Source organism: Urocitellus parryii, chromosome 7, assembly GCF_045843805.1.
Source record: "Urocitellus parryii isolate mUroPar1 chromosome 7, mUroPar1.hap1, whole genome shotgun sequence".
Classification (NCBI taxonomy): Eukaryota; Metazoa; Chordata; class Mammalia; order Rodentia; family Sciuridae; genus Urocitellus; species Urocitellus parryii.
The window spans coordinates 165,122,966-165,193,698 of NC_135537.1; the positions used below are offsets into that span (position 1 = coordinate 165,122,966).

At 48.0% G+C, this 70,733-nt stretch overlaps 2 protein-coding genes across 3 annotated transcripts; both read right to left on the reverse strand.

The window, feature by feature from the left end:
* Window positions 1–2,984: 2,984 nt before the first annotated feature.
* On the reverse strand, window positions 2,985–3,619 carry LOC113199457 (large ribosomal subunit protein eL21-like). The gene is made up of 2 exons (XM_026412431.2): window positions 3,234–3,619; window positions 2,985–3,027 (listed from the first exon to the last, which is right to left on the reverse strand). The coding sequence occupies exons 1-2, from the start codon at window positions 3,617–3,619 to the stop codon at window positions 2,985–2,987; spliced, it is 429 nt and encodes a 142-aa protein (XP_026268216.2).
* Window positions 3,620–17,465: 13,846 nt separating this feature from the next.
* Meox1 (mesenchyme homeobox 1) lies at window positions 17,466–36,935 on the reverse strand. Of its 2 annotated transcripts, XM_026412401.2 has the most exons (3): window positions 36,076–36,935; window positions 19,854–20,026; window positions 17,466–18,789 (listed from the first exon to the last, which is right to left on the reverse strand). In XM_026412401.2, the coding sequence occupies exons 1-3, from the start codon at window positions 36,542–36,544 to the stop codon at window positions 18,667–18,669; spliced, it is 765 nt and encodes a 254-aa protein (XP_026268186.2). In that variant the 5' UTR covers window positions 36,545–36,935; the 3' UTR covers window positions 17,466–18,666. The 2 variants fall into 2 exon arrangements, with proteins under 2 accessions (XP_026268186.2, XP_026268188.2); XM_026412403.2 differs by lacking the exon at window positions 19,854–20,026.
* Between the last annotated feature and the right edge of the window lie 33,798 nt (window positions 36,936–70,733).

Genomic DNA, 70,733 nt, shown 5'->3' on the forward strand with positions numbered 1-70,733 from the left:
TACTGAAGCTCTTAGCCAAGCAGCCCTACCCTGGTTTCCAAGTGCTTGGGGAAGCCTGGAAAGCAGTAGTGTCCTAAACTCACCTACATCTCTCAGCCTTTCCTGCTGCCCAGCATGACCCCAATGCAGAGCCCTTCTTTCCTTCCATCTAAAGATGGCTGACCAACACATGCGCATTGGCCCTTCCTACCTCCTCAACCAAAATCTTCAAAAGAAGAGGATTTTTTTCCCCAAAGGTATAAATGCACAAGATTAGGAAGATAGGAGAAGAGGCAACATATAACAGGAATTTGGAAACTTGAGAGAAGGTGGATGGAATGGAATGGAGAAAGCTCAATCTTGCATCAGCCGCAGGGAAAGTTGGGAACCAGTCTGATTTTCATTACCTGAATCCCCAAACTCTTGGGAATGGTGGCATTGGGAAGCTCTAGAAACTCTGGGGAAATGTGTGAGGGAGGCTCTGAACTGCTAGTGGCGCATGACTTCTCAGGCCCTTTGATAAGTGAGCATCTTTATTGGGACCCTCCAGGAAAGGAATTCACTAGGCAGTATTTTCAAAATATATTTACCCACAAAACTTTTTTCCTACTTTTTTTTTTTTTTTTGGTATCAGGGATTGAACTCAGAGGCACTAGACCACTGAGCCATATCCCCAGCACTTACTTTGTATTTTATTTAGAGACAGGGTCTCATTCAGTTGCTTAGTGCCTCACTTTTGCTGAAGCTGGCTTTGTACTCAGGATCCTCCTGCTTCAACCTCCCAAGCCCCTGGGATTACAGGCATGTGCCACCACACCAGGCTTTTTCTACATTTTAACATCTTGAGGAACACAGCTTGGGTAATACCATTAAAATTTGTCTGGGAAAGAGGGTGGCAGTATGTATCAGAGGTCTTTACTCAGATCAGCTAAATCCAATAACTCAGGGAGTCATCATTTACTCATTAATAGTGGGTTTGTTAAATACCTACTATGTGCATTAGGCATGGTGGCATACACCTGTAATCCCATCTGCTAAGGAGGCTGAGGCAGGAGGATCCCAAATTCAGTAATTTTACAAGGCCCTAAGTAACTTAGTGAGACCCTGTCTCAATATAAAAAATAAGAAGGGTTGGGGATGTGGCTTAGTGGTTACATGTCCCTGGGTCAATCCCTAGTACCCCAAACAAAACAAAACAAAAATATCCAAACCAACAACAAGAGCAACAACAAATCACTCTGTGGGAGGCTATGTGTGTTGAGGAAACCAAGAACAAGACCATCCTGTTCCCACCCTTAGGAAACTGACCTCCAGTGAGAGAGTAATCAACTGCCTGTCTCCATGTGGTTCTATTCAGGTAGCAGAAGAATCCAGCCCTGTCCTATTCTTCTACAGAACCATCTTTCTATAGAATATTCAGGAAAAGCAGCTCTATCTCCATGGGCTGTGGCTCAGTTCATGGTCTTTGCATCTCTCCCTATTGCTCCCCTGCCTCCACCTCCTATCTGGCGATGGCTTACAATTGACAGACTTGCACTCCAGGTTTGGGGCAATGTGGGGTTTCCAGACAGGCACCACTTAAGATGGAATATCATCCATTGCTAGACCATGGATAAGCAGGCTCTTTCTGTCAAAGGCCAAATAGTAAATATTTTAGGTGCTGTGGGCCAAGAGCAAAATCAAGATTATTATGTATAGATTTATATAACAAAATAGAAAACAAATTTCCATAATTTTTTATATTAACAAAATTCAAAACATAATAATAATTGAGTACTTTTTTATAATTCAAGTAAACTAATGAGAAGAGTGGAATTATTTGGGGGATATAACATTTTGCTTAATTGAGGTTTGCATTTATAAACTGTCTATCCACATATCAAAATGCCCAAAGCAATTAACTTATAAAGTTCATTGGTATTGGTTCTAGAGATTCCAGTTCCTTATTGCTCTGGCAAGAGAAGTATGTCATGTTAGGATTGCATGGGGGAGCAAAACTTCTCACCTCTCAGCCAGGAAGCAAAAGGAAGAGCAAGAGGCCAGGATCGAACAATTTCTTTAAGACTTTCTCCCAGTGATCTAAAGATCTCCTACTAGGCCCCATCTCTCTCTCTCTTTTTTTTTTTTTTTTTGGTGCTGGGGACTGAACCCAGGGCCTTAGTGCATGCAAACCAAGCACTCTACCAACTGAGCTATATCCCCAGCCCTAGGCCCCATGTCTTAAAGGCCTTCTTACCTCTCAACAGTGTCATACTAGAGACCAAGACTTTAACACATAGACTTTTGGGAGACACTAAACCATTGCAGCGGTTAGTGTAGGTTTCCCTATCCATTTGCAAACATTCATCTACAAAAATTATTCTTACTTCACAGGCCTTACTGAAACAGACAATAGATTACGGTTTATTGACTTTTGGTGTTTTAGTCCATTTTGTGTTCACTATAACAGAATTATCTGAGACTGGTTAATTTATAAACAATAGAAGTTTTTTTGACTCATGGTTCAGAAGGCTGAGAAGTCCAAGATCAAAGGGCTGCTTCTGGTGAGGGCCTTCATGTTGTATTATCCCATGGCAGAAGGCAGAGGATAAGAGAACTGGCTCAAGTCTGTCTTCCTCTTCTCATAAAGCCACTGATCCAACCATGGGGGCCCCATCCTCATGACCTCACCTAACCCTAATTAACTCTCAAAGACTTCACCTCCAAATACCATCTACACATGAATTTGGTGATTAAGTTTCTAACATATGATTGTGGGGAACACTTTAAAACCACAGCACCTGGCCTAGACAGTTATCCTTGCCTCTCTACCTAGCTGTCTAACATAGCCCTGGCCTGTCCTCATGTCACCCCACCAGACCTCTCCTATCTAACTCCCCACCTCCTCCCCACCCCCTCAAGTCTAGATTCAACCCTGAGAACACTGTTCATTTAGTATGTGGAGATTTGATTTTTTTAACAGTCTAAGGGCCTTTATTTTTTAATATCTAGCATGCTATGAATTCTTAGGGTACAGGTTCCAGCAGCTCAGGTTCCTTTCCATTGATTCTCTCTCTCTCTTTTTTTTTTGGTACCCGGGATTGAACTCAGGAGTGCTTAACCACTGAGCCACATCCCCAGCCCTATTTTGTATTTTATTTAGAGACAGGGTCTCCCTGAGTTGCTTAATGCCTCGCTTTTGTTGAGGCTGGCTTTGAACTCACAATCCTCCTGCCTCAGCCTCCCAAGCCGCAGGGACTACAGGACCACTGCACCCAGCTCCGTTGGTTTTTATGGGTGGAGCAGGCTGGTGCTTCTGCTGAACCCAGGCCCCTTTCTCTTTGTCTTCCTTCTTTTTCTGATCATTTTTCTTCACACGTTTCAAGAAGCTGTCTCCGCTCTTAGAGTGCTTAATGGGCTTAACATGCACATTAATTTTCTTGGCAAGAATCTTGCCCTTAACTTTCTTGCCCACAACTATGCACACAGCAGGCTGGGTAACTTTGTAGACTTTCCCAGTATTGCCACAGTAATATTTGTGGGTCATTCCTTTTTGAACAGTAGCCTTTCCCCTAATGTCTACTGTATCACCCTTCTTGTAGATTTGCATATATGTGACCAAAGGAATGACTCCATGTTTTCTAAAAGGTCTAGAGAACATCTATCAGATTCCTCTCCTCTTTCCCTCTGTGTTTTTCATTCTGCAGAATTACTGGAAAACGGTGGTTCTGGCCAAATGGAAGAAAGCATTTAAATCTTGTTGAGCTCAATTTTTCCTACCTGCTCCAGGGGTCTGCTGAACTCATGAGCTGAATCTTAACCTGCTGTCTGTCTGTGTGTGGTCTGTGAGCTAAGAGTTTTTTTGTTTGTTTTTTAGAAACAGCTTCACTGATATATAGTTCACCCATTTAAAGTGTGCAATTCTGTGGTTTTTAGTATCTTCACAGATATGTGCATTTGATCACTCCAAGAAGAAACTCCACCCCCTTAATCTGTCATCCCCCACTCCCTCACCCTCCCAGGCCTAAGAAACTACAAGTCTACTTTATGTCTCTATGAAGAATGGTGTTTACATTTTAAGTGGTTAAAGGAATCAAAAGAAGAGCCATGTACAGTGGAGCACACCTATAGTCACAATGACTCAGGAGGCTGAGGCGGAAGGATCACAAGTTCAAGGACTTCCTGGGTAACTTAGTGACACCCTACTCAAATAAAAAATAAAAAAAGCTAGGGATGCATCTTAGTGGAAGAGCAATCCTGGGTTCTACCCTCAGTACTAGGAGGGAAAAAAAAATCAAAAGAAGAGTATTTTATGATGTGGGACAACTATAGGAAATTCAAATTTCAGTATCCACAAATAAAGTTTAATTGGAATACAGCCATCCCATTCATTTACATGTCTGTGGCTTTCATGCTACAAGGCATGTTGAGTAGTTGTCCCAGATATTCCATGGTCCACAAGCCTAAAATGTTTACTATCTGACCCTTTGCAGAAAAAATTTTCTGACCTCTGCTTAAGCCAAATCCAGGGTGGAGTTAGAGAGGAGGCAAGGATGGGGTTTCTTCCCCAGATTAGTAGGTCCATTAGGAGAGGTTTCTCACCTGGGAGGAACATGAGGCTCTCCCGGGCTAGTGTTTTTAGCTGTGAGTGTGGGGGGCCTTGGCTCTAATGCTGTTTCCTGCACCTCATTCCAGTCAATCTGGTTTAATGGGTCTGAGGTGGGGACCCGTCTGCCTTTCAATTAGCACCTGTGATTCGGAGGTGTGGGGGGGTGTCTCCAGGTCACACTGAGAAGTGCTGTCCTCTGCCAATGTACGCAGACCTGTAGCTCCTGTCATGGAATCAAGGACATTTCCTTTCTGTTCTTGGAGGCAGTGACCCTACAATGTGACAAATGCCACTATGATGTATAGTTGTGTGTAGTTGAGGGGAGCCCAGAGAAGGGCTGCTGAGGGGGTCTGCAGGAGTCCTGTGGGAGCATCACCAGGGAGCAGGGGTTCCTGAAGGGACCTGTCTGGTCTCCAGGGAGAAGGTGCAAGAGGTTGGGACTAGACATGCGCAATCTTACATGTCCTTAGCACCCAGGCTGGTGAAAGTAATTGGAGATTCTGGTCAGTTGCTGAGTACCTGGCTCAGGGCTGACCCAGGAAATGTTTTGTTCCTATTCAGGGTCCCGGATGTAAGGGTGAGGCCTATGGAGGAATGGTTGTTCTCCCCTTTGCTCCTGGGGGGGGAGAGGGGAATGGCGTTTCTGAGGGCCGGACAGGGTCAGGCTGACTCGTCAGAGGTAATTCTCCTCTTTAGATTATAAAAAATACCAAATATGCAGAAAAACAGAAAGACTGGCACAATATATACCTTTATATCCACGCTTAGACACAACAACAGTCAAATTTTGCCATTCACTTTCTCTTTTTCTTCCAATATCTCTCTTACTCTTTTTAAGATTATTCATTAAGCCTGGCGAAGTGGTATACCCCTGTAATCCTAGTGATTTGGGAGGCTGAGGCAGAATTGCAAGTTGGAGGCTAGCGTCAGTCACTTACCGAGACCCTGTCTCAGAATAAAAAAGAAAAAAGGACTGGGGATGTGGCTCAGTGGTTAAGTGCCTCTAACCACAAAAATTATACATTAAAATTGGCTCGTGTGTGTGTGTGTGTGTGTGTGTGTGTGTGTGTGTGTACAGTTCTGTGAATTTTCACACATGTATATGAGGTTTTTAAACACATTTTAACAATGTATAATGAGGTTATGGAACAGCTCCATCACCCAAACAGCTCCTGGGTGCAAGTCCTCTCCAGATACACCTTCCGCTGCTCCCATTGATAACTCCTGGCAACCACTGCTCTGTTCTTCACCCCTATTGTTTCTCTCTTTGGGAGTGTCATACAGGTGGAACCAAAATGAATACCACCTCTTAAGATTGGATCCTTGCACTCAGCATAACACTTATTTAAATTTTTTTTTTTTTAGTTGTAGTTGGACACAATACCTTTATTTATTTGTTTTTATGTGGTGCCAGGGATTGAACCCAGTGCCTCACACATGTTAGTTTTTATTTCTCTACCACTGAGCCACAGCCCTGGCCTCTCAGCACAACACTTTTGAGCTTAATCCAAGTAGTTGTTTGTATTAGTAACTCATTTCTTTTCTTTCTTTTTTTTTTTTTTTGGTACCGGGGATTGAACTCAGGGACACTTAACCACTAAACCACATCCCCAGCTCTATTTTGTATTTTATTTAGAGACAGAATCTCACTGAGTTGCTTTACACTTTGCTTTTGCTGAGGCTGGCTTTGAACTTGTGATCTTCCTGACTCAGCCTCCTGAGCTGCTGGGATTATAGGCCTGTGCCGCCATACCCAGCTTCATTCCTTTTTATTGCTGAATGGTATTCTGTTGTATGGAGGTGTCACTGTTTGTTTTTTCACTTGTATCCTAGAGGACATTTGGGTGTTTCAGCTTTTGGCAATTATGAATACAGCTGCAATCAACATTTGTGTACAGGTTTTCTTTTGGAAATATGTTTTTATTTCTCTAAGGTAGACACCCAGGAGTGTATATGGTACACACATGGTAAACACATGCTGACATTTATAAAAACTTGGTTAAAAAAATAAAATCTGAGGACATAGCTTGGTGGCAGAGTGCTTGCCTAATATACATAAAGCCTTGGATTGGATTGCCAGCACAAACAAACAAATAAAAACCAAAAAAAATTTTGGTCATGCATTTCAAATTAGCGATTGCACAGGAAGAGGAGAGAGGGGGTATTTATTTAAAGGATGTAAGATGTTCAGGAATGATGGGGAAGTTTTCAACTAGAGAGAGATGGTAGTTGTACAACATTTTGAACGCAACAAACACCATCCCTTTGTTCACTTTAAAATGGTTACTTGCAACTGGGTGTGGTGGCACATGTTTAAAACCCCAGCAACTCCAGAGGCTGAGGCAGGAAGATTGCAAGTTCAAGGCTAGCCTCAGTGACTTAGTGTGGCCTTAAGCAACTCAGCAAGACCCTGTCTCCAAATAAAAAATAAAAAGGGCTAGGAATGTGGCTCGGTGGTTAACGGTCCCTAGGTTCAATCCCTGGTAGTTTCAATCCCAGAAATAACAATTAAAAAAAAAGAAAAGAAAAAAAAGTTAATTGTGTGTTATATGAATTTCACCTCAATAAAAGAAAACCCCATAATTCTTATAAGAACCACAGACTATACTTGATGGTTATGCCTCTTAACCCCCTTTTCTCTAAAGCAGCCTCTCCCCATGCCCATCACTTTATTTTCTTGACATCGACTTTTGAAGACAGACTGGACCAGTTGTCTTTAGGAATCGCCCTTTATTTCCTTCTCTTATTTAACTCACTCCCACATCCTCTGACCTTCTCATATAGTTAGGTGGACCATTTTGGACAAGGAGGTTTCTGGGCCAGGTGGGGCACTCCATGCAGCATCTCCTCAGGAAGCACCCTGTGACTTGTGAGTACTCTGTGACTTGTGATGCAAAGTTGATCACTGGGTTATGACAAGAGAAGTCAGATCTCTTCATAGGCAATATATTTGTTTCTCTTTGCCACTGGTCAGCAATCTGGGGTGAAACTGGCAGCATGTGAACATCCAGTTTCCCAGAAGAATTCTAAGTCTTCCTAACATCCCTGCCCTGTAAATGATTGTATCCGCCTTATGAGTAAAGTTTCAGGGAGACTCAATAATCTGCCCAGCAGGTGCGATGGCACACGCCTGTAATCCCAGCATATCAGGAGGCTGAGGCAGGAGGATCACAAGTTCAACACCAGCCTTAGAAACTTAGTGAGGCCCTAAGCAACTCAGTGAGATCCTGCCTCTAAATAAAATACAAAAAAAGGGCTGAAGATGTGGCTCAGTGGTTAAGGGCCCCTAGGTTCTATGCCTGGTACCCAAAAAATAAAATATAAAAAAATAATTTCCCCCAAGCATGGAGAATTGAGTTTGAGATTCTTACTTGTATTGCTCTCCTTCCTTTTAGTTTTCCCTTCTGTAAGCTGCACATATTTACCTCACAGGTCAGACACATTGTACCTTCCTGAATGTAACCATGCCCTGCCCAAAGTATGGTTCTCTGGAGGCTCCAGACACAGCCTGAGACCCTGAGGGGCTGACAGTGGCTGGGGAGAAAGGACTCCCTCGATGTGCATGATGGGAAGACTGCCCCTCCCTCCCCCATCCTTCCTTTCTAGCCTCATGAATCCAGCAAGAAGAGCTGACCAGATCCCCTCTAAGGCGGAGGAAAAGAAGGGAAAAAACTTCTCGCATCTGTTGAGAATTAACCTCTGAACCATTTAACCAAACATTGGCTTCTCCTGTCATTTGATAAGGTGTATCCAGCAAAGGGAGATGAGAAAATTGGGAGGTTATTCTTTTAAATTACATCAGCAGGGGGTTTGTTCCTGCCGCAGAGCTCGGAGGGTCCCGTCTGGGACATCACATCACCACCAGCACACTCAAGGACAGACTTGAGTGCTTTCCTCTGCCTGGGAGTTCAGGCATTCACAGGGATATAAAAAAAAAAAAAAAAAAAAAAAAAAAACCAAGAGGGATTTTAAAATAAAGTCCGTGCACGGCAGGCTGTCTGCCCTGAGCCAGTGCTGCAGCGAGGGTGATTATGGAGGAAGGAATGGTTTGTGTCACCGTCACACGGAAATGTCCGACGGCTTTTCTGCAGAGACAACACCTCTCAGTCTTCCAGAGACTCCGTGTGCAGACTTCCGGAGCTGTCGGGGACCTCCAAGGCCATCCTGCCTGCCCCAGCCCCGCTTTGAGTGCAGAGTTTCTCCTTTCTCGGCAGGATGGGCCAGGAGCAGTCTAGACAGATAGGGACCTCCAGGGCTGGCCAGCCAGTTTCCGCTGGCAGATCGGACTTGTTGCAAGGACACCAGCCTTGGACAGAGGGGTGGGGTCCAGGCTTTGGATGCTGCCAATGGACCCGCCCTCCCTCCTGTCCCTTTCTGACCTCCAGTGGATAGGAGCAGGTTCTCTCTCCCTTCCCATGACACACTTAGGCCCTCTTCCAGTCCCACCCAAGCAGCCTTGGAGATGCAATGAACACTGGAGGGAGTTGGGAGTCTGCCCTGAATGCCTTCTGACACCCAAAAACTAATCTCTTCTCTTTGTGCCTCAGTTTCTGCATGGGTAAAGCAGCTGGATAAGGTGATCTTCAAGGCCCTATTAACTCTGCACATAATGGTGTTTGTTCCTAAGATTCCCCAGGAGGGAGTGAATTTTTTTCTTGAGATTGATTTTTTTTTTTTTCGAGAAGCAACTTTCTCTGCTTCTCCCAGGGACTTCTTAGCCCATGCATGTTTCTGAACTTGTCCCCATGAGTTTTTCTGGACTTGTCTTACTGAAGCTTAGCTCCTTTTCTTAGGACCCTGGTGGCCAGAGCTGGTAAGTTCTCCTCTGTCTGCTCCCTGGGACTCACGATCTTATATCTCTACATGTAAATTCCCAGTGGGGGAAAGACAAAGGTGCCCCCTCTCCCTGAGCATTGACTAAGTGCTGGGCCCCAGGCTGGGCTCTTCCATGTGGGTTAGTTAATTCACTGAATCTTCAAAGACATCTCAGAGCCACGAATGAGTCAGTTCAGATGAGGAAACTGAGGCTCAGAAACCATGGCTTGGGCAAAGTCCCAAAGAAGAGGTGACGCTGGGAATCCAACTGCATTTGTTTGTCCCTAAAGCCAGATTCTTTCCTTTGCATCATGTAACCACCTGGCTTCTTCCTGAAGGAAATTTCTGGCTCAAGGACGGGGTGGCCAAATGGCAGAGAAGACAGAGCACAGAATGTTGCTCTGAAGACACAAATACTCCTCAGGTAAACAGGACAGGGGAAAAGGAAGCACTCAAATCTCAGAAACTGGTTAGGATGTGGCAATAATTCACCTGAAGTCAAGGTTCCTGGCAAGGGACATCACACCCAGTCTGCTCCCCACCCAGCTTTGTCAATTTGACTCTTTAAAGAGGGCTTTTTAACAAATCCTACAAGAACCCAAGTGACACTGTGTAAGGTGGCATCATTTCCATCACAGAGGAACTGTGAGGACTTGCATAAGTTCCTCCCAGGTTCAAAAACCTTGGTGTCTTCATGTGCATAATGGGTGTGCGAATAGACTCCTTTCTCAACAGATTATGGTGAGCAGCAACGGTGAACAGACTTTTCTAACTCAGATGTAAAAACATACTATCTTCTTTCACTCATAGGACCCACCCATCCCAAGTGTCACCTGTAGCAATACCTGGCAGACATTATTGGAGGTATACCTGTCACCCACCTTGGACTGCCCTTTAGAGCTTAGTGAATATTTCCATGTCTTCTAGTTTTAATTCTCCCAACAGAGCTTTCAGTAGGCAGGGCTGCCCCTCTCCTTGGCTCGAGTTCACAGATGTAGAAACTGAGGCCGACCCTTTATGGTTCCCAGCTTGTCGAAGGGTTGACGTGGTTTTGGAGCACTCTGTCAACAGTTTTCTGTCTTCTTGTCATTTGGAGAGATCAGGCTTGTAAGGGCAACTCTGCAGCCAGCTGCGGCCCAGATGTGGAGACCTGACTGGTCACAAAGGAGGTGGGTGTGTGGGAACATCCTCCCATTTCCTCTCTCGAAGACAAATGGTTCAGGGGCCGCTGGAGGCTCTTCAGGCCACGGTTGGATTAGAAGCCTCCCTAAGACAGGAGGTAGTTTGGTCATAAAAACTATTCCTACCTTATGAGGTGACTTCTTGGAGGATGGACTCAGAGGACAGGGTGCTTAGGCAGCTGCTACCCCTTCCCCTCATAACATGGCTCTCTAAAGAATTTTGTTTAGGCTCCAGTTTCCAAAGGTCCCCGTCCTGGACTGGGGATGCTAAAAGAAGGAGCCATCTTGGCTCACATTTTTTTGGCCAGTATCTTGAACCCTCTCCTCTGGCCATGAATCAAGAGAAACACACTCAAAAAAGACCCAAAACACCGGCACTGTGCACACACCCATATGTGGACGCACACACAGGCACACACACATACACACGCACATACACCCATACCTACCAGAAGCGGCCATAAGTTCCCTCAAGCTCTCAGAACTCTCGTCAGCCCCTCAGGAGAGGAGGGAAGGAAGCTGGGAGTCATATATCATTTCTCTTCAAACAGGCAGTGTCCCCTCTGCCCAGAGCAGGGGTGGGGGTGGGAAAGAGCCCCTCTGGCCCATATTTCACAGACACCCAGACGGGGCCTGCTGTCAGGAGTGCTGTCTAATTTCCTCCCCTGACTGCTGGCCCAGATCCCCCCAACAAAGAGGGGCATTGTGTCCTCCTCCCCACCCCTGGCATCTGCTCCACAGAGATCCGTTGGGGGACGCACAGAGGGGATTTAAGGGATGAAGGCGCCGCATCCTGCACCACAGGCCCAGAAGGGTCACAAATTCTTGAGTTGAAAGAAGCTGGTCCTGGCTGAGGGATAGTGCAGCCTTGCAGCCTTGGCCGTCCCAGTGCCCCCAGCATCCCACAGTCCTCTCAGCCCCCCCCCCCCAAAGGCTGTGACAATAGCATCTCTTCAGGTCTGTCAGGATTGAGGATAGAAAAACATTTTAAGGGGACTGGGCCTCTTCACCCTCTATGAGAAGAAATACCCTTCAGCATTGGCTCTCTCCTTCTGGAGGGGGACTTAGCCATGTGGCAGGCCACGTACAGGGCACCTCACCATTGCTGGGAAGATCTTTCATGGGTTGGTCATGCAGGAAGGAAAGGTGAGGTTCCAGTGGGGAGAGCCTTGGAAAGACAGAATGAAAGGACAGTGGGCAGGTGAGAAATGACCATGGCCTGAGTGGCATTGCCAGGCCTCTGGGAGAACACTGCCAGGAGGTACCCTGTGCCTCCGTTCTCCAGTTCCCTCCTGGGACACCTCTAAATAGGCTGCCCCTCCCTAGGTGCCACTAGGTCAAGATCTGAGTGACACCCTATGGAAGGTGTGTGGGGGGGTTGATTTAATAACTGAAGGTGCACTTAGGGGCTGTGGTGTGTGGCCACACTGTGGAAGTAGGTAGAGGTTCTGTTCTGGGCCCACACGTTGAAAGCAAATCTGGACTCATCCTCTTGGAAGCCCTTGACCTTCTTGCTGTCCTCTGCTGCCTCTCAGCTGCTTACAGCTGTTTATAGCTAGGTGCTTCAAAAACATTTTGCTCACAGAGCATTTACCATTTGTATTCAGGGCACAGCAAGTACTAGAATGTTCACTTTTGCAGACAGAACATTGGTCTAGGGAGGTAGCAGGCTAGTTAAAATTCACACAGCAAATGAATAGGAGAATAGCTACTAAAACCCAGGCTCCTCCTGCCTGATTCTCCCGGGTTTCAGTCTCCTTATAGACCAGAGTTTGTTGTATCTGAGATAGGGGTAGAGTACATGCTAACTATGTGCAAGGCCCTGGGTCCATCCCCCACATCATTGATGATAATGATGATGGCGACAATGACAAGGTATGCATATGTGAGGAACAGAGAGGAGCTCATGCCCACTGAGGGCCCACTCTGAGCCAGGTACTGTGCAAGGTCCTCTGTAGACCTTACCCCACTGTCCTGGGGAAAGGCTGCCTGTGCCTCCAATGATCATCTCAAAGACTTAACACATACTTGGCACTTGAGAAATATTTTTGTGGAATGAAGGAATGACTCTCATCTTCCCATCAGACTGTGAGTAAAACATGATCTCTTCTTTGTAGAAGCATTTTTCAACAAATCAAGCCCAACTTCTGCAGGCCACTGGGAAAAAAACCACAGAGTAAGTCTGTGGCAGAATTCATGCTGGCCCCTAAGCCTGTCAGTCTCCCAAGTCTGTGTGTGTGTGTGTGTGTGTGTGTGTACTTGTGCGTGGGACAGGAGCTGGGGAGGAAGGTGATAAGGAGTGAGGGATTTCTCCTCCTGCAATGCAGAGAATATTAAAGGAAAATAACTGGAGAGAGCTTAGCCCCTAGAGAGTTGCCAGCTCAGACACAGGCCTGCAGCCCTCTAGCCAGGTGTGCTGGGTGCTTTAGACAGGATTTGTGTTCCTGGAAAACTGGGTTTAAATCATCAGTAAAAACACAAATAAAACCATCCCTCATAGCCACTGGGGACGCCTGCAGCATGATGAAAGTCTGCGGCAAGTTTTCCTGTGCACCATGAGGAACTTTCGAAACTTGGGATTTGCCTTCCTTGGAACTTCTCAAAGAGTGGTAAATGTGCTGGGTGGGAGAAAAAGCCAATCACAGGCTAAGAACCTCTGGCTAAGAAAAGCCCAGATTCAATGGTGAATGTGCTTCATGGGGGTTCTCAGACCCCAGCTAAGCCTGCTGCCTTCCCAGTCACGTTGGAGTTAAGCCCAGCCGTGGGCCCCAGCTCTGGGGACAGCCCAGAGTCCTGAGCCAGCAGCTCTGGTTAGGAAACTAATAAAGACAGAGAATCTCTTGCAGCCAGGCCCGTGGTGAGAGACGAGTTAGGTCATGTCTCTCTCTCTCTGTTCAATCGGATATTACTCCCAACCCTGATGTCACCTTCAAGCTATTAAGCATCACCCTCTGAGACGTACATGTGCAGCTCACAGGCCTCTTATCAGGCTGTCCTCTGAGTCTTACTGTGGTCAGGGGTCAGGGCTGAAAGCTGTTTCTTTGTCAATTGCTGGTCAAAGAGGACAGGCTTGTTCAGACTTCAGACAGGGTTGAGAGGGTAGGCAAATGATCAGCAGAGAATCTTGGTTTGGTGACCAGGATCAGAGAGAGCTCCCCTGGGCTCTAGAAACAGGGTAGGTATCCCCTCTTCAAGGGTAATGTCTGCTAGACCTTGTGGTCTCTGAAGGGCTGGACTGAATCAAGCCATCCAACTAGCCTCTGGGCCAGAGCTTCTCTACGTGACCCATGTGTCCAGCAATGGGTTGTTTGGAGCTAAGAATCCAGGTGATACCAAGGATTTAAGTTTCCCCATCCATCCATCCATCCATCCATGCAGTATCATCTATTGAGTGTTCATTATGTTCCAGGCTTCATGATAATAGTTAGGAATAAAATGGTTAGAGAAACACATCCCTTCCCTTCCTTCCAGCTTGGAAAGCAGACCACAAATAAACAATCAAAAATTAGAAGAAACTGAAAGTTAAATTGAGATCATGGCCAAATAGGAACAGACACAAGATGAGAAGACAGAAAGGGATGGTATCGGACATGGGTGTGGGTGATATTAAAGAAGGGCATGGATTTGAGATATTCTTGAAGGGGTTTCAAAACTATTCAGATGTTCAGGGTTTTGGGGAAAATGGGACTGAGAATGGACAAACAGTGAGAAAAGGAACATGGTGGGAGCCCAGTGCCGAGGTGGCCAAGAGAGGACACAATTGGCAATTGCCTCGTTGGTGGTTGTAAGGGGTTAGCTAGCACAGTCTCCTCCATCTGGCTGGAGAACATACAGCTATTAATGGAAAACTTTTCTACTTAAAGGAAGGAGAGAAATCCACCCAACAGAGGCTTACCCAGTTACTGGCACTGTGCAGCTTTGGGGATCATGACAGGAGAGTGGATCTGAACATGACACTGGTTTTCTTTTTAAATAGAAGAGCTGTCAGAAATGCATCAGGGCCTGGCCCAGGCTGGTGGGCAGATTTCTGCAGCTCTGAGCCCCTTCAGGCCCTTCATTTGGAAATGAACTCTGTATTCACTTCCTCTTTCTCTTCTCTCCCCACCTCTCTGGGAAGGGTAGCCATACATTCCTTTGTCCCTGATGCTCTCTCAAGGAGAGATAAACCCATTACTGAAAAGTTCCTGTCTGGGAATTCTCAGTTGTTTGATTTTCTACCATGTCACCCTCTCTGGGCACAGTCAGTGGCTCCCATCAGGGAGTCACCAGTGGATGGCCCTTCTTTCCCTGCACAGCTTTCCCCTAGAGAGACAGTAGTGGGTTTTTACTAATTGGTCCCAGCTACCATTCAGCCAGCACAGGTAAATCAAATGCCAACGCTGAGGAGGGAGACAGGGAGTATGCAAAAGTTGACAGTCTGAACAAGGGCAGCGGTGGAAGGGGGACAAAGGATGTTGTGGGTGGGAGGACTACCTCTGTGGCAAGTAAAATGAGCAAGACCTGGTCATGGATTTGTTCTGAAAAGCAAAGACATTAGCACCAAGGGTATGTCCCAGATGCACAGTATGGGCGAATGGGTAGGCTGTGGTGTTGCCAACTAACAAAGAAGAATCAGAGTATAGGCAAGAGAGGCCAGGCCAGCTGAGGGAGATGGAGGTTTCTCCTTCAGGATTTTGAGTTTGAAGTGTTCGCAGTCATCTAGGTGACAAAGGGCACTAGGAAATGGACTATATATAATACCTAAAGATCCCGGATCAGCCACAGGTTACATCACTGGAGTACTCAGTCTTGATGAGGTTGTGCAGCAGTGACACATGACCCCAGATCCCAGTGGCTTACAACATCAAGCATTTATATCCTCACTGACAAATGTGAAGGTCATGGAGTCAGATGTGGCTTTGCCCCACATCTTTCCCATTCTAGAACCCAGGCTAAAGGGGAAACCTCCATCTCAGGTTTATTCAAGGGAAAATAATGATGGCAGAGTCACCCCGTGACTCAAAGCTTCTACTTGGACAGTGCACCTGTCACTTCTGCTCACATTCTGTTGGACAAAATGAGTCACACAGATCCACAAGGTAGGACAGCACCCCCCGACTGCTGTGAATACTTCATATGGCAATGGTCAGGGAAGCACATTCCCCCAGTGGAGAGGAAAGAAAATAATTGGGCCTAATGATACAATTGGCTATAAAATGTTGGGGGTTCATACAACTTCTGTTTGGGGGACATAATCTGTGAAAGGGAATGATAGTACTACCTCTTAAGTTTGTTAATAGAATTAACTTGGTTCATACATGGAAAGCATTCAAAATGGTGCCCAACACAGTAAATACTATAAATGAAGTGGGGTAGAGGGGAGGGGAAAGGAGTAAGGCTAGTGTTTAATTGGTACAGAGTTTCACTGGGGAAGATAACCAAGTTCTGAAGATGGATGGAGGCAATGGTTACACAGCAATATAAAAAGTACTTAATGCAACAAGTTGGGACACTTAAAAGTTGTCAGAATAGTAACATAATGACCAATATATAATGTTATGTATATTTTACCAAAATTTAAAAACTGTGGGTGATAGGATCATTTAGGGAGGAAATGAAGAGTAAGGAAGGTGATGGGCAGAAAGAAGAGAGCTTGGGAACCAGCTGTGATAACAATGGCATTGAGAAAGGATCTTCAAGGAACATTTGGGACATGGAAAGAAAATCAGAAGTTGATGTCTCCCTAAGTATGAGAGTTGAGTTTCCTGTAGGGAGGAGTGTTGGATTGCCTGAAGACATTCATGTCACTTGACTTTGAACCTAAACCTTAGCCCACTGAGCTAAGATTCCCTTTGGTACATTGATTTTTGTGAGTCGGCTTCACTCTGCCAGTCCTGATGATGTCACTTCCAGCCACCTACCATACCTGACCTAGGCTACCTCAATGCAAAATCCTGGTCAGGTCTCCTCTCCTTGCTCCCTCCCTCCCCCCAAGCCAGTCCTATTTGTCCTTTGTGGATATCCTGGTGAGATAAAATTGTTCTTTAATTAAAAAGATATAGAATATGGGACTTTTTCCCCCATATGTCATTATTATTGGTGTATGTATATTTTCTACCCTGAACAACAACAACAAAAAACCCTCCAATCTTGGAATCTCAAGAGAGAGAGAGAGAGAGAGAGAGAGAGAGAGAGAGAGAGAGAGAGAGAGAGAAAACCTTACTAGGGATTGTTATTTTATGGTCAAGATTCCTTTACTAATAGAAGAGTTCATCTTTTGGTTAATGAACTTTGACTCTTTGATAAGTCATAGGTTGGGGAAACAAAGTGAAACTTTTACAAATGGGAAATGAACACAATTCATCTGTATGGGCGAAAAGTTCTTTTTTGGAGTTTGTTTTTCAGTGATTACATTTTGAAGAACCTAAAGTAGAAGACCATGGGTTCAATGATTTCTTTCCTTTTCTTGTTTTTCCTAGACATTGTCTGGGAAATCATCCGATGAGAATCAGAAGATTGCACACAAGAACTGTGGTTCTTAGTGCTGCAAAGAAAAGGGCCTGGAAACTTTTTTTTTTGTTTTGTATTGATTTTATTTCTCCAAGAGATTTCTTACAAAGTGAATTGACCTTGTACAGTTAATTTGATGTTATCTTAAGAAAATAAATGAAGTATGCTTTAGAAAAGAATTATACATGTTCCAACCAGCCATCTCATTTGGCAGTCATTTTCCACAGCTTTTGTGCTTTCTGGGGGTGGGGAGGTGGGGTTGTTTTTACACATAAATGATTAAATCTACACACAGAAATCCAAATTCCAAATTCTTTCTGACCTTCTTCTACAATACCAGCTGAGATCCAGAGATCAAGCACCAATCAAGGGGCAGGATTGGGGGTGGTGGTGTTCTTTTTCCAAGGCTGCAGTCGCCTCGGGCTGCTTGGCCATCAATCCTCAAAGTGGCATCCCCAGAAGATGTGACTGAGGTCCGAGCAGTGCCCACACATGAACCTAGCCATTCTTCCCAAAGTTATGGCATTTGTGGGACACACAAGAGGGACTTAATTGCATCCCATGGAAAAAGAGGTTGTCTCCTTGTCCTGTTTGCAGTCAGCCCTTTGAGAGCACAAGATGTTGCAGCCAGGGAACCTTCCACTCCAGAGTTCCACATTGCTAGGTCCTCACCCAGCAGCCCTCATGTTTTCACTCCATCCCTGGGACATAGGGGCCACTGTCCAGCTCTCAATAGTATCAGCATCTGGAGAGGTTTTCAATCTGGAAATTGTGGATTGAAAAGGAATTGCTGTTGCACTTCCCGGGACCTTTGCTTGAGAGCCCCAGCTCTGTATTCCTGCATTGAGCTGAGCAGCAGGTGCTGTCCTGGGTTTGTTCTCAGTCACCCAATCAAACCTGCCTGAACGGGAACATAAGGACCTATACCAGGCTATTTTTCTGCCTTCTTTCAGTCAATGCTCATAAATTTGCTCACTCAACAGCCAACACATTTGGAGACAGGGACAGGTTACTGATGTGCAGTCCCTGGGTTGCTGTCTTTAGCCCTCCTCGTGCTGGTTTCCCTTGGGGTTTGGGGACAACTAACAACCCCCAAAGCCTTAGGTGTAGAGCTCAGAGAGGAAAATGGGAAGGTGGGCCAGGGTGTGTGTGTGTCTCCATCATTTCCTTTCTTTTGGAGCATTTGCTTTTATGAGTCACCAGCTGGTTCCAAGGTTTCTTTCCCTGCAGGCCAGGTGGTGTCCAGAACCCGAGGAGGCCTGGCCGAGCAGGAGGAAGGTGGCAGGAGGAGGTGTGGGTGATGGCCAAGAGACCCTGAGAAGCAGCATCCCTGGAGCTCTTTCCAGACTCATTCAGTTCAGTTGGCGCTGGATGATTCCACGAGAGTGTGGGAAGCAAAGGGCCCTGGGGAGGGGCTGCTAAACCAGCAATGTGGGCAGCACTTTCTGGGAAACTCAAAGCGCCGGGGCACCCTGGGCAGCTTCGTTTCTGAGTCAGTGAAAGGTATGGAGAGGCAACTGTGGGGCAGGGGGAGAAAGGTGAAGGTGGGACAGGGAAGGGGCAGTTGGGGAGGGGGGGCTCAGTCCTTAGTCTTTATTTTCTCCATGGAGAACCTCACTCTGAACTTGGAGAGGCTGCAGAGTCCCCATCCTCAGGGTCCTGCCCATGGGGAGAGACAGGCTGACCCCCTTTCACACGCTTCCACTTCATCCTTCGGTTCTGGAACCACACTTTCACCTGAGGGAGGAAGCAAAGGAGACTGATCACTCCAGGGCCCGGGTGACTTTCTCCCCACGGTGATGCTCAAGATAGCCAGGGTACAACTAACTCCAGGGACCCCAGCTTAAATCCCTCAATTGCTGCTCCCCAATTTCCCAAGACCTCAAGAACTGAGGCTAAAGGGGGAACATACCAGTCAGCTGAGAGGTCCACCTTGTATCTCAAGATGAAGCCCCAGACAGGTGCAGGAACCTCTGCATGGGCCCCACTCTTTCACATGTCCCACCTTTCCTGTGCCAACACGCCTCCCTCAAAGGTCTGGGAGCAGAGGGTCATCAGCCTCATCCTTAGGTACATTTATAGAGCACTTTTCAGTTTAGATAGTTCCGATCAGCACATTTTCTGGTCTGAGTGTAGGATTATGACCTCATTTAACCAATGGAGACCCCAGAGTCATGGACTTGGCAGAGACAGGATCTACAGACAGGATCTTCTGATTCAAACTCTAACACTCTGGCAGAGTCCTCTGTCAAGTGAATACTGTTATAGAATGTTGTTGGTGTTATTCTATATCAGAACATGGGTATGAGCAGGGTGAGATGTTCTGAAGAAAGGCCTCAGCAAAGGGCCAGGGAAGTTTTTCTCCAAGTGTGCCCAGGAATGAACTGCATATCCTCATGACCTGCAGACCTTATCACAAATGCAGATTCTCATTCCCTCTCATCATTATTGCAAAATTCCAGAACCCCAGGGTTCTGGAACCTGCATTTGAACAAGTGATTCCAATACCCGCTCAAGTCTGGGGAATAAGCAGATCAGATGTACAGAGAATCACCTGGGGGATATTTGAGAAATCTGGGTGTCTGGATTCCATCCCAGATCAATTACAATGATCCCAAAGAGTGGAGCCCAAACATCAGTGTTATTAAAATCTCCTTGGATGATTCTCAGGTACAACCACAGTTGAGAACCACTGGTTGGGTGGAGGGAGAAGAAAAAGAAAGTCCAGGGAGGGGTAATGGGAAGGGAGAGAAGGAAGCAGGTGAGAGAGCAGTGAGAAGGTAGGGCTGCCTGGGCTGTACCTGTCGTTCAGAGAGGTCCAGGTTTACGGCGATCTCATATCTGCGGAGCCGGGTCAGGTAGTTATGGTGAGCGAACTCAGCCTCCAGCTCCCGCAGCTGCTCCTTGGTGAAGGCTGTCCTCTCCTTCCGGGCCTTGCTGCTGCCCTCTGGTTTCCCTCGGTTCTCTTGATTGTCTGGGGAGAAAGGACCCCCAAATAAGAAGATGTGAGCTGAGGGGGCTCGGTTGGGCAACCTTCTTTGGAGGATGCTGAGAAAGAAGCTACCTCGTTCCTTCATTCTTTTTAGTGCTGTATCCTTCTGACAATTGGGAAGCTTTTGGAGCTTCCAATCTCAGTCCCAACCCCTGCCCTGCAACTTTTCTATTTCCAAAGGATGTAAAGCTGTTCTTGGCTGTTTAATGATCTCTGACCCCAGCCAACCCTAGCATGACATTAGTGGCTGTTGCATGTGTACCAGATGCTCTACAACAAATTCTCAAGGCATGTCAGGCCAGCAGCATCAGTCTTACTTGAAAACTTGTTAGAAATGCAAATCCTAGGGCCTGACCCCAGACCCATTGGATTAGAAATTGGGGTGGGGTGGGGACTCAGTCATTTGTTTTAACAAGACTTCCTGATATTTCTCGTGCATGATCAAGTTTATACACTTCTGCTCTAAGACCTCACTACCCAGTTTCTCAGGCAGCCAGCAGCATCAGCATTGCTGGGAAGCTGGTCACACAGGCTGGCTCTAGGCCCTGCCCGAGACCTACTGACTCAGCCTCAGAGGGCCAAGTCAGGAAAGCCATCTGAACCCTGGGGAGGAGGCTGGTTAGACACAGTGGGACTCTGTCATAAAAGCTAACAGGGCCAGGGGAACATAAACTAGGTGCTAGGCTCTCTACCAAGCACCTGGCATGCATTAATCCCCTAAATTACCCAACCAGGTGATTTTAGTATTAGCCATATTTCTTTTTTTTTTTTTTTTTTGAGAGAGTGAGAGAGGGGAGAGAGAGAGAGAGACAGAGAGAGAGAATTTTTAATATTTATTTATTTTTAGTTCTCGGCGGACACAACATCTTTGTTGGTATGTGGTGCTGAGGATCGAACCCGGGCCGCACGCATGCCAGGCGAGCGCGCTACCGCTTGAGCCACATCCCCAGCCCCTTAGCCATATTTCATATACGAGAAAACTAAGCACAGAGTTCAAATTGATCAAGTTTATCCAGCCAAGGAGTGATGGAGACCGAATGAAACCCAGGCAGTTTGACTCGCATACTGTTCAAACGCAATATTTGTAGGAAGAATTACAAACTGTAAAGTCCTGTGCAGATCAAAGGGGCTGTGCTGTGTCTTATCTTTTGAGCTAGTGGCTGGACCTTCACTTCCACGGTGGTACACAGAGCGGCACAGGGAGGAGACCTACACACCCACACAATTAACTAACAATGCGTGCCACGTGGCCCGTGAATGGCTGCAAGAAGCAGTCCTGCTGTGCTCTAATATTCTGCGCTCTCTTCATTGGTCTCCTTTTACAGGCATGGGGACTGTGGCTCAGAATCAGGGGCTTTACCGAGAGCTGCGCCCCAGCCCACTGCCGGCTCGGAGTCTGGTCCCCTCGTCGCCTACACGGCCAGGGGTGGGTTCTCTGTTCTCTGAGGCCAGGTTTAAGCCGACCTGGGTGGTGGGCGGAGGATGCAGACGGGATGTAAGTCAGGCCAGCCGCCCACACTCTGGGCTCAGCTGCCAAACGGCGGAGGGGCCTGGGGAGGTAGAAACCCCACATTAACCGGGAGATCCAATTAGAACTTTGAGCCTGGCTGCTTCTTTCTTATGCTTTCCATTCAACTCGTTTGTACTTCGGTTTCCCCGACTTCCGCCCCCGGGGCGACTGCGGGGGCACCCGGAGAGAGGGCCGGGGTGGGCGGCTCTGCAATCCCGAGAGGAGCGGGGCCATCGACGCTCCTCTCCCGCTGTGGCCGCCCCGGGAACCCCGAGATGGCCCGAGGGTGCTTCCCGCAGTCTAGATGCCTGGCCCGTGGGTGTCACGGCGCCCTGGCCCCGGTGCCCGCGCCCGATTCGCGGGGGCTGCCTGCAGGGCTCTCCTGGGGACAGGGGAGGGGCGAGTTCCCCAGCGCGGGCTGCCTGCCCGGAGGCCTCTGGCTCCAGACCGGAGAAGGCAGGCCAGACCCCTCCGGAAGCCGGAGCGTGGGCCGGAGAGGAAGGACGCGCAGCTCCGGGCCGGGGTCCCCGAGGAGCCCCCTCGGCCTTGGCGGCTGCCAGAGCCGCACCTCGTCCTGGCGGCGGTCTGGGGAGGATCAGGCAGCGGATGGACGGCCTCCCCAGGGCACATCCCGGCCCGTGGACGCTAAAGTGAGGCCAGGACCCCCCCCCCCAGACTCCTGGTGTCTAGTTCCACAACCTCCTCCTGTCCCGGGGTTCACAGTGCTCAGAGCCTTTCCTTGTCACAGCTGCGGGTAGCCAATAGTCCAGAGGACTTGCGCAGAGGTTTCAATCCTGATCTTCTTGCTGGAGACTTTGAGGAAGTTACTTAACCTCTCTGGGCTCTCCTCACAAGAAATGGGAGAAAATAAGGCACGTACCTCCCAGGGCTATTTTGGGAAGACTGGATGAGCTAATGTGTGTAGAAAATGATTTTAAAATCTAAAGTTACTGGACAAATATATTGTTCCAATGTTTTCACTCCAGGAGCTGCCATGGGAAAGCGGGTATAATAGGAGCTGGCATTTCTGAAGGCTTCTCTGTGCTTAGATACACTCACTTGTTTAATCCTCGCCACACATCTCCTCTGGGAGTAGGTGCTATTATTATCCCCTTTTAGCAAGGCTATGTGGATTTGCCTTGATCATTTGGTTAATAGCTCTTTCCCAGGGATGCTTTCCTCACTCTTGCTTCTAGCCAGTAGCTCCTGTACCTGGCACATGCTAAACCATTTGTGGTTATACAGAGGAAGCAGCCTCAGAGAGGCCCAGGAGCTTGCCCAGTGTGCCCAGCAGCCTTTCAGCCACAGAAGGGAGATTTGAATACAGATCCACCTGATTAAAGCCAAGGCTTTCTCAATCTTAGCATCAGATTCTCTATCTTCTGATTGGCCCTGGCCAGGTCCGGGAAAGGGACCATAGCAGCTCTGCTTGCCTCCCCCTCCAGGGCTCTTAGGGGCATGGCCCTAGGTTGCCACCCATACCCACCCTCCCCTTTTCTTAGGACTTCCTAGGTGTGCACAGCTGCCTTGTGCTCTTCCAGAAAACAACTCCCATGTCCCCCCAAGTCCTGAACACAATCCTCCCTAGCAAAAGTGAAGAAAGGGAAATGACCCCTTTGCAGCTGGTCTGGGACCAATTGTGTGGGCAGCTGGCCACCCCCACCAAGCCAACTCCCGCCCTCCCCCTTTCCTCTCCTGTCTCCTGTCCTGATTTAGGTTCTGGGGCTTCAGGGCCTAATGCCTCCCCATGCTCTGGGAGAACGCTTGTCCCTCATTAACTTTCCAGAGTGGCATAAACTTTTACACTGTTAGGATTGATAAAGGCACCAGAAGTATGGGGAAGGCGCTGGGAATCTCAGGTGGAAGTTATTGTTCTCTTGTTTTGCAACAGTATTAATAATGGCAATATTTTTATCAAGACAGGAAAAGAAAACCATGAGCACTTTCTTGCCATTTCTGGCTGGGGGTGTCCAAGTCTGCCAATTCAGGGGCTCAGTTCAAGTGCATACTACCACATGTAAGGAACTCATGCCCTGGGTAGAGTACATCTTTGTTGGGCAGGCTCCCTCTCCTTTCTGGGCCAATTTCTCCATGTGTAGAAGCATGAGATCAGAAAGGACTCTTTCCCCTGGAGAGCTGGAGTTCCTTCCAATATACAAGCCCTGACACCCTCTTTTCCTCTCCCTGTCCCTTTTCTTTGGACAACATCTGGCCTTGATGAACTCTGTGGCCCCTTCCATCTCTTACGGTGTGATCAGTCACAAAACTCTCTCCAACCTTCCCTCAGCCCAAAGATTGGGCATATGCTAGAGAATTTCTCTCTCCCTCCCACATGCAAAACTTCCTGTCCTGAGCTGAGTGAGGGGTACTGTATTTACAGATGCATCTGAGGACCCATTGGAGAGCCTAGGCCTTTGCACTCACAGGTGCAAAGGTGCTGGCTCCAAGGAGGAGTTTTCTGACCTTGGGCAAGTCACTGAGGTTCTCTGAGCCCCAGTTTCTTCATTTGCAAAATGAGAATAGCTACACCCACTGTGATTATAAAGCAAATGAGAAGGTAAAATGAGACGGATAACCCGTACTCAGCCCTAGTGTGGTGCTGGGCCCAGTGAGACTCTGATTTTAATGGATGTGATGTTTGAGATGTGATTCACCAGCTTAAATAAGATGCTCGAAAAGCACCACTTCTCCAGCCCTGTGTGGAAGGGATGCCCTTCCAATGTCTGAGTTTTCAGCAATTTTCCCTTCACTTCTTTTCTACATCTGTGAATACAGATCTGCATATTCGGGACACTATTGGCACCACTCCTTGAGTCTTCCAGGGGGCCCAGACTTCCACGCACAGTTACAGAATGGCCATCCACATTGGTTCTCCTGGTCCTGCTTCTCTCAGGGGTAGCCACTGCTTTTGGCAGGATCACAGAGGGAGGAGGCAAACCCTCAGCTGGCTGCCTCTGTGGTTAGGGAGGAGCCACCCATCCCAAGCAGGGCCACGAGGGAACAGTCAACAGTACCCCAAGAAATGCAAACAGGATGTGTGTGTGATTGCAGTTTCCACCATGAGCTTTTACATAGTCCAAGGCGAATTATTTCATAAGTAGCTGTCAGGTTTGGCAGGCCTTCCTAAAGTTAGCAGACAGCCTTATCAGAGCTGCAGGAAGGTTCCATCAGCCGAGTGGAACATGCCTTTCTGGAGTCCTGTGTTCCCACTCCCCACTCCACAGCATTATTTTACATATATTTCTATCCAACACCATACAGAAAGCCACATGTCCCAGATTCAAATAGCACTTTGCAGTTGATGGTGGATTTATTTCTCCCATAGAGAAACTTCTTTTGGACTTTCATATCTACTCCAGGATCACAGAATAGTAGAGCTGGAAGGGATTTTAGAGAAGACTTATTGTCCCTGTTCATTTTATAGGTGAGACAGAGAAGGTAAGGGACTAGCCTAAGAATACAGAAGGTTAGTTGCTTACTGGGCCTGGATTCTGTACTTCCTTATAGGTAGCTATTTATATACCATCATGCTGCTTCCTATTGAATCATTATTATTATTATTACTTTTTTTCCAGTTCTGGGGGTTGAACCCAGGGCCTTGCACATGCTAGGCAAGTGCTCTACTACTGAGCTACACCCCAGTCCCTGTCCTAGTAATTATTCTGGGAGGACCCCTGAGGACCTGCTTGGGCCCCAATCTCTGTTCTAAATTTCAGTTAGCCCATTGAACAGGTAAGGAAATTAGACCCAGAGGCTAAATGGCTTGTCCAATTCTCCTAGGACAAGTCTAGGGCTATAGCCACATATCACACTGCCCTAAAGCAAGGTGGCAGGGGTGGATAATGGAGGCTGTGTCTACTCCAGGTCTGGGTCTGGGTCCAGGTCTGGATCCCTTGTGCCAGGGAAGGGAGAGAAAGGGACTGTTTGGCTATGACCTCAGTAGGTGAGGCAAACCCCCTGAACATGGTGCCTGCAGCTTCTTGGGCTGCCACACTAGGGACACTTGGAGGTGATCATTAGCTCATGCTGTTTTCACCTTCAGGAGCAGGGCTCCAAGTCCATCAAAACCAGACCAGACCTGGAATGAGCCAGACCAAGACCAGTTGGATATTCCCATCTGGGACCTCCTGGGCTTGGCCTGACTTTCTCACTCAGCCCTTCCCGAATAGCCAGACCCTTCCACTCTCTTGCAAGTGCCTAATTGTATATATATATCGGCAGGGGTCCTCTTTGAGGAGCCCAGCAGTGGGGACAGGGAATTCAGGGTATGTTTTCTGGGAAAGAAGCAGATTCTTCTGAATGGAAAGGCCTGGTTTTGGAGAGTCCCAGATGTGGTGGAACTGTGAGTTTAGGCAGTGGTGAGGAGAGTGCGGGGGGCTGTGGAATACTGAAAAACCAGGAATAGGGGGAACAGAGGTGGCCGTGGCAACAGAAGGTGAAGATAGGGTTTTTTTTGTTGTTGTTGTGTGGTGGTGATGTGGGGAATGGAACTCAGGGCCTTGTGCATTCTAGGCAAGCACCTTATCCCTAGCCACATCCCCAGACTTGGGGAGCAGCCTTTGAGAGAAGCTGGGGAGGTGCAGGCAGCACTGGGCTTTGTTCATGTTTATAAGTTCCAGATGTCACCCTCAGTTGTCACCAAAGGAAGTAGAGGTTTCAGGATCTAGGGCTGCTGCTCATGTGGTCCCCCTGTACTGTGCAAAGAAAACAGGGAAAAGCAAGAAATAGAAGAGGACAGGGTGGGTCCTGGCCAGAGGCAGGGAGTTGGATGTGAAACTCCCAACTCTGTGTGCCGAGAGGGCATTTGGGGCTCCGGGGCCTGCAGGGGACATAAGGCCTGCCTCTCAGGAAGAAAGAATCCCTCCAACCTTCCGGATTTATTCAAACCAGAGAAATAGGCAACCTGAGTCCCTATCTGGTAGGGCAGTGGGCAGAGTTGAAGCAGTCCCTTCACTGACCTTCTCGTGGCCCATGGGCCCTTTGAACCTTTCCATCTTACATCTTGGTCAAGATTCTGCTGCCTCAGCAGAAATAGACTTTCTCCAGAACTTCCTGACCATAGCTGGTTAGGGGCCTGAGCAGGCCAGGATTTGTGCTGGTGCCTCTGAGTTCAGATGTGGCCAAGGCCTCAGTCCTGTTTGGGCCCCAAACTTTGCTTTTCAGAGACAGAGCAGGAGCTGGGACTCTGGCCAGGAGCTCTAGCCAGGAGGCAGGGAATGCGAGGAGGAAGGATGGCCAAGTGTGGAGTTATTTTCTCCTCTAAGCTAGTCACCTCAGGCCCTAAGGCTTCTGGGTTGGGTGTGGTGGTGCACGCCTATAATCCCAGCGTCTCTGGAGGCTGAGGCAGGAGAATTGGGAGTTCAAAGCCAGCCTCAGCAACTTAGTGAGGCCCTAAGCAACTCAGTGAGACCCTGTTTCTAAAAATAAAATACAAAAAGGGCTGGGGTTGTGGCTTAGTGGTTGAGTGCCTCAGAGTTCAATCCCTGGTACCAAAAAAATAAAATAAAATAAAATAAAATAAAATAAAAAGAAAGAAAGAAAGAAAAAGAAAAGAAAAAAAGAGGGGCTATAGCCACTGTGTACCCTTCAACCACACCCTGCCCAGCACTGCAATGACCTTTGACCAGAGAGCATTTAAAGCCAGGCCACCCTGGCTGATGGCAGGTAGCAAAGGTTCCAATTTAGCTCAGGTCACTTTGCCTAGCCAGGATTTGAACATGAGCAATTTGGGATGCAGCCAGCATGAGGGGGAGATGTTGAAGACAGAAGGGGACTCATTTATCTCCACATCTGACCCCAGCACCACATGAGGGATTCCTGAAGAGTCAGCCCAGCCTGCATGTTTATGCATCTTTCTGACCCCAGACCCCAGCACTCACTCTGACCATGGGCTGAGTTTATGATTGAAGTCTGGCTCTTTGAAAACCTTTTTCATCAGTGAGACTGTAAAAGCACATGACTCAGGGTGAAACACTCATGCCAGGCGGTGCGGCTGCTCTCAGAGAGAAAGTGAGAAAATAAATGCAATTGAGACTATTGACCAGATATTGAATGAGCAATTCCTGTGTGTAAATGTGTCACCAGGAGCTAGGGGAGATGGCACAGGTGATGTGATACCATTCTGATCTTCTAGACCCTTTAGTTTTAAGGGGACAGGGAGTTGTGTGCATCCATAACTCTGGATGCAAGGTCAACTGGGTTTGATGCCACTGTAGAGGTACACACAAGGCCCGATTCATGTGTGCAGGGATGGAGATCGAGAAAGGATTCTGACATATTTAGGAAACTAGGAACAGCAGGAAATTACCACAACCTAATGAGGAGCATATGTGAAAAACCCACAGCTAATATCATACTCAATGGTAAAAAACTGAAAGCTTTGCTCTAAAATCAGGATCTGGAACAAGGCAAGGATGCTCATTCTTGCCACATACATTCAAAATAGTACTGGAAGGGGCTGGGGTTGTGGCTCTGAGGTAGAGTGCTTGCCTGGCATGCATGAGGCACTGGGTTCGATCCTCAGCACCACATAAATATAAAATAAAGATATTGTGTCCACCTATGACTAAAAAATAAATATTAAAAAAGATAGTACTGGAAGTACTGGCCAGAGCAATTAGGCAAGAAAAAGAAAAAGTCATCCAAATATGAAAGGAAGAAATAAAATGATCTCTCTATTCACAGATGACATGATCTTATATGCTGAAAACCCTAAGATTCCACATAAAAAAGAACTGTTAGAATTAATAAATTTAGCAAAATTGCAAGATATAAAATAACACACAAAAATCAGTTGTGTTTCTATACACTAACAATCCAAAAGGGAAATTAAAGAAAACAATTCCATTTACAAACCTAACCAAGGTCTATATACAGAAAACTATAAAACATTGCTGAAAGAAATTTTAAAAAATACACAAATAAATGGAAAGACATTGTGTTCATGGATCAGAAGTCTTTTTTTTTAATTTTAATATTTTATTTTTCAGTTTTCAGCAAACACAACATCTTTGTTTGTATGTGGTGCTGAGGATCGAACCCGGGCCACACACATGCCAGACAAGTGCGCTACCACTGAGCCACATCCCCAGCCCCAGAAGTCTTAATATAGTAAAACAATCCACATTTCCTCAAATGTGTAAGGCCCTGGATTCAAGCCCCAGCATCACAAAAGCAAAGTAAAACAAAACAAACAAACAAAACCCTAGAAATTCAATAAAATCCCTATCAAAATCCCAATGACATTTTTCAACAAAAAATCCTAATATTCATATGGAATCTAAAAGGACTCTAAATAGCCAAAACAAATTTGAGAAGGAAAAACAAAACTGGAGGCCTCATGCTTCCTAATTTTTAAACAATTTTTTTCTTTTTTAAAGAGAGAGATAATTTTAATATTTATTTTTTAGTTTTCAGCAGATACAACATCTTTGTTGGTATGTGGTGCTGAGGATGGAACCCGGGCCCCACGCATGCCAGGCGAACACACTACCGCTTGAACCACATCCCCAGCCCTATGCTTTCTAATTTTGAAACATTACAAAGCTACAGCAATTGAACCATGGAATAAAGACAAAGACAAATGGAACAGAATAGAGAGGTCAAAAATAAACCCTCAAATGATCTTTGACAAAGTTACTAAGGCTACACAATGGGAAAAGGATAGCTTTTTTTTTTTTTTTTTTTTTTTTTTGTACCAGGGATTGAACTCAGGGGCACTCAACCACTGAGCTACATCCCCTATTTTGTATTTTATTTAGATTTAGGGTCTCACCGAGTTGCTAATTGCCTCTCTGTTCCTGAGGCTGGCTTTGAACTGGCTATCCTTCTGTCTCAGCCTCTGGAGCTTCTGGGGTTACAGGCGTGTGCCACTTTGCATGGCAAGGTTAGCATCTTTAACAGATGGTGCTGGGAGAACTAGACACCCACATGTATGAAGCCAGATCCTGACCTCACACTGTACAAAATTAAGTCAAGACCTAAATGAAAGACCTACAAATATAAAACTCCTAAACTCCTTTGGGAAAGCTTCATGATTTGGATTTGGTGATGATTTTTGTCGATATGATTGCAAAAGCACAGGCAACAAAAGCAAAAATAGACAAACAGGACTGCATTAAACTTAAAAACTGCATGGCAAAGAAAAACAATCAATAGAGTGAAAACAACCAATGGAGTGGGAGAAAATATTTGCAAATTATATTTCTGATAAGGGTTAATATTCAGAATATATGAAGAACTACAACTCAATACAACCCTCCCCAAAGAATCCATTCAAGATGGATGAAGAACCTGAATAGACATTTCTCCAAAGAAGATACATAAATGGCCAACACTGATATTGGAGGGTGCTCAATGTGATTAATCATTATGGAAATGCAAATCAGAACAATCATAAGCTATCACCTTAAACCGATAGGATGGCAAGGAAGGAAGGAAGGAATAAGTGCTGGCCAGGATGTAGAGCAATCTGAACCCTTGGAATATACAACAGTGAGGCTGCTATGGAAAACAGCATGGAGACTCCTTAAAAAAAAATCAAGAATTATCATATAATCTAGAAATTCTACTTCTAAGCATATATATCCTCTGAAGAACTGAAAACATGAGCTCAAAGAGATATTTGCAAACCCAAGTTCACTTCAGCATTATTAACAATTGTCAATTGTGTCCATCAACAGATGAATGGATAAAGGAAATATGGTATGGGGTTGGGGATGTGGCTCAATGGTAGAGCGCTTGCCTAGCATGCATGAGGATCTGGGTTTGATTCTGTCAGGCTACAATGTTGACAAAACCCAAGGGTATAAATGGTATAAGACAGTCACAAAAAGACCAATACTACATGGTTCCACTTACATGAGATATCTAAAATAACCAACCTTCTAGAAAATAGCATGATGATTTTTCAACAGATATAGTTTTTTTCTTTTTTTGCTGAGACGACAGGAATTGAATACAGGGCCTTGTGCATCCTCTGCAAGCACTCTACCACTGAACTGCATCCCCTACCCTTGCAAAATTTTAATTTAATTGAATATTGAGACAGGGTCTTACTGTGTTACCCAGGCTGGCCTTGAATTTGTAATCCTCCTGCCTCAGCCTCCTGAGTTGCTAGGATCAGAGGCAGGTGCCACCACACCTGGCTAGAATTTTGTTTTCACAAAAATGCAACAATTCTAGAGATCTATCACACAACAATGTATCTATATTTAATTACTGTACAGTATCATTTCAAAATAGTTAAAGATAGCAAATTTTATATTATGTTGTTTTGACCATTATAAGAAAAAGGAGATTTCAAATATAGAATGTCACATGATAAGAAATCTTAGGAGAGTTCCTTTATGAAGTTGCAAATTATAGTTCACCAAAACTTTTTCCTTTTTTTCAGGGGGGGGGGTGTACCAGGGATTAAACTAAGGTGCACTTGGCCACTGAGCCACATCCCCAGCCCTTTTTTTTTTTTTTTTTAATTTGGAGACAGGGTCTCACTGCATTGCTTAGTGCCTCACCATTGCTGAGGCTGGCTTTGAACTCGCGATCCTCTTGCCTCCTTGTCTCAGCTTCCCGAGCCACTGGGATTACAGGCATGAGCCACCGCGCCCGGCCCTTGACTTACATGATGCTATGTACACGTATAGTCATAATTTTTTTTAAAAGGGGGGATACTCTTGGAAGGGTAGATTTTGAGCTGCGTTTTGAATACGTAGGATTTCAACAGGCCGGAGAACTCTTGAATGCAAACAGCCAGAGCAGTCAGGCAGGAGGGGAAAGTAGGATGTATTTTCCATGCCAGCACAAGGTGTGGCTTTGTGACACCGTGAGTGGAGGTGGAGGTGGGGAGGTGGCCCTTCCTAGGGGGAGATCGGGTGGAGAAGGGTGCGAGAGAGGGACCAATTTGTGGACCGCTTTAAACCTCTGGCACATTTGCAGGTTTCCGTAGTTGGGCAGGGGCAGGTGGAGATCAGGTCTTGGAGAAAGGAAGTCGGGTAAGAGGAGCCCCAGGGAAGCGCACTAGCTGGAGCTGAAGGAGGATGGGACGGAGGATGGGACAGAGCGAGTCCGAAGAAGACAGCGCGGAGCGCGCGGGGAAGAGAGCCTACAGTAGTGGCCATAGCGCAGCGCGGCAGGCGCCGAGCTGCTTCGCCTGCAGCCAGGCTGATCACACTCAACCTTCCCTTGAACCCCATCAGGAAATCGCTGCGAAATCCCTCATCCCCATAAATAAAAGACGACCACAGTAGCCAGGACAGTTTGGGAGAAAACAACAGTGGCCTCACAGCTGTCCCTGTCAGCAGGGGTCTTTAACACCCACTGGCCCCCGGGTTGGGAGTGGTTGATGGAATAACATCGCCTGGATCCTCCTGAGTTGGTTCGTGTTGTGAACCAACAGAATGCCTGGGGTGGGGGAGGGCCAGGGACCCCTCCCGCCTCCCCCACTTTTTTGATCATTTACTGCAGCAAATCAGAGCCAGCTTCCAGAGGGGGCACAGGGGGAGCAGTTGAAGATGGCTGAGGAAGGAGAGGGCAGAGCAGAGAATGTTCTTTTTGTAAACACTTTCAGTTACTGGGCCTCCTGGGCCAGCCAGTATGGAACACATTTGCCAGGTACAACTTGGTCCCCTTCCCCCAACTCCTCTGGCAGATCTCTGAGCTCCAAGATCCTAAGTGAAGACAATTGGATTTTAGGGCAAAATAATTGCAAGTAGTTTCCATGTCTATGCCCCAGGCTCAGAAATTTCTGAAATAGTGTATTTGAGATATTCAACTCCAATCTCCCAGTAAGTATAGCACTATCTTTCACACCCCTTATTCTGAAGGCTGATTCAGGAAATATGGGCCTAATACATTTACAGTTGCTATTTATTAAACTCTTCCTATGACTCAGGTGCAGTGTTAATCTTATGGATCAGCACATTTACCCTTCACAGAGTCTCTAAAGGAAAGTGCTATTGTTATATTCCCATCTTACAGCTGGGGAAGTGGAGACTGCAAGAAGTTAATTTTCTCAAAGTCTCCCACCCAAAAGTTGGAACCCTAACCCTAACCTGTCAGTTCAACAGTGAAACATGGAAAGATGTATTTGTGGTCAATGCTGGTTGACCTTCCAGAGATGGCCCAGCTGGGACTAGGGCGAGGCACTCACTCTTGCAGAGCACAATTTTTTTCTTTTTCTTTTCTTTTTTTTTTTTGAGTGCCCCTGAGTTCAAACCAGGAATTGAACCACTGAGCCACACCCCCAGCCCTATTTTGTATTTTATTTAGAGACAGGGTCTCACTGAGTTGCTAAGTGCCTCGACATTGCTGAGGTCAGCTTTGAACTCACGATCCTCCTGTCTCAGCCTCCTGAGCAGCTGGGATTAAGGTGTGTGTCACTGCACCCAGCTTGCAAAGCATAAATTTAAAGGGCACCCAAAATCTCAATAATCAAGACAAATAATGTTTCAATACAATCATTTGAATTATTATCATCAATTTTTTTGCAATGGTGGAAATCAAACTCAGAACCTTCCAAAGACTAGGCAAGCACTTTATCACTGAGCTACCTCCCCAGCTAATGAGATGCTTTTAAAAAAATCAAAATTAATGCAAAAATCCATAGTGAGGGGATGTGGCTCAACCAGTGGTAGAGCTCATATGTAGCAGGCACAAGGCCCTGGGTTCCATCCCCAGCTCCAAAACAAATTCCATATGACTAAAATATTAAAATTTAAAATAGAGAGAGCCTCTACCAGGGACTCAGATCAGCCTGGTGGCATGGGGGTTCTTTGTGGGCTTATCCCTTCTGAGCTGAATTCCATATTCTGGAATTGGTTGAGTCCTGCTCATTATTTTTCCCTTCCTTGGGCTCTTATGAAGCTGACCCCTCCTGCCTCCTTCTTCTCCTTCAGTTAAATTCCAAATGAAGACTCTAGCATCTGGGCAATAAATATTTCCCTGCTGAACAGAGAGAGAGCCTGGGCCAGCTGGGCCCTATGCATGCCGCTGCAATCCTGCCATTGCTCCTGAAGGGACCCCACATGGGGAGAGCCCAGGGGCCCTCCTGAGTGGGAACCTCTTCCCACCAAGAGGTTGACCTTATCAAGAGTGTAGGACAGTCCGCAGAGGGTGTCCACGTGCTATTCAGGTGGTCAGAAGTTGGCACGTGTGCCTACTTTGTAATGGAGTGACCTCAGCCACTTGCCAAAAGGAAGACAGCACGTTCAGCTTGTGCTGAAACTCCAGATGATGAAAGATTTCGCCTGAGCCCAGCAGGCTCTTGGCTTTGCTCATCCTTCCCAGTGCCCTTGGCTCTCAGTTCCCTGGAAAGTGGCTGGTTGCAGCCATGGGGTGTGAGCAGAGCTGGAGGAGCAGCACAGCAGGCGCCACGGAGGGGGACGCTTTTCGCTTTTCTACTCGGCACACAGCCGAGTGGCTAGTGGCGGAGCATGCCTTGGGCTCCAGAAGCACAAAGTGGCCCAACTCAGCAGATCACCATCCAGGGACAGGAATAGTTAAATTCTGCCTCTGGGGATTTAGCCATGGGGATATAAAGGATCCTTCTATTTAGCAGCCAGGAGGTCATGCTGTGGTTATTGTCACCCACTGTCAGCACATGACAGGGCTTCGAGCATGGGGACCGATTATTATTTCCCAATGATGATTATGCTTCGAATCTGCTGCAGGCTGTGAGATTCAGAGTCACCAAATCTCCTGGTTTGCCTGGGTCCCTGGGGTTTCCCTGGGGTTTTGGACTTTGAATCCAAACACTAGAAAAATCCTGGGCAAATTGAGATGAGGTGGTCACTCTGTTTTGACCCCATTCTTGCAGGATTCCCTTCAAACTTTATCTTTTCTTTCCACACATACAAAATCGAGAGACTAATAAAATCTGCTGTCCTGACTTTGTAAATATTTGTGGGACTCAAAAAAGAAGGTCTGGGGCTGAGGATATGGCTCAGTTGGTAGAGTGCTTGCCTAGCAGGCACAAGGCCCAACTACTTGGGAGGCTGAGGCAAGAGAATCACAAGTTCCAAGCCAGTTCTGTATCTAAAATAAAATAACAGCCAGGCATGGTGGCACACACCTGTAATCTCAGCTACTTAGGGAGGCTGAGGCAGGAGAATTGCAAGTTCAAGGCCAGCCTCAGCAACTTAACAAGGCCCTAGGCAACTTAGAAAGGACGTCTCAAAATAAAGTAAAAGAGCTGGGCATGTAGTCCAGGGGTAAAGAGCCCCTGGGTTAAATCTTCAATACCAAAATAAAATAAATAAATAATAAATACAATGAATGAATGAATTTGATCAAATAAAATACAATGGGCTGGGTGTAGCTCCGTGGCCTCGCTAAGATTCCACTGCACCTTGGAACTCTGGATCAGAGCACATCCCACTGCTGACAGGCTTCTATAGGTCGATCTTCCTCTAGGTTTGAGCTCTGAGGTCAGGACCACTTTATTCATCTGAGCACCCTACTGTGCTTGGCAAAAGGCAGAAGCTCAGGCAATCTGTGCCAGGACCAAAGCTTTGCATAAAGCAAATCACTCTGAGTGCTCCTTTGCTGGTTGGCACGCTCCTTTCCTGGCCTGCTCTTGCTTAGCTCCAGGAAGGTCCTTTATGCGTTTAGACCAGCAGGTCTCCCCTGAGCAAGCTGTAAGGAGTGCAGCGAGGCGACAGGGGCAGGAGGCCGGGACACTGCCTTGTTCAAGGTGGGGCTGTGGGGCTGGGGGACCAGGCAAAAGTTGAAAGGGCAGTGAGAGAAGCTGGGAGCACTTTGTAGGGGAGGCTAGGGACAACCACAGCAGGGAGGAGAAGGCCTTCGCCATCCTCCAGGCTTCGGGGGGCCATCCCCAAGCTGGGCTTTACACAAATTCCCAGGCTCAGAGCAGGGCCCTCAGCAGCCTGCCTCCCTAGCTCTTCCCAAGGCTGGCACTCCCCCAGCAGGGCCCTGCAGCACTGCCTTCCCTGAAGGTCAGCCAGACCTTGACATGCTGAGCTGTCCCCTTGGCCTGGACACAGCCCAGCTCTGTAGCCTGATCCCTCCTGGGCATCAGCCCCAAACCTCAGTCCTCTTTCTGTCTCTGTCTCTTGCCTCTCCCATTCCCGCCCTGGGCCTGCTTCTTTGCCTATAGCTTCCTGGAGGTGTAGGGTGGCTCTGCAGGGCCACCCAAAGTCCCAGCCTCAGTCCTAAACCTCTGACCTTTGATCTCAGCTGAATGGTCAGGAAATCCCCCCTCTGATCCTTGACAGTCTGTACCCAGAGGCGCCATCCCATGTGTCCTTCAAATCTTGGCTGAACCCATTTTATTCTCTAGCTGGCACATCCTTCCCAGAAACAAGAGTGCTAGGGACACAGACATAGCCCCCATCTCCAGAGAATCCTCAAACTGCTAGAATGGAAGAAACCCCAAGTCGCCTGCATTCAGGTAGGTTAGATAGTATTGTTTGAAATTCATGATAAGGGCTCCTAGGCTCAGAAAGGGCGAGCAAGCTCCTCAGTGTCACACAGTAAAAGAATGGTCTACTGCTGTGCCACCTACCTGAACTCTCCTTTTTCCGTCTGGATGATTTCTTCTCCGTCTCACTGGCCGTGCTCCCAAGCACCCCGTAGTCCTCGCCTGGGCCTCCCATGGTGTCTACCAGGCCTGGGCTGCTGGCTCCCATCTCCCTGGAGCCTCCAGCTGGGCCCAGGTTGAGCCTCTGCCGGGCCTCGGAGACAGGGAAGTGCCAGTCAGGAGGCTGCGGGAAGGCGGGGTGCTGCTCAGTGAAGAGGCGCTCCTCTTGGGGTAGGCTGTGTGGGGTGGCCGCCAGGCAAGAGGCCGAGAAGTCGGGGTAGGCAGCTGTCGCTGTCGCTGGGAAGTCTGATTTCTGGTGGAAGGAGAATGGGGTTGGCGGGTAGTGGGGTAGCCCTGAGGGCCCCGTGCCTTCCGAGTGGGGGTTTCGAAGACAGCCCCAGACAGGGGCAGGGGGGTGGGGGCTCCTCATGCAGCTGTTGGCCACGGGATCCATCTGCTGTCTGCTGCCCACCTCAGTCCTTTCAAAAGTTTGACTCTTTTCACTTTTTATATTCAAATTTTTTTAAAAATGCAAAAACAAAAACAAAATTCAATAGGAGGGGAAATGTTCAACAGCAAATTCACTCCAGGAACCAAAACAAAAACAAAACTAAAGTCTCTTCTGAAATTACACACACATGTGGCCAGCGACACACACGTGTGTGTGTATGTGCACACCTGTGTCGGGCTTCACTGCTTGCTTCCTGTCCCCCGACACACCAGCCTGCCTATCGGGGTCCCTTGTACATGTATTTGTTGCCGATGGCACTAAACATTTTCACTGTCCCAGCCCAGACGCACCAGCGAGGAGGAGATGGTCCTGGAGCCCGAAGCAAATGCCTGCAGAGGGCTGGACCAGGGCTGCTGAGACACACTTTTAAATCCTGCGGTGGGGAGAGAGTGACAAATTTCTGAAGTGAAATGTGAGAGAGGAGAGGGAGGGGTTAACCCGCTCACACAAGGTCCCCTCCAACCAAAACCCGAGCAGGCAACTATTAATCATCAGAAACCTTATATGCACATCTAATGGGATTTGCAGATGGAGACTTTTAAAGAAACATTGTCTGTATTTTTTTTTTTTTTAAGGAGAGAGCAGCGCACGCACGCATGCTCGCTCACACACACACACACACACACACACACACACACGCTGTCTTTAGTGTGCCTCCTGTAACACCATAAAGTTATTTTTATTGCACTGTTAACAAAATTCCCCAAGTCTTGGATTTGGAAAAAGCCTTAAGTCAGATCCAGAATCCATCAAATGCCAAATTCCAGGGAGTGAAGTGGGGAATAAGTACAAGAGACAAGCTTGGTGATTGCATTTGATTTAAAGGCCCTTCTACTGCTGCTTGCAAAAAGGAAGGTGGATTAAAAGAAATCTTTTTTGCAAGTCTCAGTGGCCCACTATGGTCTGTGGTATAAAGAAAGACACACACACACACACACACACACACACACATACACATACAAAAAAAAACCCCAATTCATTTCTTCCTGCCCATAGTGACATTCTCACCAGCTTTAAAAGAGGCCATCTGATTCTTCTTGCACTTTTTAACCTCTTACTTACATGCCAATTAGCCACACTCTTCTCTAGAGTGATTCCAGGTCATTTTTCTCCATAGCAAAGGCAAGCCTCTTAAATAAAGTCCTTGAAGTTTCTCCAGACCTCCCCCAACCTGCTCCCTGTCCTCCTAACCTTCTCACCTGCTCCCTGTCCCTTAACCTCCCCCACCTGCTTCCCTTTTCAACTGCCAAAGGTCATGGAACCAGAGCATGGAAACAGGACTCAGGGGCTTCTTCCCCTAAATAATCCCTGAAGGGGACTTTCTTTGGCAGACAGTCACTTAGGTCTTCTGGGCTGGTGCCTGTCACAGGATGGCCAGCCCAAATGCCATTTCAACTGGCCACCAGTCCGCCGACATTGTGGCCATGCCCTGCTGATCTTTTCAGAAGTTTAATGTAATTTCTAGAAGGATGATGTTCCAAACATGCCGGGGCCACAGCACATCTCCCCTGGGCATTTCCACAGCACAGAACAGCAGGAGGGAGGCAGGAACAGACATGGACCTGAACAGCAATGTCTCTCCTGGTTTGTCTCAAAGACACCAGGTTCCCCCGAGGAGGGCCAGTGGGCTTAAGTTAGCTCTGCAGCCTGGAGGCAGCGCTCTGGGGAAAGATGCAGGAAGTACTCTGTGTGACAGGTCTGGAAAGAGAGCAAGGGGGCCCGGGGTAGGGAGCAGAAGCTACAACTAATCTTTAACCTAGACTCCAGTCAGCTGTGCATCCCAGGGCACAGGAAATGCTGCAAAAGGATGTGGGGTGAGGTATGTGCACATCCACACTATTCATGAGAAGATCCCTGGTCTTCTGGAACTAGCAGTTAGGGTGATATAGACCAATAGGAGAGGGTAGGTCATAGCCACGAACTGGACTCATCTTTCTCATCTGCCCAGGGCTTAGCTGTTGCCCACACAATTCTCCTCTAAGACCCAAATTCTCCTGTTGTAGGTAAAGTATGAATTGCGATTTCATTCTGCAGGTGAGGAAACCAAGGCTCAGTCAGATGACGCAGTTGCTCAAAACCAACTAAAATGGCAGGACTAGAAGTCATTTTTTTTTTTTCCAGTTCTGGGGATTGAACCCTGCCTTGTGCATATGAGGCAAGCACTCTACCAACTGAGCTATATCCCCAGCTCCTCCAGAGTCATTCCTGAGTGTTCAGCTATCTAGTTTAGAGCAGGCCAGATACAGAAGAAGGAATGTAGGGTTTGAGATAAGATAAGTCCAAGTCCAATTTGCTGTTTGCCACTTCCAGCTGTGTGCCCTGGGAGAAGTCACCCCACCCCTCTAATTCTTTGTTTCCTCATGAGAGGTGATAGTCCTAGCCAATATTCATCCATTAATCTTAGCACTTTACCCATATTACCCCAGTGGGTCCCCACCAAAGCCCTCTGAGGCATGGGCTATTCTCATCATCCCTTTCGCAGAAGGGTGAACTACAGAGAGATGCTGTCCACCTGAACCAGGTTACACATCTGGGAAGAGAAGGCTCCAGGATTCAAACCCAGGAAGCCAGTGTGGGCTCTATCAGAAAGGCCACCCCCCTGGCGCTTGTGAATTTCAGAAGAAAACACTTATGTGAGAGCAGAATGGACAATGGATAAGGGGCTTCCTTTCTATCACGATCTAGGTCCTATTACCTGGGTGATTGGGCTGGGGATATAGCTCAGTTGGTAGAGTGCTTGCTTTGCATGCACAAGGCCCTGGGTTCAATCCCCAGCACCACAAAAGAAAAACAAAAAAAACAAACCTGGGTGATTCTGAGGGAGCGCATGGGAGGGACCAGGGAAACTAAGGAAATTCTAGGAAAACAGCCTTGTGAGGTCCTGGTGGCTCTGTAAGGAATCCATGTAGGGCTGTGAGGAGGATCTGGCCTGTCAGCTTCCCTAGGAAAATCTTCCTGGGGCCTGGCCTGGCAGGCTGTAACCGGATTCCTGCTCCAACCTCTGCATCTGGCTCAGGGACCCCAAGCCAGGGAGGCCCCTCCAGCCTGGCCCTTTGCCCCTGGAAGGGGTGGGTTGGGGTCACGGTGGGGTGGGCGGAGAGGTCAGGAGGGGCACAGGGCGGGTGCACGGCAGGGCGCTCTGTGCTGGGAGCACTGGGCCCTGGCACCCCAGCGCCCCAGCAGCTGCCAGCGTCTGTCAGCCCCTGAGGGCGCCGCCAGGGGGGCCTGCGGCCTCTACATCTTCCTGACAGGCCCGTCTTCTGAGGCCAGGAAAAAACAACAACAGTTCCTCCCCTCGCGGCAACCCATTTGTTAGATGAAGGCCGAGCACCAGCACCTTTAACCTCCTCAAAGTCAGCGTTGCCCTGTCAAGGCCCGGGGCCTCGGAGACAGAGATGGATGGAAGTGGCTGTTTGTAGAGAAAGCCCTGTGGCCTCCCAGCCAAGCAGAACCTTCAGGAAGGGAGGGGCCAGGCGGCTTCTGGTCCTTGTCCTGGGGAGGAACAGGAAAAGCCTAAGTCAGGAGGAGGTCCCCAGGGACCCTGAGGAGGGCCCTGGGCTGGCCACACCTGAGCTATCCCAAAGAACTTTTGGAACTTCCTCCAACATGTATGACAAGCAGGCGTGTCCTTGGCATGGCCGGCCTACTTCCCGCTGGGTCGGGCACCCATGTGTGCTTGGAGATGCAGGGGGTTCTGGAAGGGTCTGGACCTGGAGGCAGAAGGTGCAGGTTCAAGGTGGGGTCTTGTTTTTCATAGACTGTGTGGTCTCAGGCAGTGTCAATTCTTCTCTGAGTCTCACTTTTCTCACTGGCAAAATGGAGTTGACAGCAGGGCCTTGTGGGGCTGCTACGAGGACAACCGAACTGCTGTCTGAGGCCAGGCACCAGGCATGAGGCCCGCTATTGTGCCTTCTCTTTCCTTGAATATGCTGATCCCCAGGGGGTTACTTCTGGATGGAGGGAGGGGGAAGACACCCAACCTAGTCCCCAAATTTATTCTTTTATGGCCATATAACTCAAAGATCAAGACCACATTCTTGGGAATCAGGAGGGCATGGGTTTAAATGCCAGTTCTTCCATTAATAAGCTGAATGACTCTAGTCAACTCACTTTGTCACTTGAGCCTCAGTTTCCTCATCAGTAAAATGGGAATAAGCTTCTTTCTTCCTCATTAAGCTGCTGAGAGAAGTGAACCAGGTGATCTGTGGAAGCTTTTGACACAGTTGGATACACGGTCGAAACATATGCAGATAATACTTGAGTTCATTGCCTTAAGGACACCTCCAGAAGGCCTCTGTAAAATATTTATATGCCACCTGAGAGGGGACAAGATGAAGCAATTAGCATCCACTCACACAATAGGACATGTGAATCAGATAAGATACCTATTCCCTGGCAAAACCTTGAGAGATGGGACAGGAGACAAATTTTGAATATGTTGGAAATGGCTGTGAATTAGGATATTTGCTACTGGGCCAGGTATTTATTTGGAATATGGATGAATGCCCTTTGCTTCCCGGAAAGCTTTGCGGCAGCAGGGTTACTACTGCCTGCCAGACTGCCCTCAAAGGCTTTACGAGGCTCAGACACTATGGTTTATGGGATGGAGATGAGCAAACCATTCTTACCGTTGTCACATTGATGCCTACCAGGGGACCAAGACATCCTATCTCAGGGACCCCATAATGGTTCCCCCACCCAAATCCCCCCAAACAGTGTGCTGATGGAGACAAACTCTGCAGATGACAATGTTCTCTTGTTTCTCTATTTTTTAAAACTTTGGAGCTGACCAAAGACACAATAATATGCAGAATGGCCTGGCTTTTGGAAGTCACATAATCTTCGTCTTCTCAACTGTCAAGTGGAGAATCACTGTATAGATGATGTTCAAACACTCAGCAGGTGACAGCCAATGGACACTTCCCAGGGGGTCTGTGCCTGATGAAGTTAGAGGCAGGTGGACTTACAAAGGTGTTGGGTGAGGTCCTGGCAAGGATGGGCCAGGGAAGCTTGCATCAGTCAAGACTGATTAGTTAGGAAAACCCAAGAGTAACAACAGAGGACACACACAGTTGGTTATCTTACCCTTAAAAGAAGTCCAGAGGTGACAGTCTGGCCTGGCCTGGCAAGTCCTTTAAGTCAGCAGGAAACCTACCTCATTTCCCCTCAGCCACTTGCGACCTTATGCCTAACTATCATGTCCATGTTCCGAGAAGCAGGAAAGAAGGACAAATGGACTCTTCCCATCTTCCTGCTCCATTCAAAGGAGACTTTCTATGAGTCCTATTCAACAATCACTCTTCAGCCCCATTGACCAGAACTTTCCACCCAGCCATGTGGAACTGCAAGGGAGGCTGGGAAACTGGAGGCCCTAACAATTCTTCCCTCTTCCCCTTCTCCACCAGAACCAGTTCTCAAGGTAGGGCCACCAGGTAGAATACAGGGTGCCCACCTAAGTATGTTGGGACAGGGGCTGGGATTGTGGCTCAGTGGTAGAGCGCTTGCCTCGCACGTATGAGGCACCACATAAAAATAAATAAATAAAATAAAGGTATTGTGTCTATCTACAACGAAAAAAAAAGTATATTGGGACATATAGTGGCTTTAAAAAACAGTTGTTTATTTAAAATTCAAATTTAACTGGGTGTCTCTACCCCCTCCCCTAAGATTGGCCATACTAATCTAGCACTTCAGAATGGAGAAGGCTCTGGCTTTACCTTTGTGCCAGGGCATTATTTTTTGACGGAAGATTCTGGAAGGGAAGTTCAAAGGGGCCTTCCAGGGGGAGGTGTGGTAACGGAGTAGACTTACTTGGGCTGTGAACTTCCTTGTTTCTGGAAGAGCTCAGGGTCCCCAGGAAAAGTCTCCTGTGAATGAGAGAAGCTAGGGGAGGAGGACAGGTGGAGGGAGGGCAGCCCAGGTGGAGGGAGTGAGGGCAAAGGTGAGTGCCCCTGGACAGGAAGTGCTGAAAGAGAAGGCAGGAGGCCTCCATGACTGGGCTGAAGCACCTGGGAGACTCATGGCCCACTTCCCACTTCCCAGGAACTTGCTTTTCCAGCCCTTGCTCTGGAGGCAGCTGTGCCCTTATTTTGGGGAAACCAACTAACCAGATAGGACAGCGAACCGGGAATTTATGTGGTGTGGGAACAGCTCGGGTTTCCCTCACTGTTTATCCAGCAGTATTTTTTAAAACAGAAATCAGCATGCGGGTAACCACAGTCGTGAGTTATGGGCTCTGGCTGCCAGGGTTCTGGGGGCCAGCGCACTGCCCACCAGGCCTGGGAATTGCTGAAGCAATAAGTCCCTCCCCAGCTGGGTCTAGGTAGGAAAGGTGGCCCTAGGCAGCTCTCTGGTCACCTCTCCCTCCCGGAGAAGGATGACCAGCTTCCCTGGAGGAGCTGTGATGTTTCCAGGTCTAAAAATTTAGAGATCACTAAGTTTTGGGGCTTGCGAACCCACATGGGGCCAGGCGAGTCAACACAGCTACCAGCTGGAGGGAGACACTGGGGTGAGATGGGAGGTGGAGGTGTCCACAACTATTTGACATTGCCCCGTATTGCCAGGTGTGAACATGAGCTGAGTTTCACCACATCTTTCCATTATCCAAGAGAAGTCCTAATTTTAGACTTTTTTTTTTTTTTTTTTTTGGTTCTGGGGATTAAACCCAGGGACCCTTAACTACTGAGCCACATCCCCAGCACTATTTTGTATTTTATTAGAGACAGGGTCTCATTGAGTTTCTAGTACCTCGCCATTGCTGAGGCTGGCTTTGAACTCTCAATCCTCCTGTCTCAGTGTCCCTAGCAGCTGGGATTACAGGTATGCACCACTATACCCAGGAATTTTGGACTTTTTAAGAAGGCAATCTCTCAATTTTTCAAAATTGGTAATGAATTTTTAAAAATGCTGATTAATTAAGAGAGCTGTGGACATGATTTGATTCTTGCGTGGCCAGTTGGCAATCTCTGATATGGTCCAAGCCTCCCTGCTCCCTATTCACAGATGAGGAAGCTGAGGTCCAGGGAGGCCTGGCACCCAACATGGGCAGGTCAGTCTTGGGAACTCTATAGGCTCAGGAGCCTGTTTGGTGCTCTTTGCCTAAACGAACAATTTTGCTGGCTGAGCCAGGAGTCTTACCAAGCAGTTTCAAGTGCTTTCTGAGCAGCTCTGGTTTGCATAGACGTGACATTTACAAACACATTCTTAATCTACTTGATTCTGGAAATGACTCAGAGGGAGCACAGCTGACATTAATCTGCTCTCTTACTGGTGAGGACATGGAGGCTCCAAGAGGCAAAGTGACTTGCCAAAGTCCCAGCCTTAGAAAGATCTAGGGCCAGGACCTTCAATTACAGAGGTAGGGCTTTTCCATCTCCAAACTCTGTCATGCCATAAAAATGCCAGGCTCCTTGGGGGCTATGGCCTGAGCTGGATAATAAACCCCTTCTCACAGGGAACTATAAATGAATGAGACACTTGGGTAAACTGAATATTCTTTGTAACTTAAAGTTAATTGAAAATCCATAGGTTATCAATTTTCCAAGCAGGAGAATAAAATAGAAGGTATTTCAAAGAGCAATGATTCTAGGCAAGGTTTAATCTTTCTTTGATGATTCTGAAGGCCTTAGGGGGAATGTAATGCCTGCGGGTGACATCATGAACATGGATCATTACCATGTAGGGCTGTGAAGAACTCTCATTTCTCCCCTCCTAGCTTTTGGGGTGCTCTAGAGGCCCATAGAACGGAGTGGTGAGCATGAGTCCATGTTCCTCGCTGCTCTCTCTTTGCATATTTCAGGGTAGTAGTATGGGAAAAACAGTACTTAGTACTTAGTACCCTTCCTACTGTAAAATGCTTCAGTGTGACCAAAAGTGCTGGGAGTGATCTCTGCTTTTTCAGTTAACCTCAATGAACTTCTGTATCTTCTGTAAAGTGGGAATAATGCTAACTCCTTCTGTATTCACTGTGCAAGGTTCTACATATCAGAGAACCTCAGGTCTCACAAGATCATAGTGTGCACCAATTTCATTTGGCCACAGAGAAATCTGAGGCCCAAAGAGGGTAGGGGCCTTTTCCAAGTTCACACAGGGTTGCTAGAATTTGGGTTTCTTGATTCTTAGTCTCTTTCTTTTCTTTTCTCTCTCTCTCTCTCTCTCTCTCTCTCTCTCTCTCTCTCTCTGAAATTGAACTCAGGGGCACTTAACCACTGAGCCACATCCACAGCCCTATTTTTAAATTTTATTTAGATACAGGCTCTCACTGTGTTGCTTAGTGCCTTGCCATGGCTGAGGCTGGCTTTGAACTTTCGATCTTCCTGCCTCCCCAGCCACTGCGATTACAGGCAAGTGCCCCTACATCCCGCTCTTAGCTTTTTTAAAAAATATCACACTGAGGCACAAGAAGACCCAGGGGAACTAAGATTGACAGACGATTATGCATACAATGGACACACAGAGCCTTTCTGGCTACAGAGAGGTCAGATCTCCCAGCCTCAGGGGTGGAACTGTCCAAGTTCTGCAGGAGGGAATCCTTAGTTCAGCACAGGGAAGAGCCTGGGGGCAGCTGGAGCACCACCACTGGTTTATGATTTCATGAATGTCAGAGCTTTTTAAAATATCGTTATTTCGAGTGTGCGCAGCCTCCTAGGGTCTTTCTTGTTTTAATTGAAGAAATAAACAATTTCCCCTAAGGCACACTCAGCCGAGGAGAGAGGAAGGTGCAAGGTTTGCCGAGGACAACAGCAGCCTAGAAGGACTTTGTGTCCGGAGAAGTAGAATATCAAGAAAAGGGAACAAGTTGACCCTGCCCAAGCCCTAGAGCGGCAGTGCACAGGGGCGCATGCGCACACACAAGTTCACCTGCGCACGTCTCCCCAGATTCCGACAGGGCCTGTGTAGAGTCCATATGTGTGGGCCACACGCTACACAAAATCAAATACAGTTAGGTTCAATGCACCAGCACACTTGTGCATCCATGGCAAATGCTCTTAGACATGCTACTGCACGGACCTGCTCTTCCATTCAGCAGAAGTTCTGTCATCTGAATAGAAATACCAATGCAGGGGCAAGAGCGCACACACCCACTCACACACACCCCTATAGTCATGGCTCAGCTATGGGTTCTTTTTGAGATCTCAATATGTGTTTACATTTTCAAACAGCAATGGCATTCAGCTCCTCTTATCAGTTAACCCACATCACACCTCTCATTTTTGACACCCAAAACAGTTAATTTTCCAGTTCTTGGATATTCAGAGCATCTGATGCCCTGGTCAAAGGGAATCTCTGTAGGAGCTCTCACTTACTCTGGAGAAAGAGGGAGAAAACCTGATTTCTGGGTTCAGCTGGAATATTTTAGCGTTGTGAACCAGGTGGTGAGATGAGGGCCGCCACCTTGCGGTGAAATCCAGAACTGCAACAGGTCTGCCATGGGCCGAGGCCAAAGCTTCTACCTCTCCTGAGCTTGAGGACACACTTTTGATCATAGAACAAGAACTGTGGCCAATGGATGGAGGTGTGAAGTGTCTGTGGCCCCTGTGGCCCAAGCTGCATACACGTGCCTGGGAAGTTAGAGAGTCACCTGCAGGTTTCTGAATCACACTCCTCCAAAATAGCCCCAGGCACATCTGCCCTGAAATTCCATTTTCTAAATTTTAAGTGGAAGAAATGTGAAAGTGCTGTGGGCTAGACAGCTGTCCCTGCTACAACTCTGTGATGTCCCCTTCCAATAGCAGACTGTAAGGCAGCTGTTATCAGGACCTGTATCTGCCTCATTCACCCACATGGGCCCAAGAAAGAACCTGGAACAGGACCTAGCCTAGCACAGATGGGCATCTGTTTCTTTTCTTTTCTTTCTTTCTTTCTTTTTCTTCTTTTCCTTTGGCACCAGGGATTGAACCCAGGGATGTTTAACCACTTAGCTACACTTGCTGAGTTGCTAAGTGCCTTGCTAATCTGCTGAGGCTGGCTTTTAACTCAAGATCCTCCTGCCTCAGCCTCCTGAGTTGCTGGGATTACACTGCTCCTGACTACAGATGGACATCTCTAGAATAGGAAAAAGAATCTGGGTTTCCTGGAGTTCATGGCCTGGGTTTGAGATGAGAATGATAATATACCCTTCCTACTGTAAAATGCTTCAATGTGACCAAAAGTGCTGGGAGTGATCTCTGCTTTTTTCAGATGGACCAGCAAAGGCAGCTGCATCCTTCCTTCAAATACCCTGGTGACAGCCCAAAGACTTGTGGGCTGGAGGAGTTTTGGTTAGATGTCTTTGCTGAGTACAGGTTTGGCTTGGATAAGGAGCCCTAATGCTGAAAGTCTGAGATTCTCTGACACCTCATTCCTTCATCCTACAGCCACTTCTCAATGTCAGGCATGGGATGAAGGAACAGGGAAGTGGCTTGGGGGATTGTGGAGGTGGGAATAGTTAGGGGCAGGCAGGCCCGGGCAGCAGGAGCCACTGAAGGGCAATATAACCATCATGCTATGAGAGCCAGCATGTGCTGAACTCCCTGTGTTGGGGGGTGGAATTCTCAGAGCCCAACTCAATTCACTGAAAGGACCAAGCAGCCAATCACCAGTCAGGCAGTTAACATGTCAAGGCAAGTGGGGGCAGGATGCCAGACCTGAGACAACTAGGTCTGAATCATATGCATAGTCTGGCTCTGAAGCCACTTGACCTTGATTTTGCAATTTAGCCTATCAAGTTCAGGGTTTTGCCTGTTAAATGGGGATAACAAGCTGAGCTTGATGGCACAGGCCTATAAACCCAGCAACTCTGGAGGATGAGGCAGGAGGATCACAAGTTCAAGGCCAGTCTCACCAACTATCTACAATTTTGAAGGTTATTTTTTAATGTGCTTAGTTATTTTCAAAAATGTGCTTAATTATCTCATTAGCAAGTGGCTACAGACAGAGCCATGCTAACAATTCTCCCCACATTTCACAGGCATCGTCCCCTGGGCAGAGTCCTCAGGCCCTGAGCAGAGTTTCACCCATCTGTGCCTGGAAGTCTCATGGCATCACCTAAACTAGTCTGTCAGATTCATTAGCATTGACACCCACTCTTTAGGGACTTGTTCATTTCTGCCTGGGAAGTCACTGAGGTGTCCCCTCTCCTCCACGCTGTCAGGACTATTAAGAATGTGCCTCTGGGGTCGGGGATGTGGCTCAAGTGGTAGCGCGCTCGCCTGGCCCGGGTTCGATCCTCAGCACCACATACAAACAAAGATGTTGGGTCCGCCGAAAACTAAAAAAAAAAAAAAAATTAAAATTCTCTCTCTCTCAAAAAAAAATGTGCCTCTGATGGGAGAGGAGAGCTGCTCCCAAGCTGGTGTTTGTGGAGAAGGGGTGTCCTCCCAACCTGTAGCATACTTGGCCACAGGTCCCTGACTGAAACTGAGATGAGAACATGAGGAATTAGACAGGGACCGTTACCCAGCTGACTCTTCCCCAGGCCCCAGATCTCCCGGAACTGGATGGCAGTTAAAGATAAAATGTGAGCCTCTGGGAAGCTATTTTGAAATGTGTCCCTTTGGGCTAAAACCAGAGGGATGTGTCTGGCTCAGCCCGCCACTTGGCCTGCATGTGCAAGGAACCCTGGGGCTCCCTAGTGCTCCATTTCAAGTCTCCTGATGATTCTTATAGTCTTTGCTCCCAGGTGGATTCACTTCTGTGGATATTTTATTGTGTGCATCTTCTATGAGTTAAGTATGATATGCAGCTGGCTTTCTAGATGGACCAAGGGATTCATCCATCTTACTAATTTGGGTTTGAACCTTCATTGAGCCACTTTCTGGCAGGGTGACCCTGGGTGAGTCCCTAAACCCCACCCAGGTAAGTTTGCTAATACCACTATTAGTGAAGTTGGTGCACACACGTGGGGACCATACTGATGTGTCACAGTCCCCAGCTTGTCCCTGAAGGTATGGTAGGATGAGTGGGTAAAGGTGCAACCCTCAAAGAGTCCACAGTTCAGAGAATGGTCCAGGAAGATAGTGGACCCACCAACTACAGACAGAGATCCCAAGTTGCTGCTGGGATTGGATAAGGGTAGGGGGTCACAAGGAAGGACAAATTGCCCAGCAGGCCAGGGCTGACTTCTAGACTTGAGTGGGAGTGGCCGGGCCTGCCTCTCCTGCAATAGATTCTTTCAAGCAGGCTTGTCCAACATGGATCAGTGGAATCCTCTCAGAACTAACCTCATTCTCCGTGGGCTGCTTGTAGAAGACACTACTGCAAATATGAAAATCACTTGTCAACCCACAATCAGGCATTGCGCAGGTGGCTACCTAGGAGATCAGAGAAGCCCCGGGCTCAGGAGTGCCTGCGGACTTCTTCGGAGCCCAGCTGGCTTTTCAGGAGGAGAATGATTATGGGGGAAGGTGTGGACACAGGGACTGCAGTTCTGTGGGGTTTCTCTGAAAGGCTCTCCTGGGCAGGTCCAGGGAGAATGAACTGGAGCAGGGTCCTGAAGAAGGGCTAAGACTCAGAAGGCGCTAGGAGGAGGAAAAGTGCGCATGCGCATGTGCCCCGGCCCGCCATGCACACCCGCTTGCATGCTCAGGGGATAGAAAAGAACAGAGCCAGAATGTGTAGGAGAATTCTGAAGTCAGAGCAATGAAGAACAGAAGCAGTTTGGCAAGAGGGGAAGTTTCTGGAGGAAAGTAAGGAGAGGGAATGCTGGAAGGACCTCTGAGAGCTAGAATGCAGAAAGCAGCAAAGCAGCTGCACCCATGCTGCTGCAGTTGTTGGGGGCAGGGGGAGATGAATTTTGCACAGGGAAATGAGTGACTGCAGGTTGGGCTAGGAGGGAAGTGGCTGGGGACATGGGGAGAGAAATCCCTGGGGTGGGTTGCTGTGGGCTGGGAGAGGAAGGCAGAGGGGGGCAAGAGGCTCAGGAGAGTCTGCAGAAGCCTGGAACCTTCTGAATCCTTATAAAGCTCCCCTGGGAATCTTCCCGCAGAGGCTATAGGTTCCATAGGTCTCTGAGATTTGCCTTGAATTGCTGCCACTGGGCACCCTGGATGTGAGGTCTCATAAATTCATGGGAGAGGGTGCTCTGTGATTAGACCAGGCAGGGCTGGGTGCCCTCAGTGTTGTCATTATGAAGGTCACTGGAATTGTATAGAAATATAATCTCGGAGCAGAAGGAAGAGCTGGAGGACAGAGTGGCCTGCTCCCCAGGCACTGGTGGCCAGTGCGTCTCTGGCCTCTAAGACATTGCTCTCCTTTTTTCACTATCTCCCTTCTTCCTTCTTTCTTTCTTGACTTAAGAACCCAAAGCTTCAAGGCCTGGCTTTGACCTTACTAGCTGTGTGACTGACTGTGGTTATCGGGGAGCCCCCTGAAGCCTGGAAGTTTCCTGCACTGAGGGAGAACAATCAGAAGGTCAAGCGGACATCACCAGTACACGAAGGGGCTCAAATACTCTCCACAGGGCTTTCTGACTTCACTGGTTTCAACCCCCACCCCGACATTGACCCTTCACCCCCTGTAGACTTGTGCCTACCTCCAAGGGGTCAGGCTCCGGTGAAAGTTCAAGGTGAAATGTCATAATAGTCAAGTTCCTGCTGCTTTCCTGCAGTAAGCAAGATTCCCTTGTGTCCCCTCTGAGGCTCAGAGACCTATGGCTGTCCATGCAGAGGTGGTCTCCAGGTGTGATGGGGGTCTCTGGGGGATTTGCATCTTTCTAAAGGAGTTCATTATGGCAGATGTTCCAGAGTTTCAGGACTCAGCAAAGTCCCTCCTGGTCCTACTGCCGTCCTTGCAGCTGGCCACTTCCAGGCCTGGCTATCTGACCCTGTGTTGAAGAATTTGCACTGTGAATCCCTCCTTAACCCGGGAGGTTGTTAAAAGCTGTGGTCTCAAGCAGCATTGCCACTGTCCCAAGGACCCAGACTTTCCTCTGGAGGAGGGTACTTCTGGGGGTCAGATTTGTGGGACTTCATTCCCCTCCAGTCCCACTTTGTTCCTCTTACTCTGTTTCCAGTAACCAGGTTTGATGGCTGTGGCAGAGGGGAGGACATAGAACTTTTGGCTCAGGAAATTCACAGCAATATCTCTTTAGGGAAGAGAGAAGAAAGCTGAGGAGGAGACTGAGAGGCCATACAGAGCTGGAAGTGATTGGAGGCCTCACCTCTGCGTGGGCACCAACCCAACCTCAACTCCTGCAGACGCTGTGATTTGATATTCTTATCCACCAAAGGAGCCGTATTTGCATTCATCTCTTTCCCCATATTGATAATCAGAGACTTTTTTTTTTTGGTACCAAGGATTGAATTCAGGGGTGCTTAACCACTGAGCCACACCCCCAGCCCTTTTTAATATTTTATTTAGAGACAGGGTCTCTGAGTTGCTTAGGGCCTCGCTAAGTTGCTGAGGCTGGCTTTGAACTCTCAATCCTCCTGCCTCAGCCTCCTGAGCTGCTGCTGATAATCAGAGACCTTTTCTTAGTTTTGGATCAGCCAGAGTCTGCAGGGTGGTCACACAGCCCCCCACCTTGGTTACTCTGGGAAGCGATCTGGCCGTGCCCCTTAGGTTAGATCTTCTGAATGGCAAAAGAGGATACTGTCCCCTCCTTAGACTCAGAAGTCTGGGGCACTATATACAATTTCACAGATGGGGAAACAGAGGCACCAAGAAAGTCCCAGCCAACTGGGACCAAAACCCAGGTCTCAGGGACCTGGAGAGTGACCTCCTATGTCTGGGAGTCAGCCTGAGCCCTACCAAGGGTTGCGGGCGATGCTGCCTCTCACTTTCTGGATGCAAAAGAAATCTTAGGCAGTGTTTTAGCCTCCATCTGCCCACAGATTCTGGCTCCAGGGCAGCCTCCAACAGAAGAGCCACGGGTCCCAGTAGTCCAGCCGCTGGTCTCTGAGAGTCCAGGCACTGCAGCCTCTACAGCCTCTGCAGCCTCTATGTTCCCCTAGGCTGCCTCTGAGGCTTTCCCGCCGCTAGTCTCGGGGCCTACCGGCTGCCACGATCTCAGCGAGGCGCTCACGCCCCCTGCCGGCCGATGTCAGGATGACAGTCCCACCGCGCCTCGCTTGGATGCGAGCCCCCAGATAATCCGCGCCAAGCTCCCTGGCGTTCTGTGGCAGTGAGGAGCCATCCAAACCGCGGCACCGTCTTGCCACTTTTTTAGCTGCTTACCTTGGGAAAGCTAATTAACCTCAGAGCCCTACTTGTGTGGTGCCTACTTTTCGGGCTCGGTGTAAGGATTACGTAGAATAACCTGGGAAAGACACCCAGCACACATAGGTGTTTTTAATGGTAGCTGTTATTATTAATATCCATCTCTTGGGGTGGTGGCTCCAGGGTGAGTTCTAAGAGGCGTCCCTTACAAAGATAAAATGATAACCTCATTAGCTGGCCTGTTACTGATACCCCGTGAGGGCTGTCGGGAAGACATGGTTGTTTTGTTGGAAAGTGGTCCGTTTAATTGTCTTCTGTTTACTTCATTAGAAATGCATCATTTTATTTATATTGCCTATACTAAAGGTTGAGGCCAGGAGAATGCGGGACTCCAACAGGGCAGGAGACAAGAGGATCTGCTTCTGGGAAGGTTTGAGGATTCTTTTTCTGATTATTTGGAATTTGGCTTTGAACAGGTCATAGTGGAACTGGAGTTTTGAGCTTCACCAATTTCTCTGGGTTGTGGACTCACAAATTTTGAAGAATAAAATCCACAGACAATCACAGGAGGGAAGAGTAAAAGAAGGAGGATTTATTTAAGTGAGGATAGAACTCCCACCATGCAGGAGGGGGCCTGAGAGCAGGAAACCCCATTCTGGTGTGCCAGCTTAGGAGTTTATCTGTGGTTCTGGGTAGAGCATGGAGCAAAATGTATGTTACGCAGGCACTGAAAAAGTACCAAGTCTTCCTTCCCATCTGGGTTCATCCCCACCTTGTTTTCCACCACTGAGACAAAGGAGTTGGCTGGAGGAGATCCCAAGGGAGAGCCTCAGGGTCTTTTACATTTGAAATAGGCCTTGTGCTCATTAATAGTCAACCAGTTAGCCTCCAGGTGTGGTTGAATGGGGCCTATTATCCTAACTGCCAGGTCATTTTACTATCTTTTCTTTTTTAAAATTCTCATTCAATAAGACAACAGCACCAAAGAAAAGTGAAAGGTTTTGTTATTCTTGTTTGTTTGTTTTCCCCTGTGGAGGGGCAAGAGGGTGTGGACTGGGACCCCAGGGGAGAATGAGGAGTAAGTAAGGGTGTACTGATAGTGTCCTAGACTTAGGGATCAGGCCTGGGAAAGGGGTCTGCAGAAAGGGCGGGTAAGTGGACAGTGAGAAGGACCAGCGAAGACACACCAGCCAGTGACCATGACTGAGACTACCCATGGCCTATGCCCAGGGTCCTACCATTAGATCATCCAGTCTGCCCCCAGGATGGGTTCATTCTGCTCTGTCCCCATCACACAGCCTACCCACGATATTCCAGGACCCCTAGATCCCACCTAATAGAAGGGCTAGCTCCTGGACACCCAGGAAGGCATGAAGAGGAAGTCCCACTCTTCTACTTGGGAAGAAGGCTCCCTCAGGGGACCCAGAGGATATTGATGCTCACCTCATTCAAATCCTCCTAGCTGGGCACAGTGGTGCACACCTGTAATCCCGGCTGAGACAGGAGGATTGGGAGTTCAAAGCCAGCCTCAGCAAAAGCAAGGTGCTAAGCAACTCAGTGAGACCCTGTCTCTAAATAAAATACAAAATAGGGCTGGGGATGTGGTTCAGTGCCTCTGAGTTCAATCCCTGGTACCAAAACAAACAAACAAATCCTCCAGAGTGTTTTAGGCAAGATCTGAGTCCCTGGGGAGGAAGGAGCCCCACCATAGGCCTGAAAGGCTCAGCAAGCAGTCCCACCCCAGGGGGTTCTGGGAGAGTAGGGAGGGGAAAGAGGGAGAGGGAAGAGGGGCTGGGGCAGATATTGAGACTGCCCTGATTTGCATCTCCTTGCTGTTCCCCTCTGTATCGGTGGGCAAATGGCCTCAAGTTGGGCTACATCAAAATGGCCTTCCTGACACTTCTCTGCAGTCATCTGCATTGCTGGCCCAGGAAAGACTTTTCTACAGAGAAAAAAAAGGCAAATGGCTAAAGACGATACAGAGGGAAGGAAGCATAGACCTGCTGCCCTGGGTATTAATATGATTTAGGAGATATGCAGGTCACCCCCTCATGACTGAGAGCCATCCTGGAATGAAGCTATGTGGCTATTTCTAAGCAAAACTGTCTGATGAGATGAAATAGCTCAACTCCTGACCATTAAGTCATGAAGGCCATGGCCGTCGTAAATCTCGATCTTTCCGGCCCTCTAGACTGCATGGAGTGTAGCCCAGACAGTGCCAGTTACTTTGGAGGGAACAGGCTCATCCCTGCTGTTCGTGGCCCTGAGGACCAGGCCCTGAGGACCAGGCATGCATCAGTGCCAAGGCTGAGGGCACTTGAATCCACCCTGCATATTTATTGTCTCTTTTGGGTGATCTAGAATTCTCCTGATCTCTACTGGCTCAAATCCTCCTCAACTCCCATCAAAAAGCTGGCCCTGCCACTTACCTATCTGATTACTTTGGGCAGGTAAGTTCATTTTCTAGAATCTTCATTTCTTCATATTAGAAAACATGAGCGATCATATCTAAGTTGTTTGGGAGGGTAGAATGGAATCGTCTTAGAGTGGATCCTGGTGTTCTTTTTTTATAAGGCTTGGCTCAAATTCTGTTCCCTCTCCCTGGGATGCCTTTCCTCTATTGACTCCCCCACTGGTACCTATCCATTGCCAAGGTCCCCCTTTCCCCTTGGGCTCCTCCTGACTCACCCCAGCCACTTGATATGACTGCACATAGGACCCTTAAGCCTGGTGGCTTCCAGACTCAGAGGCAAGGAGTTTCTAAAGAGCAGAAAACGGCTGTTGGCTTTGCACTTGAGGAACTAGGAAAGGAAGATGGAGGTAGAGAAGGTAGTGGTTGGGGCATTTCCAGACTGAGGGATGTGGGATTAGGGGAGACTGTGTTCATGGAGATGAGGATATAACTTCTCTCTGACTGCAGGTAGGAAATTCCTGTATGGCCTCGCTCTTCAGGACACTAGATTTGCAATTCCTCGGCTGGCCACCAGGCGTCCTCGCTGTCCCTGGGGCAGTTGCAATGAGAGGAGCCTGTGAAATAAAAGGCAAATGTGTTCCAGGGTTCAGCACTCGGTTAAACCCATGTTAATAAGGTTAAAACTGTATTGGCGGCACAAGCCTGTAATCCCAGCAACTTGGGAGGCTGAGGCAGGACGATCGCAGGTTCAGGGCCAGCCTCAGCAATTTAATGAGACCCTGAGCAACTTAGTGAGACCCTGTCTCAAAACAAAAAATGGTCTGGGGAGGTGGCTCAGTGGTTAAGCACCCCTAGGTTCAATCCCTGGTACCAAAACAAAACAAAACACAAGATATAAAACCATTGCAGTTCTTGCTGCTCTGGCCCTGATGCACCTTGCAATGATATTTGTGGAGGGTCCCCGGAATCCACCTAGGGGAACCTTGCAGGAGATGACTCTGTTGCCAGCTGCCATACAAATGAGTATGAGGGAACTACTTGAATGTGCCCTCTTTTTAAAAAAGCTTAATTATCCACAGACACATTGGTTCTTTGTATCTAGTAGTAATATGATGCTTGGGGCTTACTTCATAGTAGCTGCCTGGCGACCTTGTAGTTGAGAAATACTGAGACAGACATGTGATGAAGGTTGCCCTCCTGGGACAAGCACAAATTCCATTCAGGAGGCTGTCACTGACTCCGAGAGACAACAGTGGTTAAAAGCTTGACTCTGGAGCCAGACTCCTTGGGACCAAAACTTGTCTCTGCCGTTTACTATCTCTGAGACCTTAGGCAAATTACATCTCAGTATCTCAGTCTCTTCATCTGTGAAATAGGAGCAATAATAGTCCTGTCTCATGGAAAGGGTTTGACGAGTGAATAAATGTCAAGTGCTGAGTCCAGGCCTGGCACATGGTGGGGGCGACATGAGCATCAACTCTCATTATTACTAGAAAAGACGCCAGCCTACTCACTTATTGTTCACTTGTGTCAGAGAATTGATCTTCTACAATCAGAAATGAAGAGTTAGGTGAGAAGGGACTTCTCATCCAAGCAGACAGGGTTGGCTTCATGGATAGGTGATCTGTGCAGCCACCCAGGGTTCTGAGCTCAGAAAGGTGCTCAGTTTAATGTTCTGCTGTTGTATTCTCAATCATTTATGAAGGGACCCTAAATTTTCATTTTGGACCATGTCTGCAAATAACAGAGCAGCTCTCACCAGCAGATTCGTCTGGCTCAGAGGGCCCCTCCTCCCTTACCTCCATTCTCTCCTCCCATCACACAGAGACGCTCCCCTTGGGGGCATTTGCCTCTGACCAGGCCTTTTTTCCACCCCCTCCAGCCTTCTAATGAAAAATTCCAAGCATTTGGCAGTGTGGAAAGAATTACAGGAGACATCCATATACCTGCCACCTGGATGCCACCAGTAATGTTGACTGTCCTCATCTAATTGTATCATCCATGGAGAGACTTTTGCCATCTTATTCATGCTTTCCTTGGACCCTTGTCTCTTGACAGGTCTTGAGCTTCCAGCCCCTCTGTCTGAACAAGAACGGGGTCCCAGGCTCTGGCAATGCAGGGCAGAACAGATGAGGATGAATTCTGGAAGAGCAAAGAAAATTCAAGCTGGAGTTTGAGCCTGAGGGTCCTGCTTTTGGTCGTAGATCCTCTTGGTTCTTTGTGTAGTTTCTTAACACTCCACATTGTCTTCCAGAATTCTCTCAGAGGTGACCTGTGGGCAACCTCAGCAGCCCTGGGAGGTGACCTTAGAGCAGATTCTTCTCTCCACTCCACAACTGAGGAAACTGAGCCTCAGAGATTCCTTCAACAACCTGCCCAAGAGCCAGGGCTAAAAGTGCCAGAGAAGGCTCAGTGGAAGAGCGCTCGCCTAGCATGCAGGAGGCACTGGGTTCGATCCTCAGCACCACATAAATGTAAAATAAAGATATTGTGTCCTCCTGAAACTAAGAAATAAATATTTTAAAAAGGCCCCAGGCCTCTTTCTTTTGATCCCATGAAGTGTGTGTGTGTTGGGAGGGTGGTAACTCCCCTGTGGTAACTTGGGGTAAAGAAACTTCCAAATCCAGGACATTCTCTCCAGGAAAAAGAGGGAGTCTGGGCTGAAATCTACCCCAGATGTGTGGCTGAGCCACTAATGGTCACGTTTCAAAGGGTGAGGGACCCATTTCTCTAAGTTTCCTTGCTTGGGTCTGGCGCTCAGAACCGTGTGGGCTTCTCCCCACCTCTCCCAGCATCCCCACCCCCTCCCAACTGCCACAGGCAGGTGACACCTGTATTATTGCTAAGGGTTAAAAAGCCCCTGAATCAATAAAACCCATTAATGAGTGTTGGTACCTCGAAGGCTACAGATAAATCCCCTCTCCTCAGTGAGTTCAGCCCCATAAAACAGCGCTCCCCTTTCCATCCTAGAATTCATTTGATGGAAAATGTAGAGAAATTTTAAAAAGGTGACTTACTAATTGCCTGTAAAATAAAAGGCAGATGGAAGCTTTATTACAGTTGAAGGAAGTCGGGAATATTAAGGTAAAATGTCAAATAACAATTGATTTTCTTTAGACATAAAGGGGCGATTTATGGCTTCCTAGTTACTACAAACGAGAAATTATTTGAAGTTCTAAAAAGTATGAGGAGAAATAAAGATTAAATAGAAGATGAAATCATAGAGATTTCTCTCGGAGGTGACTTCAATGCCCCTGGGGGCTAGAATTCATGTGGCCAGGGTCCAGACAGCTGGGGCTTGGCTTGGTGCTTCAAGGCCCAGAGATGGGGACTTTTAAAGGATGGGGTGAAGGCTTCTTGCTTGTGCTTAAAAACTGGGAAAAGGAGGTGGGGAAAGCAGGTAGTGTTTGGGGCAATTTCAGACTTTAGGGGAGATGGGATTCTTTTTTTTTTTTTTTTTTTTTTTTTTTGCACCAGGGATTGAACTCAGGGGCACTAGACCACTGAGCCACATCCCAGCCCTATTTTGTATTGTATTTAGAGAGAGGATCTCACTGAGTTGCTTAGTGCCTTGCCCTTGCTGAGGCTGGCTTTGAACTCCAGATCCTCCTGCCTCAGCCTCTCAAGCCATTGGGATTATAGGCATGTGCCACCGTGCCTGGCTAGAGATGGGACATAGCTCCCATCAACCCACCACCATTAGCAGATATTGGAGATCTAGACAAGGGACCACAAGGACATTTTCCCATTTAGGTAGGGTGCCATTTCTGCGAGTTCCTGGATAGCAATGGCCATACATCTACCCCTCCAAGTCACAGCACTACCCAAGGCCCTGTGGTAGTGTTGTCTGGTCTGGGTCAACTTGTTCTCTACTTGAAAGTCAAACAGGAGAGAGAAAAGGACTCACTTCCTGGCTACCAGATCCTGTGCTCTGGCTTATCTCAGCCTGGGGTCCCCCAGAAGCTGACCTGTGAAAGAGATTCCAGGGCAAATTGTTAATTTTACAGATGTTCACAAAATCCACTAGAAGTGTGGGGAAGTAAGTCAGGAAGGGAAGGTTCCCCCTGCAGGGGACAGGAAACTTGGGGAGCCAGTTTGAAATTCATGCCTCCGAGCTATTCCACCCGAAGGCTGTTGATGGAGGCTGCCGGAGGAGGGGGAGGCATGAGTTCTCTGGCACTTTCAGCTGTGGCAGGCAGTCAGAAGCTGGGTCCATGTGGCTCCAGGACGGTAGGGCCCTGGAAGGTGTGGGCTGGGCACCCACAGCCTCTCCCTGTGTGCTATGCTCTATATGCTAAACCTCTAATTCCCATCACATGCATATCTGACCTCACCCCCCAACTTTATGGAAGAGAGGGCTGGGGCCTGGAGAGGTCATGTTCTCACAGCTAGGGCTTGGGGAAAGCCAGGAATCCCACCCAGGGTGTTCTGATTGCAGAGCCACACGCTTTCTCTGGCATGATCTTTGTGTAATCAGACGTATCTGGGAGGATGTTCAATTGCGGATTCCTGGGCCCACCGGGGAGATCTGCTTTGGCAAGGCGGTATTTATGGGGAAAGGGGTGTGGGGAATAATTCCCCAGCCAGGCCAGTGGCCAGGCACTGCCAGCCTCTTTCCAAGCTTCCACCTCCTCCTCCCTCCATTTGAGTCTGTTCCCCGGGTGTTCTCTGGAGCACAGTCTGCACCACGGCTCTGACCCTGGGTGCTCAGGAATGGAGAGGGGAATCCGCACACTGGAGAAGCCCCCACAGCACAGATGAGAAGTGGGAGGCTCCTGAAGCTTCTGAGGTGATGCTGTGGTGACTGAGACCCAAGGAGGGGCTGCAGGGGAAATGCCCAGGGTCACTGTTTCCTTAGCTGCTCAGATTGAGAAAGTGTTTGAGAGAGGTGGGTGTTGTGGGGGGGGGGTAGTGAAAAACCCTTGCAGATGGGGAGGGATTCCTTGCCTAAAACTGAGGTGGGTCAGGTTACAGAAAGCTGAAGGGGTCTGAGGGACCAAGGAAACTCCCATGCAGCTCAGTACTAAAGGGTAATAAAGTCACCAACCAGGTAAAGGCAGGCAGGGTGATGACCTTGAAACCTCTGGACAGGAGGAGCCACCTGATGCCAGGGGTGATATGAGGTGACCCTCAGGGTTGAGATCCCTCTCTAGCACTCTACACTACCAGGTGTAGACTCCTATGACAAAGCTTTTCTCTCCAACACTGTATTAGTTTCCTACTGCTGCTGTAACAAATGATTACAAATTGGCTTAAAACAACACATTTAATATTTTAGGATTCTGGAGGTAAGAAGTTTTGCAAGTAAGGTGTCAGCAGGCTGTGTTCCTTCTAGAAGCTATAGGGGAGAATCTGTTTCCCTGCCTTTTCCAGATTCCAAAGACTGCCTTGTTCCTTGGCTCACAGCCTCACGTCCCACCATCATACCCCCCTTCAACTCTCTTGCCTCCCTCTGTCCTTATGGATCCTTTGGATTATTTTGGACCCATCCAGAGAGCCCAGAATAATCTCCACACCTTAATATTCTTAATTTAATCATATCTGGAAAGTCTCTTTAGTCATATAAGGTTAATTGGGGAATTAGGATGTGGGTATCTTTTTGTTTGCTACTGGGGATTGAACTCAGGGTCATTCACCCATTGAGCCACATCCCCAGCCTTGTTTTTGTATTTTATTTAGAGACAGGGTCTCACTGAGTTGCTCAGTGTCTCGCTATTGCTGAGGCTGGCTTTGAACTTGCGATCCTCCTGCCGCAGCCTCTTGAGCCGCTAGGATTAAGGTGTGCACCACTACACCCAGCTGGGTTGTGGGAATCTTTTAGGGATGGGAATAAGGACTTGAGGTTTTTATTTTACATCAACTTTGGCAATATGTGACCTCAAGTAAGGCATGTCTCCTCTCTGAGCCTTGGTTTCTCCACCTGTGCAACGAGTTTGTTCTCTCTGATGTCATAACTCTGATTTTTTTTTTCAATGGGAGAATATCTTGGGGTGGGAACAGGTGGTTATTATCCATTTTGGGGCCTCTCCAAGTCTCACAATGGTGTGTGTGTGTGTGTGTGTGTGTGTGTGTGTGTGTGTTAATCTTCTACATTTTGGATGTGATCCTAATCTAATAAATGCTTAAGAAATTTCTATAGAACAGATTAATTTATACTAGAAAAAATATAATTGGTTGATGTTAAGGCTACTGCCCTGACAAATCTGCCTTGGCTATATATCTGAGAAAGTAAAAGACCTGATCTAGTTGCACATAAATATGCCATCTCCCCCACAGGCCCGGGCGAAGCACTCCGGGGAGGTTTCCCTGGGTGATTTATTCTTCATTAATAAGCTCTATGCTATATTAGGATCAGATTTATTACTCTGCCTCTCTAATATTTCTGACATTTCATCTGAAAAGAATTCCAAATGAAATCTTGAAACTTTGCCACCTTTTCCTGCTGGGGCTTGGGCACTGTGTGTTCAGGGGGAGCTGGTGGAATGAAGTGGCCTGAGAAACAGGGACGCAGGGTGTTTCTCATGGGAAGGAACAGTCGGTTTGGCTTTGGGAGGGCCTGGCTAGGCTTACAAGCAGCTTGAGAGGCAAGCAGTTCAGACAAGAAGATTCCGAACCACAACCACAGCAACACAGGCAATACCTGCAACATTTTATTAGTGGCTGACCATTGCACCTGGGACAGTGCAATTCATTCTTTCAACACATTTTTTTTTTTTTTTGTACCAGGGATTGAACTCAGCAGGGGCACTCGACCACTGAGCCACATCCCTAGCCTTATTGTATTTTATTTGGAGACAGGGTCTCACTGAATTGCTTAGCTCCTTGCTTTTTGCTGAGGCTGGCTTTGAACTCACCACCCTCCTGCCTCAGCCTCCTGAGTAGCTGGGATTACAGGTGCACCATCACGCCCAGCTGCTGTTCCCATTTTATAGACAAGGATGGAGGCTCAGCATGAATAAGGAGCTGCATAATGGCACAATGGGTCAGATTGTGAAGTGTGTCCCAGCTATTAGTCTCTGTTGTCCCCCTTGGTTGCACCAGGACCACCAAGAAACCCTAAAACAACTGTTGCCAGGGTCTCACCCTCAGAGGTCCAATTCAATTGATCTGAATGCAGCTTGGGACTTGGAGGTCCTCCGTAATTCTACTTTGCCACCAGGGCTAAGAACCATTGGCTTCAAGGCCAAGTTTAGACAGTAAATGCAGAGATAACCTCTTATTAATTCCAGCATGGTCTCTTGGGGCCTCCGTTTTCTCGCCCATGACATGTAGATAAAACTATTTGTCCCATACTGTGAGAGAACCCCCTCCCTGACCCCAGCCCCCCACTGGGATGTGGGCATCTTTTAGGGATGGAAATAAGGAGTTGGAGTTTTTATTTTACATCAACCTTGGAAATCCCTCCTGACCCCAAACTGGCTCTGATTATTTCACTTCCATGTCACAGCCACTGAGGCCACTGCTTACGGATAGAGTTCACACATGACTGATGGAGACAGACCCAAGTGACATCGAGTCGATGACGCTCAGCTTTAAAGCACCATAGAGCAAGCCAGCGGCCCCACCCACGCCTGGGTGCCTAACTCTGAGGAACCAAAGGGGCCACAGTGTGGGCTGCCAGGGCATTGACAGTTTTCCCAGGGAGACCACTAGCCATGGGGAAGAGCCCAGAAGCAGACCCTTATGTCACTTTGTAGTGAGAAATGTCCCTGGAAGTCGCAGTAGCCAGTGGTGACTTTTGCATCTGCTTCCAGTACTTAGGGTGGCAGGAGGGAGGGGGTCTGTCAGCTGTACCTTTTCTGAGCACGGATTCACAGTGGGCTCTGGCATAGAGGGATGACAGCACTCTTCTCACCCCACCCCACCCCATTCAGAAGCTAGTGTAACCATGAGGAGTGGGGACCAGAAAGGGGGCAACCGGAGGTTGTAACTTCCTGGCTGAGCAACAGGTCCTCAAATAAGGGCAGAGAGGCTTCCTGAAAGAGGAAGAAGGTAGAAGCTGAGGAGTGAGGCCAGGTACAGGGTTTAGGGGGTGTCAGGAAGGTGAGTCCGGGCAGAGGATGCCTGTGTTCCTCCCAGTGTCCTCTCTTCTGTGGAGGAAAGCAGAATGGATCCCAGCAGGGAGGAGGAGAGAGCCGGAGGGGAGCCCAGCTAGGTGGCCTGGAAAGGCAGGGACATGCAGGAAGTGCCAGGAGGGAGAGTGGTTCCAAGCTGTGGTGGGCTTTGACACCAGGCCTTGGCACTTGGACTTGGGTAATGGGAGTCACAATAGCTTCCTAAGCAAGGGAAGGGCAGGGTGAGAATCCGGCTAGGGACTGTGGCAGGTGCCCAGAGATGCCACTGGTGATGGGGCTGGGGGTACAGCTTACTTGCTTTGAGACTTGGGACAGTCATGGTTCCTTGAGCCCCAGGTTCATGCTTATTTGTTTCAGGGAGATCATGACCATGCTGCAGGATAATTGGGAAAAATCAACAAGGCAAAGAACAAGCAAAGTGCTTTGAAAACTATAGACCTCAATGTGGGTTCTGTCATTGCTACCCTTTGAAGGACTTCCTGACAGGGTGGGGACAAGACTGAGGGAGGCCTCCCTTAGGAGGCCAGTTGTTGAGAAACCAGTTCACCAAGGACCTGTGAGGACTAAAGGTGAATCAGACAGAAATGCCAGAACCAGGAGATGCCTTGTGTGGAGGATGAAGGTGAAAGTCACAAACGGTCAGACCCAGAGAAAGGGAGGGGTTGTCACTTATTGAATCCTACTAGATGCCAGGAGGTTCTTAACAGGTGGGGAAACAGAGGCACAGAGAGGTAATTTGCCTAAGGTCACCCAGTCAGTAAATAGCAGAGCCTGGATTTGAACCCAGGAAGCTTAACTCCAATGTCTTTCTACTAAAGCCACATTTCTCAAATTTGCCCAATTGTAAGAATCACAGTTTATTACAAATATTGATTCCCAGACCCCTCCCTCAGAGCATCTGTGTCAGTGGGTCTAGAGCCTTTTGTCTCTACTTACTGGATTCATTAGAGAAGCTTCATGTTCACATCCAATGGAGGTGATAGCTTGTCTCAGGCAGTGGCCAAACATAAGCAAGTCTAGATATCAGAAAGAATGACACTATTGGTTTGGATCTGGATGTCCTCTGAAGGTTCGTGTGTTGATGGTTTGGCTATCAATGCAGCAATGTTCAGAGATACGGTTTTTGGGAAATGATTGGACCATGAGGATTTTGACCTCACCAGTAGATTAATCTATTAATGGATTCATAATTTGATGGCATTATTGAAAGGTGATGGGGGATAAATGACTATGGACTGAGACATTTGAAACCATGGGCCAAAATAGATCTTTTCTCTTGTTTTACCCTTGTGTATTAATTATGTCACAGTAATGAAAAACTGACTAACACAGAACATTGATACAAGGATTGGGGGGGCATCACTGTGACTATTTCTGACCAGGTGGTTAGCAGCCTTTGGAATAGATTTGTGGGAGGGTTTGGGGAAGTCTGAAGATGCAGGCTAGAGACACCTTAGACTATTGTAAGTGGAGATTCATGGGCAATTCTGGTAGGAGCTCAGAAGGCCAGAATGCTGATAGGAATACAGACAGTAAAGACTGTGCTCATGAGTTTTCAAATGGGAATGAGGACCCTATTGGGAACTGGACTAGAGGCCATCTATGTTACATTCTGGCAAAGAACTTGTTTACCTTTTGTCAGTATCCTGAGATTTTAAGTGATGCTGAATTTAAAGGTGATGGCTTAATTAATCCAGTAGAGGAAATTTCAAGGCTATATGGTATTCAGGTAGTAGGATGGGTATTACTGGATATTCTCAGCCAGTTTTACAGTGAGAACCAGAAGCAAGAGTGGAAAGATTGGAAATGAAGAGCAGAAAGATTGGAAAAACTTGCAGTTTGGCCAGAAAAGTGCATGTAAAATTGGGGCTAAGGAAGTTGTGGTTGCTGAGGAAATTAGCATCTTTAAAAAGAAGCCAAGAACTTTGCACCAGGACAATAGAAAAGATGACTTGAGGGATTCTCAGGAATTGCCAGACCCCACTCCTGGTACAAAAATTTATATTAGGGTTCTCTAGAGGACAAACACACACACACACACACACACACACACACACATATTGGCTTATATAATCAGAAGTTGGATAGTCTTACCGTGTCCGTCTGCATGATGGAGAGCCAAGGGAACCAGTAACTGCTCAATCCAAGAAGCCGGAAACCTCAGAATAAGAAGGAAAAGCCAGGAGATGCACACCTATAGGTGTGCATTATAGGTGATGCACACCTATAATCCCAGTGGTTCAGGAGGCTGAGGCAGGAGGACCACATGTTCAGCGTCAACCTCAGCAACTTAGTGAGGTCCTGAGCAACTTAGTGAGACACTGTCACAAAAACAAATAAATAAATAAATAAATAAAAGGGCTGGGGATGTGACTCAGTAGTTAAGTGTCCTGAGTTCAATCCCTGGTACAAAAAAAAGGCCCAATAATGCAGCCCCGGTCTGAGGCTGAAGGCCTGGAAGCTCCCAAAGAATTGCTTTGTGAGTCCACATTGAAAGGCCAAAGAAGCCGGAGTCTGATGTCCATAGGCAGTGGCAGCAGCAAAAGTCACACCTGCGTAAGGGGACTCAAGCTTACACCACTAGCAGGCGTCTTCCTCTTTTTGTTCCCTCTGGGCCCCCAGACTATTGGGTAGTGGTGCTCACATTCAAGTTGAGTCTCCCCTCTAAATTTGCTGTCCCACATGTCAAAAGTCTCTGGATACACCCAAAAGTGTGCTTTACTAATCTCCTAGGTGTGTTTCAATCCAATCAAGTTGACAATCAAGGTTAAGAATCCTAGATCCCAGGTGGGCACAGTAATGCACGCCTGTAATCCCAGCAGCTCGGGAGGCTGAGGCAGGAAGATCACAAGTTCACAGCCAGCCTCAGCAAAAGCAAGGCACTAAGCAACTCAGTGAGACCCTGTCTCTAAACAAAATACCAAAAAGGGCTGGGGATGTGGCTCAGTGGTGGAGTGCCCCTGAGTTCAATCCCTGGTACCTGACCCCCCAACAAAAAAGATTCACAGATCTGGATTGCTAACATTTAATGAGAACTGACAGGGCCGGGCTCTAGGCTAAGCTACACACACAATGCTCTTTAACCTTCACAACAACCTGTGAGGAGGTATACTAGTCTCACTTTGCAGAGGAAGAAACTAAGGCCCAGAGAAGTTGTGTGACTTGCCCAAGATAACTCAGCTCAGGGAAGCTGATATTTAACCCTTTCTATCAGGATCTGAACCTCTTTACCACTCCACTCTCTCCTATCTTGTCAGAGGTGTGGGATGGCGTTGGGCACTGTCAAGCTGGCAAACAAGATTTTTCTGCATTGAGCAGTCAGTGCCATTTCAAATGTATCCAGGACTGTGCATGGTGAAGAAGGTTCTCAGATATGGCCATCAGATACTTTCCCTGTGGCTGTATTCTGTCATTCAATGTGTACTAAGAACCTGTCCTTCTCTGGGTCCCAGTAGAGAGGATGAAGAAATCAGTCCATTCCCTTGGGGACCTGAAAATGGGAGTCCTTTGTGTTTATTAAAAGAGGGTCTCTGAACCTCAGCATTATTGACATTTTGGATCAGATAATTCCTCGTTGTGGGGGGTCGTACTCTGCATTGAAGAATGTTTCGCAGCAGCATCCCTGGCATCTGCTCACTAGATGCCTGTAATACCGTCCAGTTGCTACAACTATAAGTTGTTTCCAGACATTACCAAAGGCCCCCCGGGGAGGAACTGCCCCCAGTTGAGAACCACTGCATTAAAGAAAAAAGAAAGAGGAAAGAAAAAGAAAGAAAGGAAGAAGACAAAGAAGAAAGAGTGACACTTCTGTACCTTCTACTCATGGACTGAACTACACTAGCATTTCTCAAAATAATGGATTCCATTTCCATAGTAATAGTTTTTTGTTGTTGTTGTTATTGTTTCTGTTCTTTTAGCTGCTGCTGTTTTATTTCTTAATAAAGCACAGTGCAGTTGATGCTGACAGGATCTAGTTTTGTCAACTGCCTAAAAAGTTCTAGAAGCTTCGACAGTTGGTGATGCTGCAATCGAGTTCGTCTCACCAACACTCCAGTGCCCCTTAAAAGTCTTCTAAATTTTGGGGTTCTCAGCCAGGCTGTACCAGAATCATTTGTACCTAAGAAACACAGGTCTCCTGCCATTGAGATTCTGCCCCTCTAGGTCCAGGGTAAGGCCCTGGCATCTGTGTGGTTTTTAAACTTCACACGTAAGTTAGGTGAGCATCCAAGTCTATAACACCTCAATTCTCTTCTCCCTTTCATTGTCTTCTTAATCCTCTCTGGAAAGTAGGCCCTGAACTCCGATGGGGTGCAGTTCTACAAATAACCACGAGAAGTCGCTGTTCAACCACAGTTCTCATCAGGTGACCCTGCAAGGAGCCAGGTGCCTTCTGCAGAGAGAATTGACCTTCACTAGTGGACTAGGATGGTGGTGTCCTGGCTCCTTTTCAGGTGCAGGCTCTCTCCAGATGTAAATTTTCCCAGCTCCCAATCTGCTTCTGCCCCCTAAACAAAATCTTTCTGCAATCAAGAGCCAAGAGCTGCCACTGAACTATTACTAGTTACTATCGTGTTTGGAACCAAAAAAAAGGCAGAATTATTGCATTTGAAAGGAATTTCGGAGCATCTGGCACAGTGGGTCTCAAAATTTTTAGAAAAATGGTGTGATCTTGAGCAAGTTACCTAACCTCTGTGCCTCAATTTCTTCATATGTAAGATGGGACAAGAATGTCTTGCTCATACAGTTGTTACAAGGAGGGAGAACAAATGTGTGTCTAGCAAATAGAAGCGTTTGTCAGTATTTCAGTATTACAGACGATTCAACCCAAGTTCAGCGGCTTGCCCGAAGTCACACGGGGACATGGGGCTGGATCTGGAGCCCCACCTTGAGGTTCTGGGCCTCAGTCTATGGCAGTTTCCCGTGTTCTGGGGGACGACCCAAAGCCCAGAAGATCTGACAGACAACAGGAAACAATGAACTTTGAGGCTGTGAGTTCTACCTGACGGTAGGAAAGCCCTGATGCCGTGTGGGGTCAGGGTTCTAGGCAAAGCCTTTCTCTGGCTTTAGGGGTGAGAACAAGTCTCAAACTCCGAGCCTCAATTACTCGTCAAGATGAATCACAGTGGCTGTGCCTCCCTGGAGTGAAGTGACATCAGCCCAGAACAACAGAAAAGCACAGAATTAGTCCAGTGTCAACCTTTGGCATGACCAGAGAGCCACAGGACCCTTCCCTTTCTCCTCAGGGATTTGGAGCCTCGAAGGAGGCCAGGGGTCCAACACTTGGCACCAAACTAGGACTGGGGGGGCCTCTGCCGAAACTTGGTTCTGCTTCAACTTGCTTTGTTGAATCACCCCCCTCGTTTGCAAATAACAAGGACTGGATGAAATTTTTTTCAGGAGTTTCCTTGAGCTTTCACTATCCATGTCCCCACCATGTCCTCTCCAACTTAACTATTTGGAAGGGCTGAGCAGTGGCAGCCCCTTCTCCTTAGGACAGGAGGGTCAGAGGCGAGGCCATGCAGGAGGTGGCCACTGTGGGTGGAAATGATAATATTTACTTCCTAACTCCTGTTTGTCCCCCTCCCCATGCCTCGCCTGCAGCATCCTTGTAAAGACCCTGGAGAGGCTCAGCGGAGAGGCTCAGCCCTCCTCTGAAATGGATACGCCAGCCGCTCCCCCTCAAGGCTGGTCTCACTTGCCTTCTTCATTTTTAGACACATTCCAAACTTTTCAGCAAATTACAGTGTTTGCCAACTGGCCGTCTGGAGCCCAGGAGAAATGCTATTTATAGCAGAGCTGGGATGCTGCCATCCTGGAGCAGGCTGGTAAGAAACTAGGCCAGAAGGCCCCCATCCTGCACCCTGGGGAGAGGCTGGAGCTTCTGGAGCAAGGTGGCCAAGCTGGACAGCCCATGGTAAGGCCTGTCCACATGTCCCACCAGGGCCCTGGAGTCTGCTCTTCACACCTCCTGTATTAGGGGGCTGCTTAGAGATTCCTGAGACCCTAAGAGAGACAATGGTGCTGCCAGGGCCTCTGAGCTGGGTCAAGGTCAACATTCACCATAGATCAGCTTTGGCTCATGCTGACCATTGCCCCATTTCACTTCATTCATTCCTCAGGGTCTGCATCCAGGGTCTGTCACTACTTGGGAATGTCAAGTCATCTTTTTTTTTTTTTAATATTTATTTTTCAGTTTTCGGCAGACACAACATCCTTGTTTGTATGTGGTGCTGAGGATCGAACCCGGGCCGCACGCCTGCCAGGCGAGCGCGCTACCGCTTGAGCCACATCCCCAGCCCATCAAGCCATCTTTGTGAGTCTTGATTTCTCCCATCTCTGTAAAGGATGGCCATGAGCTCAAAGTTTCTTGTGTGAGGCCCAAGCAGAGTGTCTGACATACAGTGGGTGTATAATAAGTGTGTTTGTCTTCCCACCCTGCTCAGTGTTGTGCACTGGGGAAACCCTGAGAGAATTGTGAATAAGTATGGTCCTTATCTCCAAGACCCTCCGTACCCAGACAGGGATGCAGGACTCAGACGAGAGGCTTGTGCCTGGACAGCAGCAATCCCATACCTTTGCCCTAGATGCCACTTTACAAAGGACTTTTAAGGTATTTGGGGCCCCCATGGCTCCTGGAGGGGGGATGTATGGTGATACCTGCACTCGACAAAATCTAGCCTCTCAGGTCCAGGGGCTTGCTCAAGTTCCCCCAGACGTGGTGAGCAGGGAAAAAGGCCCATTTGCCACTTTAATCTGCTCTGTGGGTCTTTGGGACTTTTGGCTTCCTGCTATGCATCCCCTGTTCCCATTTTCCAGTTCAGATCTCAAGTCTCTTCAGTTCTCTCCTCGCTATTCCCCACCCCTGGAAAACTCGACTTGCTTCCAGAAAAGAACTCCATTCAATTCTGGTGTCTCCCCGTGGGGAATCAAGGCGCCTCTTCTGAGAGGAAACGTCGCACGGGGACGGGCTGAGGCTGCTTATGAATAAGGAAGCTCCTCAGTGTCCTTCGGTTATATAACACCTTGTGCTTCTTTCTTTTCTGTATATTCCAAGAGTGTGTATTACTTTCATCATTAAAAAAGGAAATCTTCATCTAAAAGAACACTCAGCCAGCCACTTGGGAGACAGAGGCAGGAGGATCAAAAGTTTGAGATGAGCCTGGGCCACTTAGAGACCGTGTCTTAACAGGGCATAAAAAGGCTGGGGACCTAGAGGGCTTGCTGAGCATGTTTCAGGCCATAGGTCCAATCTCCAGTACCTGGAAAAAAAAAAAAATCAGACACAAAGCAAGACGTGCAGATATGTTCCAGTGTCAATCGAGGATGCAGGGGAGACGTTAGTCGCTGAGACTTGAGAGGCCCAGACCTAAGGGAGGAGAGGGGCAGAAGCAGAGAGACCCCAGGGGACTTTACAGAGTGTGAGTCTCCTGGACACCCCTTACACCCCAGCACCATGGACAGTGCCTTGCACACAGTAGGTCCTCGGTACTTAGCTAGTGATCAAAAGGCACTGCTTGAGCAAAAACCTAGAAGCAAAGTGTGGGCACAGGACTGGGCCTGGATGGTCCAGATTGACGGAAAAGAGGGTCTACCCAGGGAGTAGGCACAAGGCCGGCTAAGCCCGGGCTGCAGAAGGCCCTCCATGCTGGCTGAGGAGGGCGCCTCCCTCCCAGAGGACGAGCAGCCATCCAAGAGCAGGGCCGAGGAAGGACATTTTGATATCAGGATTTTAGGTGAAATGGAGCCAGTGGCCCCGCCCTGGGAACCCGAATGGGCTCTGGGAGGAGTCTGTGAAGTTTCCGAGGGTCCCTGAGAGCCCCTCCCCTGAGGATGGGCCCAGGGGAGGGGTCTAAGGAGGGAGCGGGGATGGAATGTCCTCTCTAGGATGGCCCTGGAGAGCTGGGAGTCACCACCACTTTGAGAGGTGAGCAGAGGGCTGAGCACTGTGGAAGGCCCAAGGGGCAGGAGGGGGAGCAGAGGAGAATCTGGGGGTGTCAGAGAGGTGGGAAGAGAGTCAAGAGAGGGAGAGAGGGACTGGGGACAGAGCTCAGTTGGAAGAGTGCTTGCCTCGCATGCACAAGGCCCTGGGTTCAATCCCCAGCACCCCCACCCCCCCGAAAAAAAAATCCCATTCTAAATTTGGGCTGGGGTTGTGGCTCAGCATTAGAACGCTTGCCTAGCACATGTGAGGCCCTGGGTTCAATCCTCAGCACTACATAAAAATCAATTAATAAAATAAAACTATGGTGTCCAGAATAAAAATTATGGTGCCCATCTACAACTAAATAATTTAACAAAAAAAAAAAAAAAAAAAAAGAGGGAGGGGAGCCTCCAGAGAAAGTGGGGGAATGAGGCTGAGGAAGGGCTCCTGGGATTCAGTACAGGTCCCCAACCAGGGAGCCCAGCCAGCAGCCTCTACCCGGGTTTTGTTCAGACAGCCAGGAGCAAGTGACACCAGAGGAAGTGAGTAAAGTTCCAGTCCTTCCCACAGGATCTGGTCTCAGCCCCA

What these genes read in the sequence shown, in the direction of transcription:
- Meox1 (XM_026412401.2), bottom strand. Translation starts at nt 36,544, where the DNA reads ATGGATCCCGTGGCCAACAGCTGCATGAGGAGCCCCCACCCCCCTGCC. An exon ending in ACGGAAAAAGGAGAGTTCAG is followed by an intron (nt 20,027 to 36,075) that starts GTAGGTGGCACA and finishes CTTTCTCCCCAG; the next exon opens with ACAATCAAGAGAACCGAGGG. An exon ending in TGGACCTCTCTGAACGACAG is followed by an intron (nt 18,790 to 19,853) that starts GTACAGCCCAGG and finishes TTCCTCCCTCAG; the next exon opens with GTGAAAGTGTGGTTCCAGAA.
- LOC113199457 (XM_026412431.2), bottom strand. Translation starts at nt 3,619, where the DNA reads ATGTTCTCTAGACCTTTTAGAAAACATGGAGTCATTCCTTTGGTCACA. An exon ending in ATAAAAACCAACGGAGCTGG is followed by an intron (nt 3,028 to 3,233) that starts GTGCAGTGGTCC and finishes AGAGAGAGAGAG; the next exon opens with AATCAATGGAAAGGAACCTG.